Genomic DNA, 72,089 nt, shown 5'->3' on the forward strand with positions numbered 1-72,089 from the left:
TTGTTCTTAAGTAAAATTTAAATTAAATTAATATAACGAGTTTATTTTTAATTAGATTACAACATTTAAAAGGAGTAACAATTTTTACAGGTAGTATCAGTATGGTTGAAAAGGCATATCTCGGGGCATATGTAAAGAGCGAGGACGTTTTATGCTCCGACAGTAGACTTTTTCGCTGCGAAATGAGTTTTACTTTCAAGAATGGTACGAATGCAACTGTCTCTAAGGATAGGGCGACATGTGTCCAAGGTAAAAGTACTGTACATGTATACATGTACCTTTAAATTGAAAAATAAAGAAAAAAATGTTTCTAGGGTTTTTTTTTGTTTTTAATAATTTTATTATGATTAACCAGGGCCATGCAATGAGTGTAATTTTGGAATTCAAAATTTGGAAATAAGCAATGCCATGTCAAATGAAGATAAAATAATGAAAAGTAAGTTTCACTAAACGTTTTTGGTGTTCTTGAAATAATTTTGCTACAAAACTGAATTTTATTTTGAAGAATGATATGCAATAAAATAAAGCTTAATTGATGCTCTTGAATGTAAATGACCCACAATTTTTTGCGGTAAGTGTAAGATTTTAATAATTAAGTATTATGCAGTCGTTCACTCGGAAAGATTTGCATTTGCATTTTCAAATATGAAGTACCTAGCTAGTAAGAAAACGCATTGCTGTAAGTTCACACATTTTTAATATTTTGTTTTCAGATTACCTGTTACCTACTGGCGGAGTTCTTGCTTTGTTTGGTACTGTATCATTGGTAATAGGCATTGTTCTGACAATAAAATCTATATCACGACAAAGTAAGTATACCAAAGAAACAAATTAAAGAGATCTAAATGAGAAACTATCTTAAATCAGAATATTTGGAGATATTATTATTAACTTAAAATCATGTATGTTTTAATGCTTTTTAGGGAAGGAGAAGAGGTATGAATTCAAAACGTTCGAGATTTATACATTATAAACCTCCATAAGAAATCCCATATAAAAATACTAATTTGAAATATTTATTTTTTCTAAAAATGTTAACATAAACACTAGTGGTACGTGCAAATACCCGGTACATCTGTAAATATCGCTATTCTTTAACATTACAGAACCGACCCTAAAATACCACCAAACATCACAGATATCACGGGACATTATGCTGAGCCAGGTATGAAGTAAAACACTATATTAATTAACTTTTGTCTAGTTAATAAATTACGAGAGTAAAGTGATCACTGGGAGATAAATTTTTGGTAAAGGGTGTCACAATATTTGATCACGTGACAATTAAACTAAGTTAATTTCTACATGGTCTAATGAACTCTGTACCCTTGTTACCCTTTTCAAAAAATGAGATCCCTGTTACACAGTCTTCTGTAACAAGTTAATTAGTACTTTGCCTTACTATCAAAATAAACTCAATATATTACTAGTACTTAAAAGTTAAGCACACTTGTAAAATTCATGTCTTTGAGGCTGGCACATATATGTATTTGAATAAAACGTACAAAAGCAAGAAATTCACCTGATATATTATATATTATATATATTATAAAAACGTATTACTTAGTTCTTTTTTCTCGTCCATCTTCAACCATTTGAATTACAGGTACTGATGTTGAACAAATGTTAAATGGATTTAAGTTGTATTCAAAGTCCAAATTGAACTCAAATGGATTTTTAACAGCAAAATGTATTGCAAACAACATATCGATCACTACTATATTTGTAGTTGAATGGAATGTACATTTGCATTATAAAACCTAAAAAAATATTTAAGTAATCGATTAATGTGAAATAGAAAATGTGTAAATGGGAGAAAGAGTAAAATTTACATATAAAGTATATAAAAATGTCACTTTTATCATTTGACACAAGTTTTCACTATTGTAGACTGTGCCCATTAATATTGCTTAACTTTCTCTTATTTGTGTTTGTGTTTGAATGAATCAAGGAAAATTCGAACTGCGATAAGTTTGTTTTTATTCTTTTTTGAAAATTACATCATGCAGATATCACATGTTTAGACTGTAATGAAGTTTCCATTACATAAGTACATGCAACAAGAAACAACTGAAACCTAAAACAATGTGAACACTAGGAATTTCTCAAAGTAAACAACACGTGCTATCTTCTAGAATTGCTTTAATGTGAGTTTTACTATATCCAAAATCATTTTTTTTTTACATTCACATGCACCCCCTACTCTTTTATTTATTCCTATTTTCATATTTTGCAAGGATAAATTGTATTTAATCATAAAGAAAATAGTATTCAGGTTGATCAATGTTCTTTCTCTTTGCATAATACTATTTGTTGAAGAATCACATCACGTGGTTCAAATTAGACTTAACACGAACTTTAAGTCTGGGGACTTTTAATAATCTGTATCAAAAAGGGCTCAACAAAATACGTTATTTTGAGAAAAAAAAAGATTTTTTTTTCATTTTTCAGACGCTTTTTACAGGTAAGAATATATATATTGCAAACAAATGACAAATTCTTTCCTGCTTCATTGCTCAAAGTTAGACCATCTCCTCTAATGTTGAATTATTAATCCGTTTTTTTTTCATGTAAACCTGTAAATGAATAGTTCATATGTTAAAGTAAATCGCATTATCATACATCATTCGGGATCAAAATCATTGTTTCCTGAAAAGTAAGATGATATTATAAAGATTTAAGAGCCATTCTCTGTAAGGACGAACTTTTATATAGAAGCCGTCGCACGTATAGAATCAGAATTTTTCCAAATTAAACTATGATAAAAATTTTTGATACCATTAAATTATTTCAGGCAAAAACTAGTTGCTATGTGGTATGGTAACCATAACAACATGCCCTAAAGATTGAGAAATTACATTTTGATCATGTTCTGAAAGTTATACATAGCATTAAACCAGACTCTTGGATTACTGCTCACTTCCTTGAACTCGAAATAATCATAATATATTCTTTTATCCCGACACGTTTATTGTTATGTGGGTCTTGATCCCCTAGAGGTCATCCCACTCCCTGAAACTACAAATGGTGAAATATCTTCAAAACATCCCTTAATGCATCATCAGTGCAAGTTTCATCCATATAAAGCTTACAAAAACTTGGAATCAACCTGCTGTAAATACATTGACTACTTCACTTATCCAGAAAATGTAGGTCAGACTAATATAAGATCCAGCATCTGAAGCAAGTCCTGTGGTGTGCATCCCTCGATGCATCATCCATGCAAGTATGGTCCCAGTAAGGCTTATTGTTCCTGCTTCAAAAATTTGATCTATTCTGTCATCTAGAAAATGAAGGTTGTCTGGTAGTGTAGATCCCTAGACGAAGCATCCTTGCAAGTGTGGTCCAGGTTGAGCTTATAGTAACTTGGGAATGGACCTGTTCCAAAAACTTTAACCTCGTCAGTCATCTGGAAAATACAGGCCAGATCCTGCAATATCTAGTAATATGCATCTATAGATGCATCATCGATGCAAGTATGGTCATCAATGGAATGATAGGTACATGGGAATAGACCTGCTTTAAATACTGGTCACTCTTTTAAAAATGAAGGGATCAAATCCAGCATCTGAAGCATATCTGGTAGTGTTCATCCATAGGTTTATCATGAGTTCCTCATTGACAATATATATGTAGTCTTTGGAGATCAGGTCTTTCAACAATCTTTTGGAATTCAAATGGGCACTAAGTGTACTTCTTTATTAGCCAACCTGTTTTATATTCCTATGAAGCAGAATTTATTCAAATACTTCAACACAAGAAGAAAACTCTTGCTGTTACCTTCAACTTAACGTTTAAACATTTCGAAGAGGTTTTTATCAATAAACAATAGTTACATTCATTCATATGTCGACTCGATATATCCTAGTGAACTCGAAATAAAAGACACCATAGAATCTGACAATCTGTTTCATATTTGGACGTTTAATTGACAATATACGATAATGGCAAACTAACGACTAAACTGCATGACAGATAAAATGACTTCAGCTTTTCCATCCAGCTGATTCGATACGCAAGAGCATGCTCTGAGTACGATCAATTTCTAAACCAAGGCAAGCTACTGGGAAATAAGTTGAAGCTATAAGAATTATAACAATCCTGTTTTAGTCACCTGTTTCATATTTGGACGTTTTACTGACTATAGACGATAATGGCAAACTAATAACTAAACTGCATGACAATTAAAATGACTTCAACTTGTCCATCTTCAGCTTCCCATATTCATGTAATATTCCAACATCACCTGCATATGATGTCTCCCAGCTGATTCGGTAGGCAAGAGTATGCTCTGAGTACGATCAATTTTTAAATCAATAAAGAATTATAACAATCCTGTCTAAGTCATCTTTTCGCTAAGTGTACGGATGTTAAAGCCGTTTGTATACACAACCTATCGTTGGGTCTTATTTTGTCTTAAATATTTCAAACCATTTGTTCGTGCATCTTTTTCAATACTAAATTTGACTACGTAATAATCCGTTTACCTGATGAAAACAGGGCTCACGGCGGTTATAACCGGTCGGCAGGGGATGGTTTCTCCTCCTTAGCACCTAATCCCACCTCTGGTGTTTCAAGGGGATTGTGATTTTGCTCTGTTCACGATTTTTATCTTTGTATTTATGAGATTGATCACTGTTTGTTATCTTCACCTAATACAAGATCATCCATGCAAGATGGTCAAGGTAGGAAATACAGTTACTTGGGACTTGCTCCTAAAACTTGAAACAGGACGCCGACGCTAAAACCAACACCGACGCCAACGCAGGGATTATAACATTAGCTCATCTCGACTTTGTCGAAAAAAGGCTGATTGAAAATTTAGGATTTGATTGCACATACTTAGTTTATCTATCTCCCATTCAACATGCCAGAAAAAAATCTTAAAAGTTACAACTTACTTAATATAACTTCAATTGGGAAAATTTAACATTCAAATTAGGTTTTAAATTACTTTTAAAATTACTTTTAATTTTCAGAGTACTTAAAAAAATGATTATATATTTTGTCATACACAATTAATTGCATTTTATTCTATTTTACATCAAAGGGCAGATCTCTCTATAAAGTACCATTGATTATAAAACATAAAATTCTTAAAAAGGTGGTTCTTCAATAAATGTAAAGTACGAATCAATTATATATTAATAGTTCATGACCTTTTCTGTAATTCTTACCTTCCCTAAAATTAGGAAAAAGATGGTTGAGATTTTAACTTGGTGATTTGATACTCTCCACCCTTTTTATCTTATTACACTGTACTAGAGCCACCTCTTCAGGTGAATAGTGCCTGCTAATTCAACACATTACTGTATATGTCATAAATACTTAGTCCCTAGGATTAAAATTTAACAACAGGCACTTGTCATAAGTCACGGAAAAAATCTAAAATGGCGACAAATAAAAAAGGCCAATTAGCCACATCGCTCACCTGAGCACATTAGCTAGGAAGCAGAAATTAGTTTAGTGTTGAAGAACAGGGAGGGGGGGGGGGATTTAATTTACAGGATGCTTCCATACCTATATTACTAATCATGTCTTTGCTGTTCTTAAACAGAAGAATTTTAAAGAATTTTTTCCCTTTCCCTTATGTACACGTTTTCCTATGTAAAACTCTGATCTCTCCTTTTGGTCTCACCCTACCCACAATAAATTTGAACAAATTTGAATCTACATTATTACTGAGGATGCTTCTATAATAATATGCCTAATCATGGCTCTGCTGCTCTTGAGCAGAACAATTTTTTTTAAAGATGATTCTTGTACATATTCTTACGCAAAACTATGACCCTCTGTTGAGCCCCCAATACCCTGGGGGTCATAATTTGAACAAACTTGATTCTACAATACCTAAGGTTGCTTCTGTATAAATATGACTTATAATGGCTTTGTTGTTTTTGATAAGATTTTAGAGATATTTCCTATGTAACGTGTATGATCAGGTTCTTACAAGGGATTTATAGGTTTTCCTTTTACTCTGTCTGAGTTAATGATTGGTATGATTATTAAGACACCTCTGTCAAAGGGTATATCATACAGTACTTTAATTTTCTCGTATCTAGAGACGGGGACTGGGTAAGGTGCTACTTGCACTGTGTTTCTTTCCTTCACATTGACAGATAAGAACCAGTTGTCTTAATCTTCTTCAGATTTACTACTCCCAGAACTATACATCAATTCCATGGGATATTTGCCACTTGTGTCAATGAATACTGTAGTGGAACGATGCACTAAAACATTAGAATTAGAATGGCAGTTGAAAACGATTTGTTTTTACCAGATAAGTTTTTTATTAATTAAAAACAGAGGGAGATAACTCTTACCAAAATTCAAGGTCATAAATTAGGTCACATATCCCACTTTTACATGCTAATTGTAATAAATGAGAATATTGTCTAAATATACTTAGTATTCAACCCCTACGCATCTGTTATGTATTCAATTTCATTGAATCTGTTGCTATTAGGGATGGGATACCTTAACTTCTTTATTGCTGATTCAACATCCAACTTCTTTAGCTAGCATCTGAATGCCTGATTTTCGAAAACTTTACCTTATAAATCCTTTGGTTTGACTGGTCCATTCCAAGGGTCGTCAGGTCATTCCACTATTTGCAGTCTTCTATGCGTTTTACTCAAATGCCCTTTAATCTTTACACCTATATATTCCTATGTAAAACTTTGACCGACTGTTTTGACCCCGGCCTACCCCGGGGTCATGAATTGAACAAACTTGAATCTACACTACCTGGGGATACTTCTGTATTAATATGACTAATAATGCTTAGCTGTACTTGAGAAGAAGATTTTTAAAGATATTTCCTATATACTTCTATGGTAAATTTTGACCCCATGTTGTGGACTTGTCCTATCCCAAGGGGTCATGATTGGAACAAACTTAGATCTACACTGCCTGTGGATACTTCTTTTATAATATGACCATTCATGGCTTTGCTGTTCTCGAGAAGAAGATTTTTAAAGACATTTTCTATATATTCCTATGTAAAACTTCGATATCCTCTTGTGGACCCGCCCTACCCCCAGGGGTTATGATATGAAAAAAATGAATCTAGAGTATGTAATTAAGCTTTGAAATAAGTTTTATCTTTTCTTGCCCAATGGTTCTTGAGAAGAAGATTTTTAAAAAATGCCACCGTATTTTCACGAATTCCTAATTATCTCCCCTTGAAAGAGGACGCGGCACTTCCTGTGAACAAACTTAAATCCCCTTTACCCAAGGATGCTTTGTGGCTAGTTGGTTGAAAATGGCCCGGTGGTTCTTGAGAAAAGTCGAAAATGTGAAAAGTTTTCAGACGAGAGACAGACGCCGGACACTCTTTGATAAAAAAAAAAATCTCCTCTATTGAGCTAAAAGAAATGAAGAAATAAAAACATTGTTTACATTCAAACTTCGTTGTTGTCTGTTTTAGTTTTAATGTCAACTCAGGTGACCTATTGCTATCTGTTTTTGTCCGTCTTCGCCGGTGTCGTTCGTCTGTCGTATACTTTTAAAACCTTTTCAGCTTCTTCTCTTGAACCACTAAACCAGTTTCAACCAGTTTTGGCATATACATGTAGCATAGCAGATAAACTTAGTGGATGGTTATGATGAGCAATGGTGTTTCTTTCAAAATAAATTATTATCAAATTCTAAAACCTTACTGCATATCTTTAGGACACCACTAATCATATTTCAAAAGACGAAAAAAACCCCGTTGTTTTTCGACCAACAATCGGCCCCCGGATGAAAATCAATATTCCAAAACCTTACTGCACATTCGCACCACTGCCAATCATATTCCACAAAAGTAAACGGACTACTAAGAAAAGTATTTTTAAGGAATTTTTAGGGGAAACGTTTTCGGGCCCCGATTGATCCTAAAGATGAGAAAAAAAATTCAGATTTTTTTTTTGGCGTCTACATCAAACCCGGAATAGTTTTAATGTTAATAAAAAAAAATGTAAGATCTAGAGGAGCTACTTTAGGAAACCAGAATTTTAGAGAAAAACGTCTTTTTAACCCCCTATCGGCCCCAAGTGATAAAATGAAAATTTCAAACTTTATTGCACATGTACAGACCACCACCAATCAACCCCCCCCCCCCCCAAAAAAAAAAGAGAGAAAGAAATGAAAATGTGAGAGGAGTTTGAAGAGGTAGATATATATAATGTGACACGGATGGACCAGGATAACAAATATATACCCACTTTCTTAAGAAAGTAAGGGTATATTAACTGGAGAACAATTCTTAATTGCAATGATATTGTCCTTATTTCCACATTTCAATAAAAAATATCAAATTTAATTCTTAAAATAGAGCATCTTATGGAAATTACAGAAAACAATATGCATCAAAAGACTGAAAATATTTTTGTGTTCCTAAATGAATAACTGTTCCTTCGTCAAGCGCTCGGCACTTTGAAGTGAAAGTTGCGGGTTCTTCGGATGACACCTTAAAAACCGAGGACACGTGTCACGGCAGGCGTTGGCACAATAAAGATCCCTCAATGTTTAATGGCCCTGAGTGCCGAATAAATGTCTAAATTTGAAGCCCTTCACGGGTATATGGTGACGTCTCTATTTGAGTGAAAAATTCTCGATTCGGACGTAAAATAATATACAATCAATCAAAACTTAGCAACAAATTTTGTGTGGCTTGGTGTGTTACTATGGCAGCTATGAAAGTTATGTTTCGAATAATATTGTTTCATGTATAACCTTTAAATGCATGGTCAATTTTTTTTATTATAATTTTTCTTGTGTTGAGTTTGATACTAGTAATAAAATACCTTTCATTAATGAATATTAAACATATTTCTGCGTTTCTCAGCATTTGCGATATGTAAAATTTCTTTAAAGCATGAGTGGCAACAAAGTACATGTATAATTTTTTCTTTCTTTTTTTTTTTTTAGTGGTTAACTTGATTTTCTTATTCTTTATTAAGGTCCAGTAAAAACTCAATGTAGCTGTAAAATTTTCAAAATTTTACGGCTGTTACCATGGCAACCAAGACACGCATACCAATTGTTAGGCGTTTCTTTTTAAAATAAATTTGACTACAGTATTCTGTCTACTTTATCTTTACTTAGACCTCACTATAGATGTAACCGGTCGACAGGGGATGCTTACTCCTTTTAGGCACCTGATCTCACCTCTGGAATTCCCAAATGTTTGATGCCATGCTCATAGATTTGTATTGTTTGAAGATTTTTTTGAGATCGATCACTCTTATCTTTACCTTTTTCATTCAAAGTAACTAATTTCTCTTTGATATATGTTTCTGATGTTGAGCTATAACAATGACGAAATTTTTTCATCAAAATCGGAGACCTATGCGTGCCAAAAAGTTTAAATGGCTACAGAGAATAGCTCTTAATACTTTCTGTGAAATAAGCATCCTTCTTAATACGAAATTTTCAATTTGTGTCAGTCATTTACCTAATTGAATCTTTCGTTGTAGAATGAGTGTAGGATATATGGCGACATTGCAAAATCAAAAAGATGAAAATGTGTATTCCATTCTGAAGTGATTCATTCAAGACTTGTTTTTAATAACTGAAAGATGTAGAGGAAAATCTGTACAAAAGAATACCTGCATTACGCACATACAAAGAATTAATATTTGCTCAGATAGTTTGTTAAATTTATAGCATTTAAAACCGGTTTATCAAGAAAATTAAATATGTTAGTAAACTGATAAAGCAAATTAAAAACAATTTTTATCTTAAAATTGTATGCACCATTTTGTTGAACAGTAGTGAAAAGATTTTCTCAATTTACGGTTCGGGCACATTTGAAATAGAAAAATACCCAAACCGTGTGAGACAGTAGACTAAGCTTAACCTACAGAAATGTACGTTTTGTGAGTTCAGAAGAGCCTGTTGTTATGCAGAAATTTGACTAATGTAATAATACAAGAGGTCATATAAATAATCATGAGGGCATTATTTTAGACTTTGTATGCCTCTGATAAGGAAATATTGTAAGTCTTGGATATTATTTATGATCTTCATTTGACAAGAACCAATGATATGCTCATAAAATTAGCAGTTAAGAATGCCATAGTCACTCAGTTATCGTTTTTATTGTCTTGCGGACACGGTTTAGTGGCGGTCATGCATGATCGATCTTATTGATGGACATCGTCTGTATGACAATTTTTACCAAGGCGAAAGTTGTCGATCTGAAACATGTATTTTAACAAAAAAGCACCTTGAATATCAGGACAATCATGTTGGTGTACAGATAATTATTACTGTGTCTGCTTCTGATGTAAGAAAGTATGACGAAGCGGAACCAAACTTTGTTTTTGGTTTTCCTTTGTGCAGCTGACGTCGGTAAGTCTGTATGTTTCCGTATTATCCTCAAATTTCCATAGAGAGAGAGAGAGAGAGAGAGAGAGAGAGAGAGAGTTCTCAAAGATAATGCACTTTTTGTTTTGTAAAAAATATGGGAATATTCATTCAGCGTGAAAAGCAATGTACTACCGTGCTGATCATTGAAAATTCATCATAACTGATAGACATTTTTGAATGTTTACTTTTACTTTTAAAATGATAAATTATTGGACATAGTTATATACCAATGTGTATATATATTTTGAAATTTTATTGTATGTCAGCTATCCGCTAATCAGTTATTTAAATAACTCCACGATTCAGTTGACTTTTCTCAATGAAAAAAATCATGACTAAATTCATACAACTAAAGAACTGAAAAAAATTATCAAAGCTTTTTAGAGATTAATTGTTCCTCTACGTTGATACGCTTCATTTCTGAATAATTATAATTTCTATTTTTTTTTTCTATTCAGCTCTGAAGGGAGTGGACATAATTGCACCAAGTGTCATAGTTCTTCAGAGAGGCGGACTGGAAATAATGTGCAGACCATCTAAGGATAAAGATGAGATAGAAAAAGTAACAAACATCATCCTCTTGAGTAACAAAGTAGCCCCATTCACTAGCAGTGTATCACAGATTGCCCGAGCCGTTACCAAAAACAAAAACGATACAATGCTTAATTTATACTGGACCGATAGGCGATACCAATTAACAGGTATGGTTATTGTTTTTTGTTTTTTCTGCTATTCATTTTTATTAAAAGTGTCTATTCATATGAATAGAAAACCGTTGATATATATATATATATATATATATATATATATATATATATATATATATATATATATATATATATATATATATATATATATAAGTTAAAAATTTAAAGAGACCTGCTACAAATTAAAAGAAATGGAATTCAGGATTAGAAAATGTGAAATCACTAATTTTCATGGAGCTACATGTATACCTCTTATTTGCGTTGTTTCCGTGGTGTGAAGAGACCCACGAATTCATGTTCTCCGCGAAATGTAAAATTTTGTATAACTATATCAATATATAAATATCAATGCAGCTCTTCTCAACAACGTAATCAAATCCCCTTGTACATAATTTCTCCTCGAACCACGAAAATTGATGTCCAATTTTTTCCTTCCAGTCTTTAACAATTTTTGCTGTGTGAAGGGTCACTGAACCTTCATTAATTTTGTTGAAATTTGATAAGTAAAGAGAGTATCAAAATAGACCCATCAAAAATATGATTTTGCAGTATATTTTGATTTTAAATGATGTAAATATCACTTTCCCCAAAAATGTATGAAATACACTGTAAATATTCTATGATTTGTAACATTCTCACTCTTACCCATTTTCCTTATTTATCTATGCAATTTTAATCACTTTCTTGGATACGACTAAGTAATTTTGAAGATAATTAATGTGGTTCAACTTAAACATTTACATTGAGGATCAGTTCTTAAGATAACATAATGGAAACAAAATATATCTGATTCATTCGCACTTAGAGGTATACCTTTTCTTTTTCAAAATAATGGGAGGAGATACCTTCTTCAAAATGTATTCATTACGGAAGTTTCACACTAAAACATTTTCTTCTTCAAAATTCAGAATAACACTGCAAGGATAATTGATGAAGATACGGAAGTAATACAAACCTTGTGCTTCAGAGTAATTTTTATGCTTTATGAAAAGTAAAATTGATATCATTTAGTGATATAATATATAAGATACATGGAATGCTTTCTTCTCCTACGCAGCTAGCCTAATTAAGCTCACCTCTGATGTTTCCAGAGGACCTAGTTTTTCCTTGTTCACGATTCGTATTCTCTCTGGATTGATGAGGTTCATCACTGTTCGTTATCTTCACCTTTTACATTTGATAAATAACATAAATGGTCATTCTTCCATGTTTTTTTTTTTTTACCTCAAAGCGGTTGCATAAATACCCTGAATTAGCGTGTTTTTGGAACAACTCTTTACTGGGTTTTGATGTCAATCTAAAGTCAAGGTTATTAAATGATCAGGAATATGATGCTCTCTGATTGGTCTAGATGCCCTTTTCCGAGGTGTACCTCAGAGTGAGTTCACCTCAAAATGAAGTTCTGGAAGGTGTATTCGGGTTTTCTCTCTTTGCCATCCACAGATTTGTTTTTATATTTTCGACCAGTCAATTTGTGCATTTGAAAGTACTTGTGGTTGTGAATAAAACATGGCGGACTCTAGTACCAAAAGACTAAGCTCCTTTATTAGTAAATGGCTGAGTATTTATTGTTTTATAATATTTCTTTCCACTTTAAAACAGTTGTTTTATCGTTGAGATATAATTATGTTTTGTTACACGCATTGTATTATGAGTTTTTCTATTTGTTGGAAATAAGAACTGAAGTGTCAAAAATGTTGTAAATTTCCTGACTATTTAATAAATCCAAGTCAATAGTTGTTTAGTATTTTTCATTTTTATTAGCTGTAGATTTGAAAAGCTTGAAATTGAATATTGATTAACAAAAGCAAACTGAACAGTCCAATAATCGAAATTGGGGAAATTCTTGCAGATATAACTGACAATCGGACCCCTTTTTCCTTTGGAAACCCTCCCTTTCTTACTCTTTAAAATAAAGAATCTTAAATTTCGAATTTTAAGATATAAAAATATAAAAATACAATACCATAAATAATTTTTCAGTAAGATTAAAAAGATTTTATTTCGCTACCGATATCTTTGAAAATTTTTTGAATATAAGTGCATTAAGTGAGTTGAACTGGTGTTAATTTTTCCTAAAAAAAAAAAAACAAAATTAGGGCGTAGGATAATGCGTGATTTCTAGCAGTCTCTGTTTGTGTTTTTCGTGAATAAATGCAGATTAAACTGTCATTTTACACTTTCTGAAGCATTATTTTATTGAAATGTCATCTCTCTACTTTATGCAGAGGAGCGGTTTTACGTCTAATTTTAATAAGATTGAGCAAGTCCATGGCACAAAAAATGTAACAAGATGCACGTTCTTGTAAATTATTCAGCAATACAATGATTTATGTAGTTGTCCAAGTTATCATGCATAGAGGATATCTAATGTTTTGTGATTGAATATGAAATTAATTCTACGAGTGGGACAGAATGTTCTGATATGTTCACAAGTGCGATATCAAAAATCCTGTCTCGTGTTTGAAAGAAACAACATATCAAACTATACGTAAAGTAATGATTTTTTTTCTCTATCATAATTTCTTTGATTTTCCATTCGTCTGTGTAATTTTGGAACTCAGTGTTGTACACAGGATGTGAGATAATAGTTAATCGTTAATCTATGTGGTTTTTGGAGACCAGGTCTTCCAACAATCTATTGGAATTTCTATGGGTACCAATTGCGCCCCGTTATTAGCAGACCTTTTTTTGTATTCATATGAAGCAGAATTTGTCCAAAATCTTGTACGTGAAAAGAAGAAAATTTAAACACTTGCTGTGGCGTTCAACTCGACATTTAGATATATCGACGACGTATTGTCAATTAACAATGGCTATTTTCATTCTTATGTCGATACGATATATCCTGGTGAACTTGAGATAAAAGATACCACAGAGTCTGACACATCTGTTTCATATTTGGATATTTTACTTGAAAAAGACGTTAATGGTAATCTAACAACCAAGCTTTATGATAAACGTGATGACTTTAACTTTTCAATCGTCAACTTCCCTTACTTATGCAGCAATATACCTTCATCACCTGCATACGGGGTATATATCTCTCAGTTGATTCGATACGCAAGAGCATGCTCTACGTATGTACAATTTCTAAAACGAGGTAAATTATTGACAAATAAGTTGATGAAACAAGAATATCAGCTATCTCGTTTAAAGTCATCATTTCGTAAGTTCTATGGTCGATACAATGACCTTGTCAGCAAATACAATTTATCATTGAGTCAAATGCTGACTGACGTTTTTCATACTAATTGTTAGACCATTATTAACACACTGAATTGTTGACGGATTTTTCCGTTATTTCCCGATCATGACAAGGAGCACACGGCGGGTGTGACCGGTCGGCAGGGGATGCTCACTCCTCCCTGGCACCTGATCCCACCTCTGATGTTTGGAGGTCCGTGTTTGCTCTGCTCCTATTTTGTATTGTATAATGGACTTTTGAGCTTGAATACTGTTCGTTATCTCCATATATTTCATTGTTAGAGGTCATAGATACATGTAAGCGCTTGTGAGTTTAACTATTGTAAACATGGATTTTACCAAGAACTTAAAGAAACTTTGGCAGTTTGTGTTAGTATGGTGTATTTACTATTGCTTTCTTGTAACAGATATTCTTTTTATATTTAGTCTTCGTGAAGGGTCACTTTTGATATTTTTCATTGGGAAAAATATAACTTTCAAAAATTTCTCTTTTATTCAATGGATAAATTACATTAGTTCACGGTTGAAAATGTAATAAAGTGTTATATTCAATATGTTGCATCTTTATTTTTAATTGATACACATGAAATATAAAGATAATAGGTATGATTGGTTACTCACACCAAACCCTTAAGGCTAACAAGCATCAATTAATTTTTTTGATGTCGAAGACTTAGAGTCTGGTAACATTTAAGGTTCACATCATTCTGCTCACTTTTATCATCAAATAAAAATGAAGTCCTGTTAATTTGCCGACAAACCATTAAGAAAATTTAATTCCTTGAACACAAGTTAGTATTTACATGTTCCTTTAGAATGACATGGTCCTTAACTTTTTACGGAAGCCGGTAGGTGCCAGGTAGAAAAATATTTTATCTGGCGGCCGCCAAATAATTTTCTGGCGGCCGCCACAAAATTTATCTGGCGACCGCCAGATAACTATTTGACGGCCGCCAGATAATTTCTGGCAGCCGCCAGATCTATTTATCTGGCGGCCGCCAGAAAGTTATTTGGCGGCCCCCAGATAAGTTTCTGGCGGCCGCCAGATAAAATATTTTTTCTACCTGGCATCAACCGGCTTCCATAACTTTTAATATAGTTCTATGGAGAAAATATTTAGCAGAAAAGCGTTTTTTTTTTCACCTTCTTTGTCATTTTTTTTTTATTTTAAAAATTGTAAAATTGAATCCTTAGATATCATCCTAAGATGGGAAAATCAAATTGAATCAACATACCTCAGGAAATGTATCCAAGGAAAATTAAATTAATGAATTTATAAAAACTTGGTAAACCTGTAACCTGTTCCCTAGAAATAATTTGAGCCAATTCGATGCGAGAGCATAAAACATTAGCTTTGGTAAATCTTATTCAAGTATGAAAACAAAGCATGCTCACCCAGTACATTTTTCATCTATTCGTCAAAACGTTGTAGCTATGAATATTCGAAGTCTTTTCTCGTAAATCTAAATCTTGTTTAACTCCATGCTTGTGTGATGCAATTATCTGGACATATATATTTTGAACACGTCGAAATCAGAAATTATAACTGTTTTAGCAAAGTAAGTTTCTAGCGAATCTGAGTTATGTCATTTTTTAATTAAGTGAATAAGACAAAATCCCAGCAAATCTTTGTCATAATCACATGTTTTGAAAAATCATTGTTAATCTCTTTAAGAGAATTTCAAAAGAATGTGACAAAACGCATTTTCCAATTTCTAATAATACAATGCATATATGAAGAAAATGAATACGTATAAGCATACTTATATATAAATTTATTATGCATTATGCTTGATATGATAAATAGGTAAAACAGGGAATCCCACCACGGCCTACTTACGACTGGCTGTTAGTAGAGCAGATGTTTCCTGTGAGGATTCAGCCAGGTATAGATGTCAAATGGAGGCTATGATGGCGGACGGAAGTGTAAAAACTTACATTAAAGATACACAAATATCCATATCAGGTTAGACTAAATCACAGTGTGGTCAAAACTCAGGGCAAAAGATAAACGATATTAAAGAATTTAAGACTGAAGAAATGTAATTTCTATTGCAATAGTAAAAAATCACATACTAGCTTTAAGAAGGAATACAATTATATAAATAGTGCATGTTTTTGAGGGTAACAGTTGAAATTGACACCCCAAGGAAAACCATTGTCAACCGACGCGTGACGTCGGTTGACAATGGTTTCCTTGGGGTGTCAATTTCAACTGTTATCCTCAAAAACACGCACTATTTATTTTATTATATTGAATGTGTTATTGATTAAGGATGTCAGCAAAAAAAAGTATAAATAATATCAATTGTTCTGCATGTACCATGTCTAATTAAATTTAATTATTTTGATGCAATTGCTCTACCACACTAAATTAGTTATTTTGATGCATGAAGCAAACATGCAGTCTCCCCGATCTGATTCTGATTGAAGAAAAACACAACTACCTTTGAACAAAACATTTCAGCTACCGAAACTTTAATATATGACAGCATGAAAGTATATCCCCGAAGCCATAGCACGACTCCATATGGACAGTACCCGCTAAACACAGAACTTACCCTGTCTTGTGCAGCGTTAGTTGAAAGGGAAAGTAAAGATTTGACTTGGTGCATCTACAGGGGATACTCAACAAAAGCACAAGAGTATGACGCTGTAAAAAGGACTCGAGTGAAAATGAACAAACCTTGTGCGTACCATTTATTAAGTGAGATACAATATGTGCTGAATCGGAGTAATGTCTTCACGTGGATTATCTGCAAATTTGGACCTTGCAACACCTTAACTGACAAATCAAATGTCTTTTCTGTATTTACGTGTAAGTGAATGTTCAAGAAATATTAATAACTTTTTATATTCATATTTTGCTAGATTTGAAGAGAGAGAGAGAGAGAGAGAGAGAGAGAGAGAGAGAGAGAGAGAGATTCATATTTTTAAAATACTTTTTGTTGCAAAATCAGAGTGTAGGAGCTAGACAACATTTTTTTTACAGTGGTAATGCATTCAATTTTGTGAAACACTCAAGGAATGTTTACATATGCAATTTAAACCTTGAAATAGAATGAAATAATTTAATTTTGGTTGTAACGCGTCATTTGATTGGGTAAAAAAATTAGAATATATCATATAACCTGGGTTGCCTACGTCACAATGACTTACGTCAAAAACGTATCAATCCGCTTGACGTTACATTTAAAATACGTACAATTTGAAGGCATTTTTGAAGGAGAAATTGTCTTTTTTTTTACACTTAATGATGGAAAATTAAATTATAAGGAATGAATTTAATAGCTACCCAATTTATTCTTGTATAACCTGGGTTGGAACAGTTTACGCTTTTTTATAAACCGCTTCGCGGTTTATAAAGCGTAAACTGCCCCAACCCAGGTTATACCAGTATAACTTGGGTAGGTATTAAATTTCATTCCTGAAATAACTGTAATTCATATATTTTGTAGATTCACAAGGATATCGAAATATTTCAGATAGTGATATACTTCTTTCTACTGTTCTACCATCTAGTATGTATACCACTTTTACACAAACAGTTTTTAATGATTTCATAACTATTCATTGGTAATTCATATTACAATTGATAACCTTTGTATTTAATTCCGACTTTTTTCGAATTGTCAACAAGTGGAAACCTCTTTTATTTCATGTGATTTTATATTTTCGAGAACTCTTCTCATATTCAATATAACTATTTTCACGAATGAAATTAAATAATTAAATGAAAATAATTAAGTCGTTCAAAAATATATACCGATGATATACCCCCACAGACAACAGGGATAGCCTGAACGTCAAATGCATATGAGTGTTCTAAAAACTGCATAGGAATGATTTTACACTTTAAATGTAGAATTTGGATCACTTGTTGCAGAGTCTGGGAAAGGGGTTTTGTTTGGCGGATAAGCCTATGCGTTTTATCCAATGCATTTTCAATAAGGGTTGAATCTGGCAATTAAGTTGACCAATGCAGAAAAGGATGCTGTCGTTTTGCAAGAATGCGATTGTCAAAGAAGCCGAATGTGGCTGTGTATTGTCAGATTGAAATACAGCTCCAGGGTGCTGCATTATTGGAAAGACATGTGCAGATAGGACGTCTTCAGAATACCTTTAAAGTCCTTTGAATATGAACCAAATTAGTCCTACTTTTATTAATTACAAATCTAATATAGGTCGCCCTCGTGGCGCAGTGGTTAGAGCGTCGATCTGCTCTAGAGTCGCGGAGTAAGGAGTTGATCCTTACGTCGCGGGTTCGAATCCCACTGTGGGACGTGGAGACCGGTCCTTCGGATGAGACCGTATAAACCGAGGTCCCATGTCGCAGTAGGTGCTGGCACGCAAAAAGATCCCTCACTGCTCAATGGCCGTAAGTGCCGAGTATAGGACAAAATTTGCAGCTCTCCACCGGCAAGTGGTGGCGTCTCCATATGAGTGAAAAATTCTCGAGAGGGACGTTAAACAACATACAAACAAACAAACAAATCTAATATCCCTTTCTGAATGATGGACAAACAAGACAGCTAAAATATGGTATAAACAAATGTATCCCAAACACTGAGAAACCGAAAGCGGGGGACTACAATCTTTGAATTTGCTTGTTTGCTTGGTGTTAGATTCAAAATTATTTTTTTGTTTTGCAGATATAGAGTCATCATCCAACGCAGCTAAAGTGATATCTGTGATTTCCATTGTACTGGTCCTATTATTGATATTTCTTGTTATGGCGGCTCTCTGGATTTATAAATTCAGGATTTCAAAGGGACAAAAGATAACCCTTAAAAACTGGAGAAGTATGTACTTCCTTTCTTTTCTGATTAAACTTACGCGTTTCGACTAACTACTCATTAAGTTGCCTGCAAACTTTTACAAAACGTAACACAATTTCAGCAATTTGAATTTCTTTGATAAAGAAGCTTCATTATTATACACATGTATTTAAAACAAAAATCACATAAGGCAAATTGGAATTTAAATTTTTATTTCTGACTGATAGGATCTGTAACGATCCTTCATTTCCTTGGTAAATTTTATATGCACCAAAATTGTATTCTTGTTCTGAAACCTCAGATCATGACTAAAACAAAAATCATCAGAACTAGGCTAGTTGTGATTTCATTGCAATTAACGAGAGGTCTTCCATCCGATTCTCCGTATTTGTATATACAGTGTATAATTGTATGCAAGTAAAAGTACATTTGTATATGCAGCATGTAGTAATAGAGACACACAGAAAAAAAAAAAAACACCACATTGAAAGAAATGTAGGAAAATATCACAACGAAACGGTCGGTGACAATTCAACGCAGATGTCTGAAAAAAAAAAAAAAAAAAAAAAACATTGGATCAAAATTATTGTTCAAAAATTGTTTTTAGTCCACATAAGTAATATTTATACACAAAATGTAGATGATAAATAATTTCAGAATTTTCTATCAAATGCTTTTAAATTCAGGCGAATCAATTATAGATATATATAAATGTTTTTTGGGGATGACCATTCAATCCTGACAAGGGGTGGGGGGTCTTCCTAATATTGAGTCAGATTTTTTTTTCTTTTTAGGCCTTAACAGGCAGATTATTTTTTTCCTGAGATGACCAAGGATATATTTTATTGTTTAATAAGCAAAGTTAACGAAAGAAGGGAGAGGGGACTGCCAAAACTCATTTACTCAATCTTTCATCTTTGCTAGCAAAGATTTGAAATTCCTTACATGTACTAACAAATCAGGTGGAGGAAGGCCCATAATTCAATATCAGATTACTTATTTCAATGCCTTTAGAGGACAGAGTATTTATATTTTCAAAGATAGATTATTCATTTCCAAAATCTGCCAGCTCCCCTTGTCCTATAGAATCAAATTGCCTCCCGAAAGACATTCTTTGCTTTTAAAAATTAGATAGAAAAGTCTTATTTGTATAAATTCAAATTATATAGAAACTAACATAATATTATTTGTCTTTCTACTTTGCGTAAGAGAATAGCCAAGGTGGATTGAAATTCAACAAACAATCATTTCAATCCAATGTTTACTCTGACGTCTGCGATAATTTCAATGCGGACGTCTGAGAAAACATTGGATTGAAATTCTAGATCTCACAAGAATTTCCATCCAATTTTTTCTCAGACGTCCGCGACAAATTACGCTAACCATTACGCTAGCTGGACCAGAGCTTGTGAAAAATGATAACTAACCAGGGTTTAAATTTATCAATTTTAAAACATTATATATTTAGTATTCTGAAGATAGTCTTTATTAACACTATTAATTTCAAATAAAAGGATTGAAAAATGAAAAAAAAAAATGAAAAATTTGCCTTTTTTCCTGTAGTGACCGGAAGAACTGACGACTCATAAAAAGATCGTTCCACGCATCTGCGACTCGTGCTCTTTTATCCTTGACCATATCCCCAGTTACCATCTTGAGCCATTCTTGAAAAAACTCGCGGACAAAATTTCATTTTAAAATCAGGAAATTGTGCATAACTTGGCTCTGGAAGCAAATTTTCAAAAAACAAAACAAAACAAAAACAAAAATACAAAAAAAAAACAAAACACAAAAAAACAAAACAAAACAAAACAAAACAAAACAAAACAAAAAACAAAAAACAAAAAACAAAAAAAAAAAAGAAAAAAAAAAAAAAAAAAAAAAAACCGGAATTTTTTAAATAAATTTTATAGAGACCTTTCATCTCTGAAAATTTAATAAAAATCCACTTAACAGCTTTCGAGAAATCGTCTGCACAAAATTTTGACTAAAAACATAATTAGAACAGTTAAATCACAATATGGTATTCCGTGAAGATGGAAGACCTAATTAAAATTTCTTCGGCGATATCGAAAATTCAAATAAACAACACGGGAGCTGGAGTAGAACCCGTTTACATGCATAAATGCTTATATGAATTGAATTCAAAACAGGTTTCAAAGTATCAAAGACACAAAAGCTTATAAATGTATGGTCATTCAGCAAGTTTGATGAATTCAATTTTAATTCATTTAAGTCTTTCTATAACAATTCATAATGATCTTATTTTACCAAAATCCTCTAAATAAATAATACATGATACCGATAGTATGGAAAAATACTGATCATATCAATTTTTAAAAATATATTATCGATATGATGTTTGTTTCGTTTATGCTAAGAAATGAATAAAAACATTACCTTTTCTTTACAGCATATTTCCGAAGTAAAAGCATAGAATCAGTAAGGTAAATAGAGATCATCTTTTAATAACACAGAGATTATCAAGTATATAAAGTTTCATTAACAATTCCGATAATATCAATACATGTTTTACAATATTTAATAAAATACAGAGAGATTTTTGTGGGAGCCATTTACATGAATGGCTCAAGTGGTTTTTCTGATCTGATTATATATCTCGTCCAACTGTTTGAAGTTTGTAAAATTTTCCAATTTTGAACTTCACCTGAACCAACAAACCAATTGCAAAATTACTTACCACAAGGGAACTTTGGATTAAATGGGACTATTTTGCTTAAAAAAATATCTTCATTTCAAACATACATGGACCATTTTCTATTACGTAAATCGGCATTAAAAGCGGTATTAAAAATTGTCTACAAGAGTATAATTAATTTAATACGATCGGCACTGCTAGAATACTTCTAATTGGATCAATATTGTAAGAATATCAACTTATTTCTGATTAAAGTTGGAATGTACATGTATTCTTAACAGTCATCACAGGAAACGTGTTTTAAATACAAAATATTATAAAACCAATGATGTACGTTTAGAAAAAAAGTTTAATGTTAAGCAAATTTACATCAAAATATATTAGGAAGTATTTACTTATTTTTGCTGTAGATATATGATTCACGCATTTAGAGTTTAGTTTCAAAAATGTCTTGCATTGTAAAAAGGAATGCATATACAAGGCTAGAATTTAAACATATCATACAAGTACATGTGTGCTATAATATACGTGTTAAACTAGTTGATTAAGGTTAATTTAAGAAGGACTTACTTGCCACGTGATTAAAATATATTTAATATCTTGTCTGATAAAGAATATTTTGTATAATTCCGTGTGTCCATTTTTATTCAGTGAAAGCTGTCAAACGGAAGTTACTACAACAACAACGCCAGTATATGACATTGGTAAGTTTCTGTTTAGATTTTGCAAGCCCATTACATATCTGAACATGGTTCGGATAATTAGATTTTATACAATTTATAGAATGATCAAAATTCCTCTGTTAAGCCCATGGGTTAGTTTAAATTATCGTTATATTCAGAGAAATGCACGAAAAAGACATATACACTCTCAATGTTTTTGATTTCAGATGATTGCAGTCAGTAAGTTATAAATTTTAATTATATTTATTTTTTCTGTCTCGGCAAAGACGTTATTTCTTAATATTATGGTTTGACAATGTAGGATTGGGAATAGATGAATGAGTGGGAAGTAAGAAAAAAAAGGGGGGAAACTGAAAATGAGGAAAAGAATTAAGATTGAAAAATACAATGTATTGTCGATATACAAGTATTTTCCTATTTTAATCATTTATTGTTAAGCATGAACATATTATTACAGTAATTGTTAATTGTGATTAACATATTTGCGATAAATACCTTAAAATATGATGCATGCACGTGTTTGTGTATGTATAATATAAGTATGTGTCGTATATCATTAATGTGTTCACAAATACTCCTCTTTGTATATTTGTTGAAAAGAATACTTGCATGATGATCATAGATAACGTATTTGTTTTGTTTGTTTCTTTTTGTTACAGGTCTGTAAATATTAATTTTAACATTAATATACAAATATTTAATTTTTCAAATGTCCACTGTTACATATGCAACTGTATCCTTTACAATTTACAATCTTCTAACTTTAAACAATGATTGAAATCAAGGAATAATCTAGCTTTCAGTTTCCTTTCGCAGTGCATTCTCAGCATAAAAAAAAATTGTTTTGGCCATTGGGAAATGGTTTCATTACCAACTTTCTTTTTTGTGTCTTTCCAAAGGCTGACTAAGTTGCGTTGGGGAAAGGATGTACAGTGTCGCTCTGTTCTCACTGCTACAAAGTAGATGGCTTATAACTTATTGCAGCCCGGAGGACCGGGCTGCTCTATACATATAAGTTTAAGTATTGGTATATGGGAATTGAGGTGGGAGAAGTTATTCAGAATTAAAGGTTTTCTAAACATTAAAAAGATTGTTAATCAGAATGTTCTTTCCCTTTATAAATTACGAGATACACAATATATTTACTTCCATAAAGTGAATCTGTAAAAATATATATGTTTTTCATATTTAATATATAAAGTTGCTTATCATTTACAATCGAAAAAACGACAGGTCCCTTTTTTTTAGAACATCGAATTTTACTTATCGCATAAAAACGTAAAAACGTACTTTACACAGTTCGTGTTTTATATTCTTAAAGTGAAAGAAAGACATTTTTGAAAATAGGTGATGCATGTGTCTGGTTTCAATTTATATTTTATGCAGCCAACATTTACTTGAGGAATTGATAAAGTTTAAAAGATTATCGTTTTTGTTCGATTTTCATCCGACTATAGGTTTTCAAAATATTCTCGACTATCGTCTCCATCATTTAGACGCATGCCTTTTTCACACATATCGAAGCGGTTTGATGATCAAGACTCATTTCCATTGTTTACTTTATTTATTTCCCGGGCGACAATTGATGGTTACATCAATGTTTTCTTGTTTATTATTTAAGTAATTATGTCTTGTTTCCAAGAAGAAATAAGTAGTCCGTGATTTTTCCCCTTTTTCTGAAGACTTAATTCTTTGCAAGAGCTAATTTTTTTGGCTTTTTAATTTTATATAATCCCATTATAGGAAAAACTCGGGATACAACAAGATAAATATGATCATGCAATAAAATTCAGCCAGGAGGAGAAAATATGTCAAAATAGTAGGAGTTGTAGGGTGTGAGAAAAGCTAGGATTGAGGGAGAGAAAAATTTACCCTTTTTGCCTTTTGTCTACGTAGATATCTTTACCTATATCTGCATTCAAAAATTATCAGCAAGATTATTTTTAATGACAATTGCTTTTAAAAAGTTTGATTAAAAAAATGAATCAGAATTTACAGAACGTACATTTTGAAAAGCAAACGGAAAACACAAGCTTAAAAGGACGTAACGTTTTTTTCTTCTTCAATATTAATGAGGATATTTTCAGTAATTACACGTACTAATTATCTTTATTGTGTATTGCTCACAGCTATATCTTGTTTGTTATAAGAAAAAAATTAAACAACGTAGAAAAGTGCATACATGCTCAGCAGCAGTAGAATATTTTCAAATACAGAAATGATGTTTAATATTACAGATAAGTGTTATTATATAATATTAATAGTACAGATTTATCTGACATATGAAAAGAATACATTCATTTTCATAAGCATTTAAAAAGTCAACGTCTTTTGAGATAACAATATTACAAATTAAAAGTCACTTAAGTAACGGTTCCTTTTTGGATTCTGACTACATGAAATATTCAAAGCATATTTGCTTTAATATCTTCTAATTGTAGATGGAATTTGAATTGCAATATAATTTTTCTTATCTTGGAATTGTACATCTTTAAAAAGAAATGGTTAAATGAGTTTAAAATCTAACAGGAACAATTTTTTTTAGCGGACAGCGCTGTATTAAAATTTCTTTTTTCTGCTTTTCAAAATTTGGGTGTACTCGAAATTTCAGATGAATTGACCTATAGGCGAGAACAATTTTCCTGAAAAAGTCACATTTCAATATCAAATAAAATATTCATTAGTTATTCTCTATCGTATGTATGTCTTTTTTCAATTTTGTGTTTTGAACTTTAATATTACCCTTTACAATTTTAAGATTAATCCTCAAAGTTGGTTTAAACAGCATTTTCCCCGTTAAGGATAAATACCACAAACTTTTTATCAGAAATATTAAATTTGTGTTGATCTAAGAACTTGTCTAATCCGGACACCAACAAAATTCTGGATTAGGGAACGTTTTTAACAATTGAATTTGCTGAAAAGGATTTAAAGTTAATATCATATTTGACAAGACTTCGGAACACACAACACCCGGATTAGACAAGTTTCAATATAACCTGAATAACGTTTGCCAAAGAAAGTTTTTTCTAACGATTTCATAACTACGTCATGAAATATGTTGCAAAATTTTTTTTGATTTATACTAAAGAAAATGACGAAAAATTGCAAATATGAACACCAGTGAATTCTTACTAAGTCTTTATAGTTTAGGAATTTTATATCTTTGTCATTTCAATTCAAAATGAAAAAAATATATCAATCCATACATCATTTTTTGGTTTGAATTATGTATTCCTAAAGCAACGAGTACTGCAGGAAATGTTGCAAAGAAGTCTTTCAGGGCAGCCCTGTCTCTAAATAAAATTATGAGATTTTGACAGCTTGTGATCTAAGTAGTAATTTATTTTAAGTAGGATTTTTAGGGGCACCACCGCACTAGGGTCGAAATTATAAAAAATGATCTACAAAATATAAGGAGACTTGTTTTTGACAACCGAGTTCATATTTATATGACTTACATTTATAGTTAGAATAGCTCAGACTATTTGGACAAAAAATATTCACTCTGTGATACAAGATACAATCCTTAGAATTTTATTAATCAAATACATTTACTTGCGCAACAACATTCCTATGCACATTATGTGCAACCTGGATCACAACAAATGTTTATGTCTGAATTACTGAGCTGGAGAGTACATGTATTGCCTGTGTTATTTGGGCTTAGAATTAGGTATAAATCTACATTTATAGTCAGTGTTCTAAATACACAAGAGAAGTTTTTAAACAGCAGGGCTACATGGTAGTAACTACACTCCATAGGATTCATTCATATAATTTGTACACATCAATGGTATGTTTTTATTTTTTCCAAGGAAATGTTACAAAATAAACAGAAACAATTAAATATAGGAAGCATAGAAAAATAACATTCTCTAAAATTAAAAAAAAGGAAATTCGTGTTAGCCTATATCTATTTTAGTTAAATAACATATTTCAATGTATAATCTGAAAGATTCATAGTGATATAATCATTTTATGCAAAATGAAAAGTTAAACTTTAGAAATAGAAATACTTTTATGTATTATATAACTGGCAACAGTAATTTTGTATCCTTATTATCAAGAAACTAGATGATGATCTTGACCTGACCTTGTTTTTAAAAGAGGACGCTAATTAATTAATTACAATCACTTAGTATACAGTCTTCTTGAATCTGAGAAAATTTCATCGGTTTTTTAAACATGAGAAAAGTCCATCTAAAGCAAAACTTGATAAAACTGAACTAATAAATCTTAACGTTCGAGATACTTCGTTTTCCGCTCACTATGATACTACCCATTCATATTCTGGAAAACAATTTCATAGGTAAAACACAAAGTTGAAATCGCATGGGCAAATTGGTAAATTGCTGAAATATAATCAGAGGAAGTTCTTATTTAACAAACATTTCTTTCAGAGAAAATATTAGTGATACATTGCAGTGGTAAAAAATATCATATAAACCACTTTGGAGTTCAGAGTAGTCCCTTGTCAAGGATTATGTTTAATAATTTGCCGTTTCTTCTGGATATCGCGCTGACACGTTGACAACTATATAGTATTAGGCAAATTATTGGAGTGAAAATCAATTTAACTGCTTCAGACAAGATTGTTCAGGTCTCTTGGTGATGGAAATAATTATGTTAAAATAACATTAAGTTTACTACATGAAATTGGCGAATCATCCAATGATTGCTATAAATTAGTCACTTAAGATTTTTTTAAGAATGTAAATTTCAGAAGGTATTTCCAACTAGAAGAGACGCGACGTTGGTAATTGCTACTAACAAGAGAATGTTTTTTAAATCTTTTTTCAGCAAGAATTTTTCGAAACAGTTTTTTTCTGAAAAGCATATTATATAATGCAGGAAAGTAAAGAGTGCTTTCTGACCAATATCATAATATGAAATATGAATACTGTTTCTAAGGTATTCATACAATAATAAACCGTATTATTCAGTGATCTTAAAAAATCCAACCTTTAGAGTGTCTAAACAAACATTTACCGTCTCCCACAAAGACCCCTTGTCCTTGTTATGACAAATATTTATTATAATAAACATTATTTTACGAAAGCTAAAGGTGTAAATAGATCGTATAGGCAAGCCGCACGACCCAGTCTGACGTAAACCCTTTTCCGTTATTTCCCGATCATAACAAGGAGCAATCGGCGGGTGTGACCGATCGGCAGGGGATGCTTACTCCTCCATGGCACCTGATCCAACTTCTGATGTCTTAGAGGTCCGTGTTTGCTCTGCTCCTATTTTGTAATGTTTAATGGACATTTGAGCTCGAATACTGTTCGTTATCTCCACATATTTCATTTCATGATAACGGCAAAAATGGATTTCGAATTTTTGTTCGTGGACACGTGCTATTTTTTTTCTTTATTATGCAACACTGCTAAATGTGTGCAATAATATTTATAGATAGACCTTAACTGAGTAAAATTTTAAAATTCAAAACAATGAATGATAATTTACGAGCGTCATCAGTATGAACACTTCGTACAGGCTGCGCTAGATTTAAAAGAACGTCAAAATAGGGGTATCCTATTTTCATTTAATAATAGTAGTTTTCCACTTCTTGAAGTGTCTCTCAGATTGTACACGTCGTTGAAAAATCGCATATAACCGATTTCAAATCAATGAACGTAATATATTTCAATAATTTCCAGTTCTTTGAATAAAACGTTTGTTTCTGACATCATTTCAACCATATGAAAGCATAATTTTATGACGCTGTTTTATTTGGATTGCTGGCGTCGCTTTTTCCGTCAAATTCTTAAACATATTCGTAGCGATTTTTTCAAATATTTTCTTTTATCTATCCAATAACAGATACTTAAGTTATCAGAAAATGCCGACCACCGCTTTACTCGAGACGTGTTTAATTTTTATTAAATATTGTCTTAATTTATAAAGAAAAATATCATTTTTATTCCGAAATTGTTATATACTGAAACGCAAAAGAAACGCAACAAGTAGCAATCTACAAATACTCTGAATTTTTTATCTAATGACTTTCAAAATGAATACACTAAGGTAAAACTCGATTAAAAAACATCAGAAATTTGATAAAAATGTTAAATGATTATCTTTTAACTTTAGAAAGTAACACATGACCATTAACCAAACCCCCCACCCCACCCCACCCCACCCCGGCCATTCAATTACAGCGTGCAAGACTGCCATGCACAACAGATGCAGCATGATTTCTACGATACATTAGGTTCATCAATCTCGAGATCTGAGCGAAAGAAATATTTTTTGGCATTTTCAAATCCCTGTTTTTCAGATGATGAGGTCGAATTTTCTCTAGCCAAGCGCAGTGTAGTAACCCTTGGACTTCCGGTCCAAGGACTATCATTCATGCTAATGATACGTAAGAGCCTGTTGAGGCGTAATGTGGATCATATTTGCATCTACAACTCTCCATTACCTTTATTTTGAGATTTTACAGCTAGAGCAATGGAAATGCATGCTTAAGTCATTTTCAGGAAGCCTTGGCATCGCTTACGGAAAAGAAAGGGGAATTTATTTTTCGGAATATTGCTGCATTACTTATGATGAACAGATACAAATCCTTAAAACCCCATATTATTGTCAAATATTTTGTTAAACATGCAATTTTTGATTTCTGTTAAGCGGACTCGAACTTAACCTCCGGTAATGGTATGAAAATCATCCAACCGTTAAATTACCGATAATTACAAAGTTGAAGATGTCCTTACTTTTTAGATACAAAATTATATCCTATATGTAATATTTCTCCCTAAAATATGATGTTACGTTTCTTTTGCGTTTCAGTATATAAGAGCTAACAACATTTCAAGCCTGGACCGTGCGCACTATCTGCGACCTTTAAAGACCGCAAATTCTGAAGAAATATTATGTTCAAACAACCACAACCAAACTATTCTGACTTGGATTTTCATATCAAATATTTTGGTAAACATAAAGAAAATCAAGGACCATTCCATTTGACAAAAACATTGTTTTCCAGGAACTTTTTGGAAACCCTCGTAGACTTTGATATACTAAAATATATGTGAGAAATCTAGAAAACGTGTGCATGCACATGAGTTGAAATCTCATAAGGCGTTAAGGACCCTCTATACACTGATGAAAAATGTTTTTTAGACTTTGCCAAAATTATATAGTTTAAAGGAGGATATTTTGAAATTAACTAATTCATTTTTAATATAGGAAGGCTGCCTTTTTTATCCAGGAAAAATCTTCAAAGACAATGAAGTAATAATCTTGAAAAATTGATTTTGCTTTTTCAAATGGAAAAAGTCCAAGCAAATAAAGTTTTCAACTACTCTATCTTGGTCTAATATAATGTGTAGAATACTTGGATTTATTTTAAATTATGTCATAGAATGCAGATTATAATTTATTTCTTTTGTGATTCAAATTATGGGTCTGTCTAATTACACAAAAGTACCCTAAAATTAGGGTGCAGTGTAGAGAGGGTCCTTAACAACGAGGTTTTGCGATGTATAACTAAAGAGTGGACCTTTGATACATTATTCGCCTTAGGAAAAGCAGATCCAAAAGAGAGTGGGAGAACATCAGTAACGTTCCCGTTACAATTTAAACTAGTTATGTTTTAATTTTTTTTTATCACACGGTAATCCTTTAATTTTATTGAATATATTGATATTTACTTTTTCTTTTCTTTTGCAGAACTGAATACAAAACCATTGCATTCGAAAGCAAGGACGAGAATACTTATGCCTCATTACACTACGAATTCCCTTAAGTGTTTATACGTATTCAAATAACAGTCAAACAGGCACAATTATGCTTTAATGAATAAATTGGAATTCTTCCAATCAAACAGAGAATTTTTTTTAAAACTAAAGATTATTAATATACTTATTTGAAATATTCAGATTTGCTTATTAACCACACCTATATAACAAAATATGTACATATATAAACGAACAGTGATCGATCTCAAAATCTACAAACAATACAAATCGGTAACGGCAAAAACGGGACCCACGAAAATTCCAGGATGGAATCAGGTGTCTAGGAGAAGTAAACATCCCCTGTTGACCGGTCACACCTGTCATAAGACCTATGTATGGATCACATGTAAGGAACGTTCCGTAGTCACATTTAGTATAAAAACAAAGGCCTAACAATTTATATTTAACACGTCAAACAAAATACAACCGAATGATAAGTTATATTTGTTAACAAGATCATTTTAACGATCATAGAATTTACGAAACGCCGACTTTAAACGAGGTCGTTGAAATCCTTGTAACATCAAATTATCAGTAGCCTGCCCGGCTTAAAATTGATCGTACTCAGAACATGCTCTTGAATAGCGAATAAGTTGGGAGACGTTGAGAAAATATGCAGGTGATAGCGGAATATACTAGTAAGTACAAATCCAAATATGAAACGGATGTGACAGATTCAGGACTCAGTGGTATTTTTGTTATATCATGTTTGTGATATATCGTGAAACATTGGTATATATATATATATATATATATATATATATATATATATATATATATATATATATATATATATATATATATATATATGTATATATATATTTATCAAAAACTTCATACTCACAAAAAAGTCGTTAATTCCGTTTCAGTCAAAACATCACTACTTCAATTTTAGTAAATAACAAGATGTGTTTGTGAAACACTGATGCCCCCGTATGGCAGCGTATGGCGAAGGTTAAAGTTTCTCAAATGCAAGTCAGAATCCAGGCCAAAAGATAAAAAATGTTAAATTTGAAAGCCCTAGCTGCAACTGTTCAAAAGTTATGGCGAAGGTTAAAGTTTTTTAAAAGTAAGTAAAACATCAAGGTCAAGGTCAAAGTTGTTGGTATCCAAAGAAAGGTCTTGTCACAAGGATTACATATGTAAAGTATGAAAGCCCTAGCACCAACCATTCAAAAGTTATGGCCAAGGTTAAAGTTTTTCGAAAGTATGTCAAACTGCTATGTCAAGGTCAAAGGGTCAAAGTGGTTGGTATCCAAAGGAAGGTCTTGTCACAAGGATTACATATGTGAAATATGAAAGCCCTAGCACCAACCATTCAAAAATTATGGCCAAGGTTAAAGTTTTTCAAAAGTAGGTCAAACTCCTATGTCAAGGTCAAAGGGTCAAAGTGGTTGGTATTGAAAGGAAGGTGATGACACAAGGATTACATATGTGAAGTATGAAAGCCCTAGCATCAACCATTCAGAAGTTATGGCCAAGGTTAATTTTTTTCAAAAGTTGGTCAAACTCCTAGGTCAAGGTCAAAAGGTCAAAGTAGTTGGTATCCAAAGGAAGGTCTTGTCACAAGGATTACATATGTAAAGTATGAAAGCCCTAGCTCTAACCGTTCAAAAGTGATGGCCAAGGTTAGTTTTTCAAAAGTAGGTCAAACTCCTAGGTCAAAGTCAGAAGGTCAAAGTGGTTGGTATCCAGAAAAAAGGTCTTGTCACAAGGAATACACATGTGAAGTTTGAAACCCCAAGCATCAACTGTTCAAAAGTTATGGCCAAGGTTGAAGTTTTTCAAAAGTAGGTCAAACTCCAAGGTCAAGGTCAAAAGTTCAAAGTTGTTGGTATCCTAAGGAATGCCTTGTCACAAAGAATACACATGTGACGTTTGAAACCCCAAGCACCAACTGTTCAGAAGTTATGGCCAAGGTTAAAGTCTCATAAAATTTTGCAAAAGTGGGTCAAACTCCAAGGTCAAGGTCAAAAGGTCAAATATGATGGTACCCAAAGAAAGGTCTTGTCACAAGAAATACACAGGTGAAATATGAAAGTCATAGCTCCAACCAATCAAAAGTTATGGGCAAGGTTAAAGTTGACAACAGACAGACAGACAAACAGATAAACAGACAAACAGATAAACAGACAAACAGACAGACAGGACAAAAACAATATACCTCCGGGATCTTTCGATCCGGGGGCATAAAAACACGGTAATATCGATATTCTAAGCATTCGAGTATACTGCAATTTTTGTCCCCCGCTTATACTGAAAGTGGGGGATATTAATTTGGCTCTGTCTGTCCACCTGTATTTCTGTCTGTAACACTTTCGTTTCCGCGCGATATCTCAAGAACCCTTTGAGCCTTCGCAATGAAATTTTGCAACTCCCTATGGCCTAAAGAAGAGCTCTATTGATTTTGAGGTCAGAAGGTCAAAGGTCAAGGTCATAAATTCTGTCTGTTTTAACACTTTCGTTACCGCGCGATATCTTGAGTATCCTTTGAGGTTTTGCAATGAAATTTTACATAACCACTCCCTGTGGCCTCAGGAAGTCCCCTATTGATTTTGAGGTCAAAAGGTCAAAGATAAAGGTCGTAAATTCATACATTCTGTGTATGTGTAACACTTTCGTTTCCGGGCGATATCTCAAGAAGCTTTTGAGCTTTTGCAATGAAATTTTATACCATAACTCCCTATGGCTTCTCTCGCCCCTCTCAAAGTGTCCCACCCTGTTTTTTTTTTTATTTATTGTATTAAAAGTCGCTTGGCACTATTTTTAGCACAGGGGCATGTGGAGAGTTATTACGTATAAAACAGATTGTCGGCGAACTTGTTAATTCTAATTACATCGATTAGAACTGTTTAGTAATATCAAATTAGACACCATGTATTGTGTAAAATTTGACAATACCGATCGAACGTGAATTTAAACATTATATGTGACCTAATGTTTGCATTTAATTTGGTGTACAATCAAGTGTCTCCGTGGTCTAGGAGTATGATCTTTGCTTAGCAAGTGAGAGATCCCGGGTTCAAATCCCGGAAGATCTTTTTTTTAATTTTTTTTTTTGGTTTACTAAATGAATCTTATGAATTGAAGTTATGACGTCTGGTGTGTACAAACTTCTCATAAAATCATTATTACAGTGTGATAAATATTTTACATAAAAAGAATCTTCTATACACAAAATAAAAAATAAGCAATCAGATCTATATACCCATACTGACATTTTTTTATTTGCTTCAGTTTACATGTATACATTTAATAATTCTGCAAATCCCAAAGGGGGGGGGTCCGACCCCCCTCCTTTAGATCTGGGCATGCTCTTCTTTTTTCCTTAAGCGGGGGACACAAATTCTCTGAATTAGCTTGTTAAAAATGTTATATCAATCAATTTTTATTCCGCAAAGTGTAGTCATTATTCGTATTTAAACATTGAAAGGTCAATTGTGTCATAACTCGGATGATTTGGCTCATAACAACAGTCCTTTTTTTGTTTTACATTATGATCATCAGAAAATGAATATTTACATTGATCAATTTCAAAGTCGAGTGATAAAATATACCTTCTTTGAATAATGTCTGTTTAAATAATACACACTGTACTTGAAATGCTAAATCGATGGGGCATGAGCATGAATTTTAATTTTCGGTTATTTATACCAGTTCATCCTCTTTCTCAGATATCAGTAACCGTGGTATTCATCAAATTGATTAACAAAAAGAAAATTGACATGTGACGACAAGCACTTTCAGACAATTTTCTTTGCTAAATATAGCAGAATACTGTATTGTTATTTTGAAAGAGTTTGCGATACAATAAGTTAAAGATGGAGATAAGTTATCTCGATATTTACAAAACCACAATGCAGATCAGAATGAAATTTGGAACACATATAGTCATAAACGTGTTCTATAAATAGAAGATGTTATGTCGTGTTTTACTTGATGTTTCTGACGTCACAATATGAAAATGATGTCAATATATAGATGACTTATGATAAAAGATGGTTAACTCAATCGTACTCGAGCAAGGAACGACTGTAAAGTTTAACGTTATCTTAAAAATTCCTTTGCAGTAGCATAAAATAATTTGTACAATGTTAATGAAGACAAAAGACTTGCCAGAAGTTCAATCATTAATCAGTCATTGATTATTTTAGTGAAGGAAGGGGGGTGGTTAAAAATTATGTTCTTTCTGGTGCCCAGTGAAAGTAATTAAGCTGGGATCTTAACAGCAAAATAATTAAATCCCTAAAATATCATTTACTTTAGACTTTGAACATATCAGATATAATAGAAAGAAAGCGTTGATCCACGTTCGATAAACGACGCACTCAAGGCAGTGGATATTCAGGTTGTGATGGTCACTATGCTCATTCTGGGAAAGGATTCCCTTATTCACCCATCCTATTGCCGAGATTTGGCCATTTGTGACAAATGGACTATTCTTGTTATGAAGAATAACCTGCATAGTCAGAAATATATCTTTTACTTTCCGTAAACAGTAGGCTACGGAGCATGTCATGTGACCGCCTGGACCACGTGATTCACACATGGGCAGAACGGTGGCAGATGTGCATTAAATGCGGAGGGGACTACTTTTAAAAAATATAAACTCTGAAAGCTAATTTTATTTCTTCATGGAAGTAATTCAATTGGTTCGCAAACTTTTTGATACCCCTAATATAATACCATCATTCAGAAATTTTCATACCCCCTGAGAATGATATTGTATTTCAAGGTAAATGTATTTGGTCTCTTTTGGCCATTCACAGGTTTTCGGATAAAACCAGTTTTGCTTTTGTTAAAAGAAGTCGGCAGTTAACCAAAAGAATTTGTTGTGTAATTTGCTCATTTGCTCGTTTAAATTACGCATGCATGGTTGCTAGATAAAGAAAGTTTTAAACAATACAATTTATCGAAAAATATTATAAATGAAACTCAAAATATGACTTCTGACTGGAATGAAGAAGTTAAATAGGCATACATTAGAGAGAGAAAGATAGAGATTAGGTAACATTTAATTCACTGATATTATGTAGTGGTGAAAACAGTAATATAATACAACTTGTTTGATTATTATGTTTCTATGTGTCAGTCAATACATCACTACTTCAATTTTTTCTTCAGTGAATAAGTCGCCAGCGTGGCGCAGTTTTTAGAGCGTTCGCTCTAGAGTTGCGGAGTAAGGAGTTGATCCTTACGTCGCGGATGTGAATTCCACTGTGGGACGTGGAGACCGACCCTTCGGATAAGACCGTACATGTATAAACCGAGGTCCCGTGTCGCAGTAGGCGCTGGAACGAAAAAAGATCCCTCACTTCTCAATGGCCCAGAGTGCTCAGTATAGGTCTCCATATGAGTGAAAAATTCTCGAGAGGGACGTTAAACAATAAACAAACAAACTTCAGTGAATAATTTTCCTGATCCATTGACTATATATCTCACATTAGCTTTGTTCTAGTCTTGCAAGATTTACTCTTCGGGCATTAAAATTTGAATTTGCTTAAGACTGCAAAATAAAAGGTTCTGAACACACTGGGATATTTCAATAATGCATAGTATGTATATACCACAAAATTTCAATCAGAAGATCATACAACAATAGTCGATGAATTACGACTTGAAATAACTCTATTCTACATTCTTATATATATATATCTATATCTATATCTATATCTATATATATATATATATATATATATATATATATATATGAGATATATGGAGATAACGAACAGTATTCAAGCTCAAAAGTCCATTAAACATTACAAAATAGGTGCGGAGCAAACACGGACCTCCAAAACATCAGAGGTGGGATCAGGTGCCATGGAGGAGTGAGCATCCCCTGCCGACCGGTCACACCCGCCGTGTGCTCCTTGTCATGATCGGGAAATAAAAAAAAATCCGTCGACAATTCAGTGTGTAAATAATGGCCTAACAATTAGTATGAAAAACGTCAGTCAGCATTTGACTCAATGATAAATTGTATTTGCAGACAAGGTCATTGTATCGACCATAGAACTTACGAAATGATGACTTTAAACGAGATTGCTGATATTCTTGTTTCATCAACTTGTTTGTCAGTAATTTACCTCGTTTTAGAAATTGTACATACGTATAGCATGCTCTTGCGTATCGAATCAACTGAGAGATATAAACCCCGTATGCAGGTGATGAAGGTATATTGCTGCATAAGTAAGGGAAGTTGACGATTGAAAATTTAAAGTCATCACGTTTATCATAAAGCTTGGTTGTTAAATTACCATTAACGTCTTTTTCAAGTAAAATATCCAAATATGAAACAGATGTGTCAGACTCTGTAGTATCTTTTATCTCAAGCACACCGGGATATATCCTATCGACATAAGAATGGAAATAACAATAATTGTTAATTGACAATACGTCGTCGATATATCTAAATGCCGAGTTGAAGGCCACAGCAAGTGTTTTCTTCTTATCACGTATGAGATTTTGGACAAATTCTGCTTCATATGAATACGAAAAAAAGGTCTGCTAACACGGGGCGCAATTGGTATGCATGGGAATTCCAATAGATTGTTGGAAGACCTGGTCTCCAAAAATAGATATTGTCAATCAGAAACCCAAGCATCTTTTTAATGTCAACTATCAGAGTATTTGTGTGTACAATCAGAATGTTTTTAACAAAATAATTTTGCAAATGACCAATGACAAGGTAAGTAAATCTACGAGTTCGATTTTTATCGAAAAAGCAACTGTCAATGATATCAAAAAGCCTGGATTTTAATTTATTGAGGGGAATGGTTGTGTATAAAGTTGAAAAGTTGTAAGTATTTAAGCTGTTGATTTCGATAAAATCTTGTGATTTCAAATTTTCCAAAAGTTCCATGGAATTTTTAAGTATCCACTTCTGATTTACACCACTTCTCGAATATATTGTTGCACAGTACTCTTGAAGTTTCCCCTTCACTATTGTTAATATCTTAGTGAGGAGTAAAGAAAGAGGCTTAGTTGAACATTTACTGGAACCTACTATGTATCTTTGTTTGTAAGGATTTTTATGAAGTTTCGGAATCCAGTATAGATATGATAATTCAAATTCATTTTGGTTGTTTGGAATATTAAAAATATTCAAAACTGACATATGATTTTGAAAAATTTCTTCCTTAGAAAGAGAACTATGAGTATAAGTTGGATTACCACTTGTAGAATTAAATCCAAGTTCTTCTAAAATACATTTAATATAATGAGCCTTAAAAAACAAAGACAATGTTGTTACCTGCTTTGTCAGCAGGGACCAGTACGTACTGATCATGTAATCTATCTAATTCTTTTTTCACTTCTTGATAATTGAATACAAAAAGATAGATGGTTCTCATTTTGCCCCTCAATCTTTTAATGCGCGATTTTAACATACATCTGATACATTTAATCCATTCTGACAAAGTGTCAAGGTCATGTCTTGCCCATCGCCTGGCGTAATCCTCTACAGAATCCATAATATTTATGAAATTCCGACGCCAGTTGAAGGATCGGGGTTGCCTATAATTATTTAGGACCTTTTTAAATTAGTGATCTAAGGTCCTCATTATTTACTATATTTACGTCACCAGTAATAAGTGTCCAGCAGGACTATAGTTATAGGGTGGAGGATTATGTTTCAGATATTCGAGATATATATATATATATATATATATATATATATATATATATATATATATATATATATATATATATATATATATATATATATATATATATATATATATATATATATATATATTATTTCAAGTTACTTACATTGACGTATTCAATTCAAATCTTAGCGCAATCAAGGGGTATTGAGTGGTTGGCGTAATCATGAATTAGCGCTACAAATGTCCGCGCCGTGTATCAGTGATTTATTAACGGTATTCATGAATTAGCGTATGTTTATCCGCGCCAACACATACGCATAGAGAAAGAAAGATTCTATCTGGATCTGAATAAGAAACCCTAATTGGTATACACAAACCACAAAAAGGCACTCCAAAAATACGAGATATGGGAAAAAACGTGTTTTTTGTTTAGTAGACAGAAAAAGAATATCCTTTGGACGACAGTAACGTAATTAACCGGACATTAGCCGAGGTAAACCTTGATTAATTTTCTTTAGAAACGGATTATAATTGCATTAATCGATATTTTGCAAATTTATTGAAAACTGCATTTTACATAATCCACAAAAACTTCTTGGTTATAAGCATGTTTATCTTTTATTTCAAATTTAGATTTTTTTTGTAACACACCAGGCTACGCTTAACAAATTTAATTTATACAAACATTATGTTACATATATGTAGATGGAGAGAAAGTTACACAAGGATACGGTGCAGGTTTTCATGCAAGTGTAAAAATGTCGCTTAGATACGTTAACTGTTTTCATAAGGTAGATTTTTGTTGAAACCGTGGTCCCGTGTCGCAGTAGATGTTGGCTCGATAAAGATCCTTCACTGCTCAAAGGCCGTAAGTGCCGAATACGGATCGAAATTTGCAGCCCTCCAATATGAGTGAAAAATTCTCGAAAGGGACGTTAAACAAATATACATTCACCATAGTCATAGAACCTGGTACTCTTGTCTCTTTTTAAAGATCTTTTATGCTCGCCTGAGCCAAAGGCTTAACCGAGCTATTTATAATCAAAATTTGTAATCAACCAAATTTGGTACAGCCTATCCTTTAGTAAAGGGATCCAACTTTGTTAAAAAGAAGGGTCATGTCCCCTTTTAAATGTTTTATTTCATAAGGCTGGTCATTTAATTTTTTTTTACTCAAGAACCACTGGTCCTAAAAAGATGATACCTGCCTGAAAGTTTTCTGACTTGTAGATTCAAGAATGCTAAAATCATGGTCTCCAGTGGTAATGTTTGCCTACATAGGGAATAAAATTTTTTACAAAAAAACGTGTTTAAAAAACATTAAAAAAAAATATCAGGAATTGCAGGGGAATGACTAGCGATATAAATATGCTAGATGTAACATCCTCAGGTAATACAGATTTAAGTTTGTCAAAATATGATAAATAATACAGAGTAACAATTTAAATCATAATATTATTGTGACAGTTTTAGCCTCTTAATCAGAAAATCAAACCAAATTGGTAACAAATCTTCTGCTTGAATTCTCTCTTTTATTTCTGTTAAGATGCCCAAAATTAACAAATTACATAATTTACACCAAGTAAGTTTCCCATTACTCGTATGCAAAAATGATGGCAAATTTGTAGTGCATATTGTTCGTACTTCTTGGGGATTCTTCCTTGAACAAGCTTGCACTGAGTTCAAATTTAACTCAAAATAAAAATTTAAAAGGCAAGAAAAATGGATTTATGTGCAATCTTATATTAATTTATATTAGGTTTAGAGTGATGAGGTGTTGGTTGATAACTATAGTAAATGAAAGGAAAACACGAATTGTGCTATAGAACCAATTAAGATTACAAGGCATACGCAGTCTGTTTAAAATGATTAACTTTGAGCATTTTCATAATTTTGCAAAAATTCAGATATGATTACGTATTTTAAACAAAGTTAATAACTACCCTTTAAAAACAATATATACAATCATGTAAATTAAATTGTAAAAGCCTCCTTTCCCCCTTTTGTTCATTTTTCACAAAAGACAATAGTGATACTTATCCATAATTTTCGTGACATTTGTTGTTCAAATTACTGTCATCAGTTCCATTTTACTCGAATTAAGAAATATACTATTGTGAAATTCATGACCTGAGAAGTAAGAAATATACATGACACCTGAATACTATCATCATCACTCTATTTCATTGATAGCTTTAAATTGTATTATTGTCTTCAGAAGTATTCAGGTTACAGTTAAATAGCACTATTAGGGATTTTTCAATGTCAATATTTAACTGGAAACTGTTCCAGCTTCCATAACGTATTTCTGGTTCCTTTCTATATGATCTATGTATGATCAACAACTTAATATTGCAGTCATTTCGTTTGGAACGCACGTGGAACTATTTAGAACTTTATTTTTTTCTGACAGTTAGTTACGTAGAAGTCGTTCTGAGTACAGTTAATTGAGTTATGCATTCACAAATATAGATCATTCCTTGCCAACATTTGTGTTCGAAAGAACATTAAAGTTACGGAGTTATTCAAAGCCGTTTCATGAGAGATATGCAAATATGATTTTAATTTTATCATAATTAAATGTGTAACAAAAATTAAAAATTCAAACCAAATTAGTAACAAATGCACTTCGATGACTTGCTCTTTTTGTCCGTCGTCGTCATTTGTGCGTCGGTCGTAAACTTGGGAACATTTTCAGTTTCTTTACTTGAACCGCTGAACCAATTTCAACCTATTTTTGAATATAGGATAAATAGTCGAAGGGGTTAAAAACTGTGATTTTCATTGGTCCCTGACACCCCCTGCCCCGCTTAAGAGTTTTGGCTGAATCCTTCAAATTTAGGGTTATCTTTTAAAATGTTCTTCTTACTCCTTGACAACAAGCAGTCAAACTATTGGCAAGATTGTAATAGGCATTGAGTTCTCCATCAAAATTGTGAAATTCATGACATGAAGATCAGGGGTTTTAGATTGATTGATTGATTGATTGATTGTTTGTTTGTTGTTTTACGTCCCGTTCAAGAATTTTTCACTCATATAGAGATGTCATCATATACCGGTGAAGGGCTTCAAATTTAGACCTTTACTCGGCACTCAGAACCATTGAGGGTTCTTTATCGTGCCAACGCCTGCTGTGAAACGGGACCTCGGTTTCTAAGGTTTCATCAGAAGGACCCTCAACTTTCACTTCAAAGTGCCGAGCGCTTGGCGAAGGAACAGTTGTTACCTATTTTTATCGACTTATGTCAGTCGCGGCCTGGGCTCGAACCGATGACCTTCCGATCACGGAGCGAGCGCTCTACCGAATTAGCTACCGTGACGGTTGTCGGGGGTTTTGATGTTAGGGCAGGAGTCTAATGATTATATAGCTGAAATGAATAAATTCTTTAAAAATCTTCTCTGTATACTTATCAGATAAACTATAGGTGCATGATTTGATGAGCAAGGATGTCTATTCCAAAATTGTTAGTTTAAAGGCCCCAGGGCCAGGAATTCTGGTGGAGGTGGTTAGGTGGCTCTATTGATTATATAGTGAAAGTGGCATTACTTCTTTGAAATTTTCTCTGCTTCTTAGTATTATACAAACAAGCTAAGTGCATAGTTACAATGAGAAAGGGTGCATCTTCCAGAATTATGAATTTCGTGTCAATTAGGTCTAGGGTGGTGGTGTTAGGACGGGTTCTATTGTTTACAAAGTGAAAACGCATTAATTCTTAGAAAATCTTCTCTGCTGCTGGATATTAAGCAAATAAATAATTCATTATCATGCCATCAAAACTTTACGCATTATGAGCAAAAAACGTCAAAACTAATTGTGCTTTAAAGTCCGTAATTGTGGGGTAAAGGTATATATGTTAAAATGAGTGACTGCGGGGGCAGTCTTAATATGCTTACTGTAGGCAAGGGGGGCACAAGCTCTGACAGTACTTATTGTGTTATTATATTATTTAAAAAAATCTCTTGAGCAGGTAAGAGAGGCAAAGTCTACATACCTCGCCAACATGAGAATGATTGCCTACAGGGACGAAAAGAATAATTTCTTCTTTTTTTGATTAACGGATACTTTTGCAAAAATAATAAATCCATTTAATACTTAAAGGGGACTATGCACAGTTGAATTATTAAAATTTTAAAATTATATTTTAATTCAAAAAATGAATTGAACTTACATGAATATTCTTAGAATTCAATGGCAACAACATTCTTCTTTACATCACGTCAAACATCTTTTCTTGTAAACAGGGCACGAGCTCTGTTATTGTTAATGTTTACGTTTACGTTTTACCGGGTATTATTAATTTGTTTAATTCTGCACACATCACTGAGCAGGGACTTGCTGGCAATAGCGATGAACTTGTGTTGCTTTTTCAGATTTCTACTATGAATTTCCTGAATAAAAGTGTTAATATTTTTCATTGATACACAAAAAATCATTACTTTTCTTAAGTACATGTATCAAGGATAAAGTTCACTTCCAGAAAATGCAAGGATTTGTGTCAATCAAACGCGTCCCGAAATTCGTAGTTTCAATAATTTCCAGATAAAAAAAGTTTCTGAACACAGTCATGTTTATTATATTTCCTTGTGAAATGCTCTAGCAACACATAAGTCATGATATGATATTGAAAATTCGAGAAAATATTGTCTTCAGATCTGTTTCTAACCCCCTTTAATAATACAAAAAGTGGAGAGTGAAAAATGTTTTGGAGTTCAAAATTTTAATTTTCAGTTATTCAATCTGTATAGTGAGGTAAGCAAAATACATTTGTAAATTAAGGTCCATCGTTTTCTAGAAAGCACAGACAACTTGTCAGGTTTCGGATTCTCCAAAAAAGTTTTTCTTTCCAAAAATTTCTGACTCTGTTATCTGTTTTTAAGTAGTTATGGATTTCCCTACACATTTTCTGTTCTGTGCGAAGATTTTATAGTTTTAATAATATTATATACCTATCCACTTATCAACCGCATGAAGTTTTATGATACATATGTACATAGATTCATGTATGGATTCATTGCAGACATTATAAATATGATAAAGATTATGAAGAAATCTAAGCAAAATAGTACATTCTGTCAAAAATATCTAGATGGGCTTGACATTGTGGTTGCGATTCGAAGTCTGAAGGGATTCTGTCACCAGCTATATTTTTTGCACAAGCTAAGTGGCACATTGAAAATATTTAACAGATACACTGTGGTTGGACAGTAAAGCCGTGAATGCACATTCCATATCTCTGCGTCACCCCTAGAGATGCGTACCAATGAATCTATGAACAGATGTTTCCGTTCCTCGTCCGGAGAGGGAGGGGGTGTAAACATCTTCCATCAACGGCTTTCTAGATAACAGGGTTGCCCTTAAATTACCGAGACCTTTCTGTTCTGTTTATCACCTTTCTATCCTTTCTAATATATTTTTTTGGTGAAAGTTGATGTATAACTTTTTGAAACTAACTAAATAAAAGTAAAAAAAAAAAAATCTTCTTAAAGTCGATGGTAGGGAAACCAAACAAAGTCAAGAAATCAGAAATTGAAAATTTGTATGTACCATACGCTTGCTCCGTGAAGATCTAAAGAAAGTGACAAAAATTATTAATTTTAAATTCGGTTTTTCATATTTTTCAATTTTATTTGACTTTATTTTATGTAAGTTTGTGTAAGTTTGACTGAATTTCGAATCTTCATAGACATAAACATATTTCTTTAAAAATATCTTGTCTTAGAAATCTGCTTTTGATGGCATAATGTATTCCGTTGGCAGGCCTAGCAAACAAAGTGGAAATACATTCTACATTTTTTGATAGATACAGTTACATGTACATGTACATTAATATACTTTTCTCATTCTTTGGAAACGCATCCAACTGATCGGAATACTTCAAACCATCAAACAGCACCAAAGCAAAACCACTTCTACAACCACTTTGTCCAATAAATTGTTAGACTCTCTCGAAATGAAATATATATGAAGATAACGATCAGTAATCAAGCTCAGAAGTTCACTGGAACAATACAAAGGAGCAGGGGAAAAAGGGACCTCTACATGTAAAAGCATTATTGTTATAACTAATATATGTCCTTTTCAAAGAAAAGAATAAATACTGTATTTGGATGTGCTTCATGCGAGGTGCGCTTTTGAGAAAAAATGTGTGTGGGTTTTTTTATTTAATTTTAACCCCATCACTCCCACACTGGTCAATTTGATCGGTGGCGCGTTAAAACACGACTTCGCGAAAACAAGATCTCCGTATGAATAAAGAGTAATGTAATGATTTTTAGGTAACTGGGTCACACGGGTGACCTATTGCTATTTGTTTTCGTCCGTCGTATGTTAACATTTGGACATTTTCAGGTTCTTCTAAAACCACTCAACCAATTTCAGCCAACTTAAGTGTATAGCATCTATGGGTGAAGGGTAACAACAGTTATGAATTTCATGATCCACTGGGGTCTGAAGGGTGGATCTAACACCATCAAAATTAATGCAAGCTTAAAGGGATCTTCTTTGGAAATCAAACTGTTAAAATGTTGGCATGATTGTAATAAGCATGGAGTCCTTTAATTACCAAAATTATGAACTTCATGACCCGAGGGTCAGGGGACTCTGTTGATCACATGGTAAAAATGTTTATTTTTTAAAAAAATCTTCTTCACATTAAAAACCACGTCTTGTCTGCACGTAATCGCAAGTGCGCTGTGGGTAAAGGGATAGCGACATCACACGATGATTGATGTAATGTTACTATTTCGTCACAGATGTAAGGGACAAAGAGTTAATTAGTTGTATATAATAGATAAGTAAAGAGACAAAAATACCTTATCTTTGTACATTAAGGTATTCTGATTATCAGGTTTTGAAAATTTGGGGTTGAATAATTGAAAATGCTCACAAAATGTCCCATAGTTCTCAAAGTAATGTGTATTCACCCATGGTAATTCGTTCAAGTTCGTCATTAATAATAATCATATTATATAGGCAAAATTAGTAAATTTCAAATAAATTTTCAGAAAATGCGAATAAAACACCTTCTATGCATTTTCTAATTGAAAATTGATTAAAAATATATTTTAGGATTAAAAACTATAGGTACCCAGTCATTTGAAGAAAATTGCATGTTTATTATTCTTACACAGTACTTGAGTTTCTTTTATTAAGGTCTTCCGCTCCAGCGGGAGACCTTCTACTGATTCTGATGGTTAAGATTATTAAGGTCTTCCGTCTTCAGCGGAAGACCTTCTTGTTATTCTTAGGTTTCTTTTCCACTATTTTTATTAAGGTCTGCCGTCTCAACAGAAGACCTTCTTATTATTCTGTTGTTTCTTTTCAATTTTTTTTATTATTATTATTCTTACCGATTTTGTGCACGCGATTTCTCGTAAATGCATGGATGGATTTTCATGAAACTTTCAGCAATGATGGCAAATTACATGAACTTAAGGCATTTTTTTTTTATTTTGATGATGTCACTTCCGGTCGCGGGTTATTCCCGATTTTCTCTATTTATCTTGAAATTTTGTCCGGGTCTTTCCTCTAAAATGGTTAAAAATAGAGTCATGAAACTTTCTGGGATAATATAGACCATGATCTGTAGATTTGTCTCCGGTTTTTCGTTTTTCCCGGCGTCACTTCCGTTGTCCACCGGAAGTAGTTTAAAAATATGCAATTTTTGATTTTTTTCATTTTTAAATGTTTATAACATTGACATAAACAGTGTTTCAAGTCATTTTATTTCCTCCGGAAGTTGTACTTCTTAACCGGAAGTTGTCCAAAAAATGAGTATTTTTCATCCAAACTTTCAAGAAAGATTTGTACACACTCATTATGGAGTTTTAAGTCGATTTGAGCACTTCTTGTCATACCGAAAGTAAATTTAAAAGAACCGCAAATGGGTTGAAATTAAAAGATGTCACTCTTTCATGTGTTTCTAAACATATTTTGAATAATTCAATCCCCTATTTTATTCATATATACTTGTTCTCTCTTAATTCTTTTTTTTTTTTTTTTGAGTAAATCTATCACAGTCAACATCGTAAATCGGACGGAAGACCTATTCGCTGCTTTGCAACGACCTTTGCTCTAGTTTTATTATTATTATTCTCAACGATTTTGTTCACGCGATTTCTCGTAAATGCATGGATGGATTTTCATGAAACTTTCAGCAATGATAGCAAATTACATGAACCTAAGACATTTTGTTTTATTTTGATGATGTCACTTCCGGTCGCGAGTTATACCCGATTTTCTCTTTTTAAATTGAAATTTTGTCTGTGCCTCTTCTCAAAAACGGTTGAAGATGGAGTCATGAAACTTTCTGGGATAATAGATCATGATCTGTACATTTGTCTACGGTGTTTTGTTTTTTCCGGCGTCACTTCCGTTGTCCACCGGAAGTAGCTTAAAAATATGCAATTTTTGATTTTTTTTTATTTTTGAATGTTTATAACATTGGCATATATAGTGTTTCAAGTCATTTCATTTCCACCGGAAGTTGTACTTTTAAACCGGAAGTTGTCCAAAAAATGAATATTTTTCAACCAAACTTTCAGGAAAGATTTGTACACACTCACTGTGGAGTTTTAAGTCGTTTTGAGCACTTCTTGTCATACCGGAAGTGAATTTAAAAGAACCGGAAATGGATTGAAATTAAAAGATATCACTCTTTCATGTGTTTCTAAACATATTTTGAATAATTCAATCCCCTGTTTTATTCAATTATACTTGTTCTTCCTTCTTTTCTTTTTTTTGAGTAAATCTATCACAGTCAACATCGTAAATCGGACGGAAGACCTACTCGTTGCTTTACAAAGAGCTTTGCTCTAGTTATTATTATTTTTTTCTTACCGATTTTGTGCACGCGAGTTCTCGGAAACGGCTCCATGGATTTTCATGAAACTTTCAGAAAATCTAGATATATATATTTTTTATTTTGATGACGTCACTTCCGGTTTGGAGATTTCTGCGATTTTGCGATTTTTAGAGGGACACTTTGTCCGGCAATGTTCTCAAAAACCACTGAACATAGACGTATGAGATTTTCAGTGGTGATAGAGCAAACTATGAAGAATTGAATTGTGTATATCATAACCACGGGAAGTACGTATTGCTCGAAAATAGTATTATTGAACACTTCAAAATTTCTTACACCTTTTCTACAATATCTTTTTACCTGTAAATATTTTGTTAAAACATATGGAACAAAAGTTGTGTAGAATGTTACGATCTTTCAAAGGATATCAACAATAAGGGGCTAGTCCCCAAAATTTAGGAGTTAGAGGGGCCAAAAGTGTTTTCCAGATATCTCAAAAAGTATTGAGAATTTGTAAAGCATCATAGAAGCAAAGTTGTTCAAAATGACAAGAAGCAGCTAAGGAGATCATTAAAAGTCGTCAAAATGACGTCACTTCCGGTCAAACCGGAAGTAATGGTAAATGGCTCATTCTTGCTCATATGACCGTAGATGTCTCTCGATTTCGATCCCATCTCCTTGAAATTTAGACGGAAGACTTACTTGTTGCTTTGCAACAAGCTCGTCTAGTTCTTCTTATTCTTTTTTTTTCCTAGACGCCAAATTTGAGACCTCATATCTTGCTCATTTCTCAACGGATTTTGCTCAAATTTGCAGGGTTTATAGATGTTACAAAACTCTATCAGAATGCTGTCAAACATTTCAAAAAGCCACTTTCGCTTTTGGGTTATCTCCCTTTAAATGAAAATTTAGGAGGCTTCATTTCCAGACAAAGGCTTCAAGACTACAAAAGCTGGAGTAGAAATTCTACCGAATTCAAGTAACAGAAGCACTGAAGTTGTGCACATGGGTTTTTGTTTTTCAATTTCTGTATTCAAAATGGCGCTAGAGAGGGGTCAAAAATTAGAATGCCTAAAAGAGCGAAAATTTACACATATTTTCCTTTATATCTTCTAAACTAAAAATATTTTGATAAAACATGTGGAATAAAAGTTGTGCACAATTTTAAGGCCTTTCATTTGACACCACTAAAATGGGGCTGGCCCCTAAAATTAAGGATCTGGGGCCCTTTAAAGTTTCTGCTTTATAACTCAAAAACGGTAAATATTTCGGAAAAGATGCCGTTATTAAAGTTGTTATTTAACATCTTATTGATCTTAAGAAAACGTTATTTTGTTTGAGTCTTGTGTTCTAAATGAGCTAGAAGCATAATACATATACAGGTAAGTGTTTTCATTCAGCAAGTAAACAAGAGCTCTTCATGCGTGTAACTAAAATAAACTTTCTATAAATAATAAACCTAGCTACATTAGATGCTAATATTCTTTAGAATCGGGTTCTTGAAGTATTCTGTGCTTTATTTCGAAATTATTTACTGACAACTTTCCCTTTTATTTCGTTTGTTTTCAAATTTGGATAAACCAGTCTACTTAACAGGGAAAAAAAGATATTAACCTTTTCTTATCATATAAAAACAAACAATAAAGTTAGAAAATAAAATAAAACTTTAAACATAGACTATTCACAGCCATTAGGTACACGCCTTTTACATTCGCCTTGTGTGTTTACAATTATGTAACCCCTCCCTCGATAGCGCTTGGCAAAGGAGGTCACCGGGGATCAGTTGGCGTGTGAACCAGCGACTTAAGGTCATACACAAAACAAACCATAGAATGGTCATTCCAAATACATTTTGCAAACTAAGTGATGAGTGGAAAAAAATGTTGAATCTTTCAGATTATTTTATAATATCTTTGATTAAGTCGCTAGTACATTTCAATTTATATTTTATTCGCTTAATTACAAGAAAGTTGCATATCTATTTTTATAAACATTGTATTTCTCGATATCGAGATAATTGCGCTTTGTGGAAAATTACTTTAAAATCATTTCGAATCTTTCTATGATTTCGTCTTACTGTTTATCACTCGCTCGTTTTAATCAGCTAGTCTTAACTTACTTCAAATTCAATGCATTTTGAATGCCGAAAAGACCACTTTGTTTGCGTATTAAAGAAACAGTTTATTTATCTCTCTAATGTTATTATTTAACGAGTTGCTATTTCTTTCATGAACATTAAACAGCATGTAGATAATTATCACGATAATTGTACGTAGAGGTCAAATTTTTAATTGTCAGGAAAATCGAAAATAAAATTAACTACTTTTGATTTTGTATTATTTTCTTCCTAACTTACAATATTATTGCATACAAAATACTAGATCGGACGCAAGTAACCTAAATATTTCACTTGTATTTGAAAATTCTATCGAGCGTCGAATGAATTTTACCCGTTAAAAAGTGTACAAAAAACCCTTCCTATGCAGTTTTCTTTGGGCATCAATTGGCTTAGATAGTCTACTCCGACATGTGTTGACAAAAATCACGCAATGAGAAGCCATACATTTAAAACTTGTGACCTCTTGGTCAGTGCATGTGAAGATTACGCATGGCAATTAGTTTACTTCAATTATTTTATAATGCATAGTGTATAAAGCTTTTCCTATCATTGCAAACACTACAAATCATTTTATTGGTATATATCTCCGGATTTTTTCCTTTTTTCCCGATCATGACAAGGAGCACATGGCGGGTGTGACCGGTCGGCAGGGGATGCTCACTCCTCCATTGCACCTGATCCCACCTCTAACGTTTTAAGAGGTCCGTGTTTGCTCTCCTCCCGATTAGTATTGTCTTAATGGACTTTGAGCTTGAATACTGTTCGTTATCTTCATATTTATACCCCCGCTCTGAAGGAGAGAGGTGTATACTGTTTTACCCTTGTGTGTCGGTCTGTCTGTCCGTCTGTGTGTCTGTCTGTCCGTAACAAATTTTGGTCGCAGTTTCCTCAGCAACTACTCATTGCAGATGCTTGAAATTTTAGCACACTCTTCGTTTAGGCATGCCATATGGTGGGATTCATTTTTATACAGTTCCGATGTCAACTTCCTGTTTATCCGTTCGTCTGTCCGTACCATACATAACAAATTCTGGTCGCAGTTTTCTCAGCAACTACTCATCGCAGATGCTTGAAATTTTAGCATATCCTTTGTTTAGGCATGCCATATGGTGGGATTCATTTTTGTACAAATCCGATGTCAATTTCCTGATTATCACTCCCTGTGTCTGTCCATAACTAAACTTGTGTATTCACATCAGAGCGGGGGTATTATTAGTGAGCACTGGCTCACAGACTTCTTGTTCATTCTAATTTCATATCATGCAAATAAACATCAGTATTTAGAGCTAGATCAAAGGGAATAGGGTTTCTTTAAAAATGTTATTTTAAAAATACTTTTTATGTCGTACAAATATCAACTTTTTATGAGACCCTTTCTTAGACTTGAAAATAAAAAAAAAATACTTGAATCACAATGAGATGCGTGAAATGAAAATTGTTGCATAAAAAGATTTCAATTTTAAGCTTCATTTTCAGACTTTTTGAATTCAACAATAAATTAAAGAATTATCCTTTCTAGCTGAGGAGCGGATATCCTTAAGGGTTCTTTAAAGAACAAGAGAGGCTATTGTGAGAGAAAAAGAGATTAGTTTTCCAATAGTGCTCAAGCACTTTTAAATTTTAGTCAGAATAGTGTTAGTGCCAAATGTGGACAGAGCTAAGTAAATAGATCTATAATTTCATAAATATTATGAATATTCTGTGGAGGATTACGCCAGGCGATGGGCCAAACCTGAAAAAGAAGACCTCGACACATCAGATTGAAAGTTAAATAACGAATTGATTTTGAAATCTCGCACTACGAGATTGAAGGGCAATATGAAAACCATCCATCCCTCTGTCTTCAATAATTCAGAGGTGAAAAAAGAATTAAATTGATTGCACGATCAGTATGTACTGGTCCCAGCAGACAAAGCAGGTAAAAACATCGTAGAAATAGCGACGACGAACTATCAATGAACATAATTACTTCCATAACGCTCGGTCTATCCAGTGTACGTGAGATGAAATATACCACAGCGTTTGACACTCTATATTTGTAAATTTTAATTAAAAAAAAAACAAACATGTATAATAGTAACCTTACAACAAACTCTATGATAAAAGTGATGACTTCACCTTTTCTATCGTCAACTTTCCTTACTTATGTAGCAATATACTTTTTCACCTGCATTTTGGTTTATATATGTATGTCCCAGTTGATTTTTGGGTCTCTTGTTTAAGATGCCCAGAAAGAACGAATTACATTGTTTACACTAGGTACGACTCCAAATACTCGTATGCAAAAATGATGGCAAATCTGTAGTGCATATTATTCTTACTGCTTGGGGATTCTTCGTCTAACACGTTTGCTTTGAATCAAATTTGACTCAACATGAAAGTTCAAAAAGGCAAGAAAAAATTGGATGTTTGTACAAACCTTATATTGATTTATATATTAGGTCAAGAGTGATGAGTGTCACATCTGCTTCAAGTTTATCTGTTTGATGACAGTATAGTGAGGAAGTTATCCAATATCCTCATATACCACTACTAAACACAACAAGAAATGTGATATGTTGGTCGATACCTAAAGAATGAATAAATTAAAGAAAAACACGAGTTTTGCTATAAAACCAATTTAGATTACAAGGTATACATGTACACCTAATGTGAAACATTTTCTAATGTGAATATTTTCACAATTTTGCGAAAATTCACATATGAATATATATTTTAAGTATACTTAATAACTATCCTTTAAAAAAAATATACGAGTTCATTCAATTCATGAATATTTTTTCCCCTTTTTGTTCCTTTTTCTACAAATGATAATTGTGATAGTTATCCATAATTTTCGTGATTTTTGCTGTTAAGATAATTGTCATCAGTTCCATTTCACTCGAATTAAGAAACGCTCATGACACCTGCATTCTAACATCATGACTCTATGTCATTGATAGATTTTTAATTGAACCATTGTCTTCAAAGTATTCAGATACAATTAATCTATAGAAACTGAAAATAACATCATTAGGGATTTTCATGTCCTTATTGAACTGATACTTGTTTCAGCATCTATAACTCCTCTCTATATGTACATGAAACTATCAATGTGTATGATCAAACCAAAGAATTAATATAATAGTCATTTCGTTTGGAAATTTTTGCGTTTTATTTAGAAATGTATTGTATTTAGTAGATTTGTAGAAGTTGTCCTGACTGCTATGGTGGCATATTTCCGTCCTTACATGCAAGATAAATTATGTCAACATGCAAGATAATTATGTATATATACAAGATAATTATGTCTGCTTGTAAGATAATTATGTTGACATTCAAATTACTAATCGTTTTAGAGAATCTGATCTTAAAATAGGTACTAAGTCGGGTATCCTGACATCATGCATGCAACATTTATGTCGACATGCAAATTAATTATATTGATATGCCTAAATTCATGTCGATATTCGAGTTAATTTAGTCAACATGCAACATACTTATGTTGACTTGCGACATACTTTTGTTTACGTATGCATGCGAGTTATATGTTAACATGCAAAATATTTATATCAGCATGCAAGATAATTATTTTGACACGCAATTTATTAATGTCAACAGGCAAGACATAAATATCTAGCATATTGTCATAATGAACTCGTATCTAAAGATAAGTATCTCGCAAATTGACATACATAAGTCGCTTTTCAACACTATTTATGTTGCATTTTGCATGTATGGTGTCCAATGCTGGCGTTAGTAAGAAAATTTTCCATATAAAAATCAGATTCTCTGAAAAAGATTGGTAACTTGCATGTCAACATAATAAATTTGGATGTAGAGAATTATCTTGCATGTTGACATACCTTTCTCGCATGTGGACATAATTTATCTTGCATGAAGGGGGCAGAAATACATGCCACCATAGAGGACACTTAATTGTGTTATGTATTCACAAATAAGTCATTCCTTGCAAATGAATTTACCGAAAGAACGTTAAGTTAGGTTGTAAATCTTAGCAGTTTCTGTAAGATATGCAAGATTAGTACGATATTGAATTTTATTACAAGTAAACATGTAATAAAAGAAAAATACACAAAAGAAAAAAGAAACAGAAAAAAACCCAAAAATCAATTAAGGCGTAGTTTTATTAAAGTTCATTGCACATACATGCAAATTGATTTATATAATTAACATGGTATACATTCATTGTTGTAAAAGGTTAGAGCGCTTTGTATCCAAACAAAAAATGCAGACAAGTAAACAAAATCTGATTTTCTTTTATTTCTGAGAAAAATTTACATTATATTCTAAGACGATGGCGAGCAAGGCGTGGAAAATGCCTATACGAAAAATCAAATTCAATTTGTGAACTATTTATTTAAAGCAACGTTCTTATATTGCAATGAATGAAATTATGACAAACAAAGCTATTCTCGTGGATAAAATTATTATTTGGTTTAAAAAGTTTAAGGATTTCAACGGATTTGAACCCAAACAATGAAAAAATTCTGTACAGCAGTTTTGTTTTCCCTAGATACTGACTCACTTACCACTACAAACACAGGTAGAGACAATTAAATCTTGTGATGTGGCCTTTGAAAAATTTCTCGGAAAGATAAAAATTTTGTGTTAGAAATGCGTATCTGGAAGTAAATCCTTTCTCCATTTTTTTTAAACAAAAACAATTATTAACTACATACTTTCAAAAAAAAAAAAAAAAAAAAATTGAAGAAAAATTATCTTGTATTTTTAAAAAATAGTATTATAGCATAAATAAATCATCATTTTTGCCCTCTTTTTCACATTAAAAAAATACATTAATGTTAATCAAAATATCAAAGAAAATTGTTTTAATATAGTGATTTAATTTTTCACTTTCTTATTTCACGATATATGAGCAATTTTCTCAGCTTGTTCGCTCATCGTCTTTGTACAAAACCAAGCAAAACTGGTCATTTCATAAACTTTTATAAGAATACTAATTTACTTTTAGAAGGCGAATCAAATTTCTATGGTAAAGATACGTGTAATTTTCATAAATTAATATTCTGACATGATTCTTTAATCATCACTGGGACTCTTCGATGTCGTTATCTGAAAGGCAAGATAAAACGGAAATTAAACCTTTTAAAATATATAAGCATACATGCACATGATTTAGCAATTAAGTTTAAAAAATCAGTACCCTAGTATGATTATGAGTTATGTAATTTAACATGATATCTCATTTAAATTTTTACTCAACCAGTAATAAATCACATTTTTTTCCAGTTTATTCCCATTGTAGTGTTACACATGTAGCTTCCCCGCCCCTATTGCCAGCTTTTAAGTGTCGGGTTTGGTTATATATACTGGTTCAGTACAAAAGTAAGTATACCTGTCAGTTAAAATATGAAGGAGAAATAGTTCAACTTATTTGTGTTACGCTTTAATGGCGCCTTTAAGAATATTCAGAGACGTAAGTGATAATTATCATGTAATTCTTTATTTAATCTTTTAGAGAAGATATATTATAAGATGCCTATGGGTTTTTTTTTCTTTTTTCGAAAAAAAAAAATTTCAAGTTACATTTCCATATAATTGTTAGGTTTATATACATACGTTTTATTTGTATATTCTCTCTCTGTTGTAGTTGTTTTAAAACCCACAATAATAATTGAAAATGTTGCTGATTGCTGCTTCCCGCTCCATCTTGATTAAAAACCTTGGGGATGAAATTGTTATCTGTTTCTTTCCTATTCCGTCCCTTGAAAATAATGAAAATAAATGCCTTTAAGCATGTTGAAATAAAGGATTATCAAAATAACTTTAACGATTTTTTCAGTTTTGTAACGAAAGGGTCACACAATTAGTATTTGAAAATATTCAGATTATTTAATTAATTAAAATAATAAATATATTGCTCTAAAAATTTATTTTTATATATTTGACACATGAAGAAAATTCTGATGTAACTTTGTTTTCTATGAATATTCAAATAAATGAAATAAATAAGTCTTCATATTGAATCATCGAAATTGTAAACGAATTCATTTCAAAGCGTCTTTTTTAAGTTAATTTTTTTGTGTCTGAAAATCCTCTTGAATAGTTGATCTTAATCTTACGACATAAACATTATACAGCTAAACTTCCATATAACTTCAGTAACTATTTTACGCGTCATGCAAATACATTTCAATCCATTATGCTACCATTTCATTAATATTACACTGGCAAAACGAAATATGTAATATGTAGGGAATCTTCTATTCCCAAAACATTCAAGATATACAATTTTTTGTTTTGTTTTGTTTTTTTTTTTCGTTTTTACTATTACCTATTATAATAAATATAAAAAAGGCAAGTTTCATTAGAACTAAAGTACACATATTATAAAACTGAAATTATTCCTAAGAACCCTTATTTGGTATAAAACATTGATATTAATCTTAAAAAGAAATGATAAAACTTAAGTAGACATTATAGAACTCAAATTAATATTACTCATCTTGATAATATTTTTCAAAACAGGAATAAGAATATTATCCTTTTCCTTACAAATTTTACTTACCGAAAAAGTCCGTTTTGAAACTCCTGGGCTGTCAACGTATTTTGGCGGGATATCAAAGAGCCATGCTTCACACGTGTGTAAGAAAAGGCAGGACAGAAGTACAATAAGTAACACAGTCTTTTCCTTACTCATATTAATCCAAGCTGTAATGTCAACATTTTTTTTTATATAAAACAACGTTTTACACTTAAAATGGATTTTAAATAAACGATGGTAAAACGCGTTTTCAATTTTGGAAATTCAGCTTCTTTATCGTACAATAAAGAAACATGCAAGCAAATCTTAATACATGTACAGTTTAAGTCAAATTGTAACAGTATAAAATGAACTCTGATTTTTTTTTTGGGAGGCATCTTTACTTAAGTCTCCCATTTAGATACACTACAAATAAAATCAATTTTGATTTCTGAAAAATAGACTCAAAATCTCTCCTAAAAGAAACATACAAAAGTGAAATGTTTTTTTTTCTGTGGAAAAAAACCGTTTGTTATAAGAATGAATCAAATAAAATCTAAGAACTTACCACGAGCCTCTGCGATGTAGTACTCCGATGAAAGGGATAGAACTATTTATATCACTTGCAATGTAATTATGTATTGTCTGGTGTCAGAATTAAAACGTCAAATTTGACAGATAACTTTTATTGACAAATGGAGGCAAGTCCTTAGTGTTAAAGATTTCTAAGGGATTGAACGCTGCTTGTAAAATTTTTAATCGTAAAAAAGACGATCACATTACTCTCATCTGCAGGTAATACAACAGCATGCATTTTTTTTATGTAACTACTTAAGGTGTAAGCATATGTCTATAATCTCAAAAGCACAATCAAGAGGCCATTCCATACAATGACAAATAGTTCATGCAATTTTGCGTTAAGGTGCAGCACTTTTCGTGATCTAATAATATGATTAAGTCATCTATTTCTTTCATTGATTTCGGATTTCTTCACATTTTTACACGTTTGTATAAGAAACTTGTCTGTCTATTTTTTTTTTTTTTTTTTTTTAAATCCCTAATTTATCACAATGGCTATATTAATTAAGGTGTGAAATCTAGTTAAAATTAAGACCTATTTTAAAAACATTTTGCTCATTAGATGCCTCTTCAATAATAAAAAGCAAAATACATAACATATTTATAATGTTCAAATTTATCAAATATTATTCTCCTTTGCATTTAAACAGAATGATTTTCATCACTTTAAAGGTAAAATGTCACTGAATACTTCATATTAAAAGTAATCTTTGCTTTTAAGATTGTAATATTCCCTTAGGAAAACATGAAAATTACAAGTATTTTTTCAACTGTATTTTTCGGTTGAATGGAAATAATTTTCATGAAATGTCAATTTGAAACTTATTACTTTGAAACATTTTATCTCTCGGGATTTGATGAGGAAGCATTAAGTTTTACACTGTTAAACGAACGTGCATAAAAATATTTATTTTTTCCTACTAGGATATTGAATTTCATAAGAAATTTGCATTTAGGTATTTTCCTTGTGATTTTTTTTATATTACTGAAAACGATATGAAGACCAGTTCCCTGTCCATTAAGAAAGCGATAGGTAGTGTTAATTTAAGAACAAAATTTTAGTGATGTACCGATTGTCGCCGACGATCGATTGTCGGTCGTTAGAAGCTCTTCGATGCTACTAATCGATTACAAAATAAATGTCGCCGACATCGCTGCCAAAAAATAATATTTTTATTCTTTAATTTTATAACCAAATCCACGTGCTAAGAGTTTCAAAGTAGTGATGAATGTTTACAATATCGAGGTATCCATGCCATGTTGATATTTTCACCGCCATGATTGAATATAGGGTCAGTCTAGTAACAGAAAACGGACGATATTACGAGGTTTTACTAGACACAGGAAAACATTAACAGTACAGACGATCTGTAAACGTAATTATAATTAGGAAATAGAAGTTCAAATTCTTAATAACTACTTTTGAAACTCGTAATTCCAAGAAATAAATACATGTAATGCAAGGTGGGACTATTATAAGTAATATTCCCATTCAATAGAATTCTTTTTAAATAAATGCCAGGTCATAATATTTTAATGAGATTTTTTAATTAAAAGTAAAGAAATCAATTCTTATTTTCCAGTTTATAAAAAGAAAAATAATATTTATGAATATTTTTTGTAAAAGTCTGAACTTAAATCTGAATAAGTTCAACTTTTTTTAAATATTTATTTCATTAAAGGTAAAAATTCGATTATAATCGATTATTAATCGATTATGCACAACCGATTATTACCGATAATCGATTATGATTTTTTTCCGATTTCCCATCACTAGAACAAATACATATCTATGCATGGAATGAGAAATGTACATTTTAAATTGATATTAGGGAAGATTAATAATAAATTATTGAAGAAAATATAGTAAGCTATTAGTAATATATATATATATATATATATATATATATATATATATATATATATATATATATATATATATATATATATATATATATATATATATATATATCAAAAAAAATCACAACACCGAAATAAACTCTACCGGTTTCATTTTCAATCTTCAGGAGTTTTTTGTTGATATACGACTACGTGTGTGGATTTATATTATATATTTCTGTATATATATATATATATATATATATATATATATATATATATATATATATATATATATATATATATATATATATATATATAAATCTCTTTTACATAAATATGTCAATCTCTCTTTCTCTCTCTCTCTCTCTCTATATATATATAGATATATGTATATATCACTAAAAGTGAAAATGACCATGGAGACGAACAATAGAAACTGTCAATTTTTTGGGACACCCTGTCCCTTCCTCTAGGTTAATTAGAAAGTCATAAGAACAAAAGAAATAGAGAAAAAAAAAGAAACAACTAGCACTTCATCTTAAGGTAGGTCGCGGGTTTACTGCTTAAAAATTCTTACGAGAAAACATATCCTGAAAATTTGATAAAATGTTCCTTAGAATTTATAGTATTTTATCTGTAATTTTTATTAAATTTGTCTACGTAGTTTTAATGCTGTATCACTGTAAACGCAGTATAGTTTTTAGTACTATTTTTACGCTCTACTATTGAAATATATAGAAAAATGACGTTTTTAAGCCAATTTTGCGAAAAGAGTTTCTTTAAAAAAAGGTTGGATAACTTTTTAAAGACGTAGACGAATTAGTCAGCAATTTCAAAATATCCTGATGAGGTAAAATTAAAACTTTTGAGATAAAAAAATCAATATGTCTTCTCGCTAGTTTTTTTGCTAAATAATTTCAAAGTTTGCTTTTATATTGCCAAAATGTTGCGTTTATGGCGTTATTTATGACTACAAGGTCATGTGTTGAAGGTAATCAAGTTTACATACGAGTATAAATATCTTTACATTTGGAATATGCAAGATCTAAAAGGTTACATAGTTGCAAAATGTAATTTTATTCATCATTTCACTAATTGCGGAAACATGTAAGGATGACCAGGAACTTATTTACACTGTACATTAGTATTGTGAAATTCATATTCTGCCCACAAAGTCAGAATGAACGGTATATTATTATAGACATTTCTAGTGTATTAGAATTAACATGCTGCGACAACACGGCGAGTGATAAAATATTAATTCATGTATTTTTAGGATGTTCATGTTCAGTAAGATTTCAGGCATAACACATGAATTTGATCACTTCATTCGAAAACGGCGAGGAAAAACATCTCAATACTGAGAAAAAATGGGGAGGAGGGAGGTTATCGGCAATGTTCTTTCTAGATTAGTCGCAAGCTGGTATATAGCCGTAACTCTCAAACATTTCTTAATTTCGAATTCTCTCAATCAAATTTCCATACGCAAAATGTAAAACACTTGCATTTAGCTTATACACAGAGAGCTTTTCTTATATAGAAAAAATGTACTTGATACTTGTAAATTGTTTACAGTGTCATATAGGTCTGATAGTCCCGGTGTTTGTCAAAATTTATTTTTTAAATGCATTTCAAGATTTGTTAGCCTGCATATACATAGTGACTACACGAGATTCAAATACAAAATAAACAAATAATAATTATGATGATTGAAATAATAATAATAAATAACAGGAAAATACATGTACTGTAAAATTTCTTCCGTTTTTAGTGTTGAGGATTGATTCCATCCTGAAAAGTTTCGCCCCGGCAAACATGGTGTAATATACACTTCCCTTTGAGGTGCAAATTACGTGCGCACATACAACCCTTCAAGTTTTTGGCTAAAAAATTTACGATAATTTTCTTTTTACATACCATAACTTTTACGCTGACTCATTTTGATTGACTTTTAGCAGTTTAGTAACACTTACATTATAAATTATTCCTTTCATTTGTTATCCTATTTAGTTTGTTCTAAGACATTACACATACTCACATCAGAATTCAGGCTGTCATTTAATGATACCCGATCTTGTTTCATACGTGTACGAGGTTTACGTACAGTAACATGCACTTTGAATTAATCTACTTGATTCGTACCGGTAGACTAATGATGAAGTTATTTTCAGAGAATTATACGGGAAACAACACAACGTCGCCTTTGTGACGTAACTGACGTCATAATCAAATGTGCACCAAACAACCTCGAATCGTCGAAATTGTGTACCAAAATTGATGACAAAAGCAAACCCACGACCTACCTTAACGAGGTTGGATCCTGATATTTAAAGTCTTAAACTTTTTTTGTCATGTATATTTTTAGTTTCTACACACATAGCTTTATTAAAAATCAAAACAAAAAATGGGGGTCAATATGCTTTTTTTGGCGCTACAGTACATTTAATATGACCTTTCTGCACTGAAATTTGTGTCTCAATCAATAATCACATCATCGAAGTTTTCCCTCCAATGTTTTTATCCAAATAAATCATGGGACAAAATAAAGTATTATCCTGTTTAAAAAAAGACACTTTAAAATTGTGACTAAGAAAAAGTTTCAAATTGCTTCGAATAATCAATTATTGACCTTTCTGCACTCAAAAATGTGAATTTTCTGGCATTAAAAATTTAACAAGCAAGAAAATTATTTTAAAGTTATAACTTTTGCTGAATTTAGGAAGATTGGTCAAAGTTATCTTATATATTCAGAAAAGAAAAACAAAAGTGGGGGTCTATGATGTAAATTTTTAGATATTACTAAAAAGGTTTTAATTATATGTTAAAATTGGCTAGTTTTTTTCCCTGGACTTTCAGAATATATTTACTATATTTGTCACAATATAATTAAAGAATTCACAAGATATACTTTAATAGATATTTCAGAACCAGCATAAAACATGTTCACTGCAAAAAACAGCTCTGTGTGCAACCAGCATGAAAAAATAGGAATCTAGACTTGACAGTACTGTATATATTTCAAAAGGGAAAAATTGACCATTTTCTCCTAAAAAAAACCTTCCGCCACAAATTATAGTTCCTGGCTTAATCCTATTTGAATAGAATTTAATCACGGTTTTTTTTTCATTGGGTATAGTTTAATTTGCATTGTAGAATCCAGTTTTAATGTTTGAACTTAAAAATGATGCAGAATTTTATAATTAAAGGTCCAGTCCAAAATCTGCTCAAAAGCTCAGGATCGAACCTCCTTAAGTACTAAATCCTACACATTAACAATTTTACATGTTTATTTAAAAGTTGAAAACCAATTGTTTTGAAATAATTCCTGACCACTATGAAATACATTTAGTCTGACTGGTGTACTCTGGTGAAGTGGGATTTACATAGGGTGGCAGAGGATAGTTTGGGATAAAGTATCGCCAAAAATTAGATAAAAAAGGTAAACCGAAGGATTGAACGCATATTTCAGGAGTTTTATTGCTAGGCTAGAATAACTTATGTGTGCATTTGGTGGGGAATGGTGGCTTATACATTTTATTGACATACTTGTTTGACATTTGAGTGTCACTACTACAGTACTTAGGATATGGAATGGAAATACAACACTAAAGCCAGTAAATACTCATCCGGGAAAAGTCGGGGTAGGTTCATAGGAATGAAATGAATTGTAGCATAAAAGGAGGGTGTTTGAGTCACTATCTCTTGCTGTTCTCGGGATTGTACAGGCGTTGGTCTGCATTTTGTGTGGGTGCGCAGTGCATTATCACGGGTCTGAAAGCTGTTACCGACCTAGCAAAATAGTGTGAAAATCTCAATTTTCATGAAATCTGAGACTATCCATATCTCATCATTTTGGATCAATATGTAAGTTGTACATTTTTATTCCTAAAAGTTCCAAATTCCCCTAGAGACTATAACATGCTATTGCTACAAGTAGAGAGAATTTCATGTATTTTTTTTTTCCCCTACACATTTACAATCAATTAAATCTAAGGAAAACGTCAGCAAAATATTTTGATTGCGAAAAAATGCCCTCTGCCACCATAATTGAACGAATTCATTACAACAAAGAAGTAAATCGTACAATGTTGTATTCTCTCAAAATAGCCTAACAATGTCCAATAACCTAAATGATGAAAACAATTTAAAGATAATATAGAAGGGAAAATTTTCAAAATGAAGTTGGATATCTTATAAATTTTGAAAATGTTTTTGAACTGTTTTTCTTTGAACAGGAATAAAAAATAATAATGTAAGCAATAAATACAACTGTTCGGGTCTTTTCAAAACGTGTTAATGTAGATTAACTGTTAAGATTATACTATTTGGAGAGAATAGTTTTCAAGTTGTTAATCATAATCGGGATTAAGAACTATTTTACGTTCATTCTAGTGAAGTCATTAAGTCTGTTAGTACCACTAGGGTGATAGGACTTCAGCATCCAGAACAGAGCTTGAAAAACATTAATGCTAAGATCATGGGTGACGGAAAGGGTGCAAAAGACGTTTACACAAAACGAAGAATTAATCTGCAAAAACATACTGAGATACAAAACAAACAACTTAAAATGAAACCAAAAGATTCAATTGCAGAATCAACAGACGCCGCTGCAAAACGAACGATAACCGATGCAAAACAATCATTAACTGAATGTACTCTAGATGGAGTGCAAGTCAACAATAATTCTGAAAGGTAAAGGTCAACTCGCTGAATATATGGCATGTCAACCGTTGCAATATTCGATCTTTTCCATTTGTATTGTGTAACTTTCCATTTGTATTGTAAAAATGTTATTTGTATTGTATAATTTTTCATATATATTGTATAATTCTTCATTTGTATTGTCTAACTTTCCATTTGTATTGTATAATTTTTATTTGGATTCTATAATTTTCCATTTGGATTCTATAATTTTCTATTGTATTGTATAATTTTTATTGGATTCTATAATTTTCCATTTGGATTCTATAATTTTCCATTTGGATTCTATAATTTTTCATTGTGATTGTATAACATTAATTCGATTCTATATTTTCCATTTGTATTGTAAAAAAATCATTTGTATTGTATAATTTTCATTTGTGTTCTATATTTTCCATTATATAATTTCTTATTTGTATTGTGAGCGATTTGGCCCATGGACCTCTTGTTATTATGTAAAACAATTCAACTTTTTCTTACTTTCACTTTACTTTAACCCTAAAGACTACTAATGCCGGATTTCTGTTCATAAGTTCAAGTCAGTGCATGACCGAATTAATTTTCGTACTGCTAATTTTTAAGATCAATGTCGGTGCGTTGAGTTGTTACAATAGCTCACAGGGATTGACCACAGGTACTTGTGGACAGGACCCCCCCCCCCCCCCAATATACCCCACAGGTCAAAAAATATTTTTATGTATTTTTTTCATAAATTATTCTTCTAGTACACATTTACAATGTATTCCATAAGAAAAATCCAAAAAGTAACGCAGAATTAACGTTTTACTAAAAAATCATACCCGCGGTATTATAAAATAGAGAAGTTAAGTCACTTCCATTTGTTTACACTTGACCCCTCTTGGATATCAGGCCCGAAATATCATTTACCTAATACATGTCACCAAAATGTGTCATGATATCTTGTTTCGGTAGATATTTTTGTCTTTAATCGTGCTATTTAATTGCCCAGGCATTCCATAATAATTCGAGTATTCATCGTCAAACGTGAAAAATGCTACAAGATTTGGAAATGTCAAAGTAGAAATTACGGAAGTGATGCAAAAACGACACCTAGCGTGTAACTCTCGAGTTCCGAGTGTTATAGAACTAAGGGAAAAGTCAGAAGTCTACGAAAAAGTTCGGGAAAATTTTGATAAAGAAGTCGAAATTGATTTCTGCTTAAGATTTTCGAGATGAGCGAGGGTAGTCGTCAATATTCCCTTTAAAGGATGTTATCACCGATACCAAATAGCGGTTTAAAAATCGCTTAAACATTTATTTACAACTTACAAGACATGTAGCCCCCCCCCCCTTCTCCTCCTACATGGACATGCTTGCAATTATAATTCCGATAATACTAAGCTTAATAATTATGTGTATTTTTTTAATATTCTTATGCGATGATTGTCATTTGCCAAAGAATTTAAGTGTGAGTCTTTTCAATATTAATTCTTAAGAATGAAAATCAGAACCCCATTTTTTTTAAAAAAAAAAAAATAATTTTCATGCTCTTCTTTACTTTCGCGTCGCACTGCTGAGTTTATTTATATCAAGCTGCTATTATTTTAATTGAACAAACGGAACATTAACTTCTATAAAATAAAGACTTTTAAAAATGTTCTTTAGGTACGTCTTATCTAACAGTCATAGTTAGATAATTGCAACTTGTATTACCTTTTACGTTTAAATATTGCATGGGTTGTACAACCATTCATCAACCGGTCAATTGTTTTTCTCCAACACTGTAACTTGTAATGACGTGCACAGCCCCCGTCCCCAAATTAATCAATATTGATTATACATGTAGCGAATTCATAACAAATGGGGAAAAAAAAGATTGTTTGTACAGTTTTAAATAATCACATTTCTGTCTTTACTTATTTTTAAAACTAGTTTATCATTCTAAATATTATATTTACTACCACATTAATTTAACAGATATCCACCTTTCCGCAGACACAATTTAATGAAAATTCCATGTCCACGCAGAAGGGGTAGGCGGCCGAGGTGGAGTGAGGGGGGGGGGGGGAGTTACATGTCAAGATTATAATGTTTAAGCGATTTTTAAACCGCTATTTGGAATCAGTGATAACATCCTTTAAAGGGAATATTGACGACTACCCTCGCTCATCTCGAAAATCTTAAGCAGAAATCAATTTCGACTTCTTTATCAAAATTTTCCCGAACTTTTTCGTAGACCTCTGACTTTTCCCTTAGTTCTATAACACTCGGAACTCGAGAGTTACACGCTAGGTGTCGTTTTTGCATCACTTCCGTAATTTCTTCTTTGACATTTCCAAATCTTGTAGCATTTTTCACGTTTGACGATGAATACTCGAATTATTATGGAATGCCTGAGCAATTAAATAGCACGATTAAAGACAAAAATATCTACCGAAACAAGATATCATGACACATTTTGGTGACATGTATTAGGTAAATGATATTTCGGGCCTGATATCCAAGAGGGGTCAAGTGTAAACAAATGGAAGTGACTTACCTTCTCTATTTTATAATACCGCGGGTACGATTTTTTTAGTAAAACGTTAATTCTGCGTTACTTTTTGGATTTTTCTTATGGAATACATTGTAAATGTGTACTAGAAGAATAATTTATGAAAAAAATACATAAAAATATTTTTTGACCTGTGGGGTATATTGGGGGGGGGGGGGGGGGTCCTGTCCACACGTACCTGTGGTTATACCTTTAAACGCTGGTTCCTTTCTAAATCTATACTAAAAAAACTCTAACAAATTCCAATGTCTTACCTGTCATAAAAAATCGATGTTTGACCACAGAATGAGATATTAGACCTGTCGATGACATATTTGACCGCTTACGTCATACTGTGGATGAGATCAGCTAAATCTTATTTTGCATTGTTGGTGTTCGACAATAACGGAATTAACCGAGATTAACCGCAGTGCGGGTAAAGGAAATTTATATCATTGAATCCAGCACAAGATACATGCATATCAAAAAGAGAAAAAATAAATAATAAATAAACAAATAAAGAAATAAAAGGTAAAACAAAACATTTTTTGTTCTCTGGCAAAGCGTTTTGTCGACCCTTCGAAACAAACTGTTTGCCTTCTGGCCTAACGGCCTCAGGCAAACAGTTTGGTTCTTGGGTCTGACAAAACACATGTTACCCTCGAACCCAATCAATATATGTATAGTACTTGCACTCTTTCAAAAGTGTCCTTTTTAAGATTTAAATCAAAGTTCTTTATCTCTTTTTCCCCTAGTATAATTTTGAATAAACATAATTTTTAAAATTGCAAAAATATATTTTTTAATTAAAGAATTACAATAAAAATCTACTTTATTTCAAAAAGCAAACAAAAGAAATAAGTAATATAATTTCTGTTCTTGTTTAAATTCTGAGATGGCAAGGTGTATACATGTGCCTCTGTAAAAAAGCATGCGTTTTGCGTATTGTGCTCGAATAGAGATATCAAAATTGCATAACATTCCGTATAATTTGATGGCAGAATTAGGAAAAATGACTTACTATGTAGCTAATAAAAATAGATAATAATAAGGAACGTTAGACTGAGATTTTCTTCATTGATTTCAGTTATTCTGATTTCAAATATTTGCATTTCGTCTAAATATAAATAGAAGGAGGAAAGACTGACAGTTAATGCAATGATAGTTATTCATGCATTAATGTGTATCAACAGGCAAGACTTAGTTTATTTTAAGGATTTAATTCGACCTGAAGACATCTTTTTCTTATTTTCCATAGCTCTCCATTCGACGTGTGACCGTTGATCGATCGATTACTGAAAACAAAGCAAGGGCCTTTCGCTTCATGTTGCATTGCTTTGAAAATAGCTTGTGAAGATTTTCATAGCTGACGTTATTGATAAACGGAGTATATTATTATGGAAATTTCTTTAATTTTTATAACTTTTAGAGATTCTTATTGAACAGTGTTATCAAGTACATTTGATAAAATCAAATAGTTGATGAAGATCATGAAGCATTTATCTCGGACAAGCACAATGAAATCAAGGATATTTTATGGGTATTTCATTTATTTGGAGCTTTTGAATTACAACAGAATTACAACATAGTATTTCGGGCCTCCAGAACAACGGCTAGGGAGGCCCAAAAAACACAAGCGTTTCAATATTAAATCAGCATAAACGTATCAGGTGAATTTGACCCTGGGAGATGCAGAAGTCAAGGTTAAATAATAAACTTGCAATCTATTGGAGTGGCAGAAAACAAGGACGAAACTAAACATTGTAAATGTTTTGTTTACACTGTCACAATATTTAGATGATATTCAACTGTGACCCTGTGTGGTATAGCGGTCAAAATGTGAACAATGGTACATTAGAGTTAAATTGCTAATAAAACTCCAAATTACCCACCTTTAAATATAGGTGGCGCAACCACCGTTTAGATTCAACACTCTTCTCGCCTCCATTACAAAAGAACGCTTTCTTCTTTTAAAGTGAAGAGCCGCTGCAGCAGCATTTTCTCATTTCGATTAAAAACGTGTGCAGGAGGGGATGTCCACCCATCTATTTACAATTTAAAAACTGATAAAAACATGTACTGCTTCCTTTTTAGGCGCTTTATATCCCTTAATCCTGGTCTTAAAGGACTCCAGTGACATGGCCATGATAATGTCTTCGGGTAGCTGGTTCCATATCCTGATGGTAGTAGCTAGGAAAGAATGATTCCTTGTAGACGTTGGTACGGCAGAATGGAGTCCTGAACCAGTACTGGTGTCCCCTTGTGGCTGCTCCTGTTTCCCTGATTTGGGGAGGCAGGTCTATGGCAATAAGGGAATGGACAACACGGTACACCATGATAGCCTTTGCTTTGATTCTGCGTTGGTGTAAACTCTCCCATTCTAGCCTGTCAATCATCCTTGTGACACTACTGGTGGTGTTTTAGCTAGTAGTCACGAACATAGCTGCTCTTCTATGCACCACTTCTAATTTGTCGATGTTTTTCTTTGTGTGAGGGTCCCAGACTGTGGATGCATTAATTGCATATTCTACCTGGGTTCTGACCAAGGTCTTATAACATTTGTCCTTGATGTTGCTTGGACAGGACGAGAGGTTCCTCTGTAAGAAGGCAGTGATGTTGTTTGCCTTCTTACAAAACTATCAATATGATGGTTCCACGATAGGTTGTTGGAGATGTTGACCCCTAGGTACTTGGCCTTGGTGGTAGAATTTAAGGGTCCTTTCAATATTTTGTAAGTTTTAGCAAGTCCTATCACTTTTGTTCGGTAATTTTCTGTCTCTAAATGCAGTTTTATTTGAAATACGATTTTTTTTTCTTGAAAAAAGTGGGAATGTTCATATTCACATCCTTTGGGGGCAAACAAATGCTGGACGTTAAATCCTTTGTCAGACATGATAGAATCCCCGGGGTCACAAATGTTAAGGGATCTCTCCTGGGATCTCTGTTCAATCAGTTATGACTCTTGTTGAAGGAATTTTTTTTTAAAAAAAAAGTCACTAGGTGAAGAAAAAATGACGGTGTCTCTGTCAGGCCAGAAATTAATTTCTCTGAATTGTCTAACCATAAAATTTGTCCACGTTATCACCGGTCACGATAGCCTAGTGGTAGGGCGCTCGCTTCGTGATCGGGAAGCCCTGGTTCGATTCTTGTTCGCCGCGCCGCGTAAAACCTAAGACGTAAACATGGGTAGTGACTTTTCCTTCGCGAAGCGCCCTGTACTAGAAGTGAAAGTCACGGGTCTATCGAATGAGACTTTTAAAACCGAGGTCCCGTGTCACGGTAGGCGTTGGCACGATAAAGAACCCTCACTGCTCAATGGCTCTGAGTGTCGAGCATAGGACTAAATTTGAAGCGCTTCACCTGCAAACGGTGACGTCTCTATATGAGTGAAAAATTCTCGATTGGCACGTTTAACAACATATAATCAATCAATCATCCAAATATTGTCTCAGTCGGTAGAACGCTCGCTCCGTGATCGGAAGGTCGTGTGTTCGAATCACGGCCGCGACTGACCTAAGTCGATAAAAAAAGCAACTGTTTCTTCGCGAAGAGCTTAGCACTTTGAAGTGAAAGTTGCGGGTCCTTCGGATGAGACCTTAAAAACCGAGGCCCTGTGTCATTGTAGGCGTTGGCACGATAAAGAACCTCATTGCTTAATGACCCTGAGTGCCGAGTAAAGGTCTTAATTTGAAGCCCTTCACCTGTATATGGTGACTTCTCTATATGAGTGAAAAAATTCTCGAATGGGACGTAAAACAACATACAATCAGTCAATCAATCAATCTTTTTAGTTCGTGGATGAGAGGTGTACCCACAATTTTTACGAAAACTGAGCCACCACTAAATCTAATGATTCCACAGTAACAACTGAAATATCTGACAAGTGGGATGACTTCCAAATCGGTTCTTCCAATGCCAACTTCTTGCATAATATCCCAATATCGTCTTTATGTCTCCCAACATATTCGGTACGCTAAAACATGCTCTGTATACTATCAATATTTGAAATGGGAAATGATACTGACAAATAGGTTGATGTAACAGTACTTTCAAAAGTCTAAATCATAGTCAGCATTTCGAAAATTCCTGGGTCATTATATAATGACCTTGTTAGCAAATTCTTGAGTAATTTCGTAGTCTTGTTATCTTTAACATATTTACAAAAATCCATGAGGGCCATTGCTTTAAATTTACAAAATACGGAATTGAAGGCAATAGTATGGAGCTGTTGAAGCCAAAAAAAAATATATAATTGTTCGGACGAATAAGATATTTGTGCTGACAAAAATATTTCTGACAAGTCTGTTCTTCGTTCAGACGAACAAGATATTTGTGTGGACAAACATGTTCTTCCTTAAGACGAATTAAATATACTCGTATGTTAGAAAAAAATGAAGTTCGATAAATTGTTTTTGTTCGGAATTGTTTGGAGGAACTGGATATTAGCATGGACAACTTACTGAATGACATATTCGTTCGAATATAATTGATGTTTCTTCTTTGGATAAGACTTAAGTTATCATTCCTCTGATAAAGCATTCAGAAATCAAAGATGGTGGATGGAGAATAACATATATTTTTTTTCCATATTTTATTTTGTATCAGCCCGAAACACCAGTATCAACCAGAGAGCCGAGGGCTGATAATGGTCGAGGGCTGATAAAGGGTGTGATAATGGAAAGGGTACATGTTTTGTTATGTTTAATAAATAGAGCAAACACCAACTTGAGCAAATGAAAAATAAATAATCACTTACTAGCTTAAATTATTATATCAAACAACAACAATTTAAATTGAAGAATGTTAACAAAAAAAAGTGTAGTATCAAGATAAGTACTGTTTTTTTTTTAAGATTTAATCTTCGGAATGTGATCTAAATCCGTTTCAGCCCAAGTCAACCCTGAAGGATCCGTATCAGCCCTGGAAGCTGATATGGCTCTTGTTATGTCAGGCATATCGCATATGAAAAAAACCCCTGAATTTATTGCTAAGTCTGTAAATGTATAAAGCACATGAATCCAGTGCATGTTGGGGACAAGATTGGGGTATCTGATAACTTTTTTTTAAAATTATTAATTCCATTCTTTTGTGGTTTTGGGGGTTTCATGGAAGTTTTACTTGCAGTTTATTTTAAAATTGCTTGCATCTCAACTTTTATAATCATATGCACTGCATATTTAGTTATTGATCGTTGTTTCCATTTAGGTGAAAATGAAACAAACTTCTCAAAAGCATCATTAATTCTTCTTATTTAAATTATTTGACACATTTGCTATATGTCCAAAAGTTCTATGTATCTATAATGTTAAAATCATTGAATTAAAAAAAAAACAACACGCACACAAACGCAACTTGATTAACAGGTAAATAGACATATATCTCCCCCTCCCTCCCCTCTCTCTCTTTCTCTCTGTGGAAGATATAAGGGTTGAATAAAAAAATCTTCTCTGTAACAATGAAAATTTTTCAAATCAATATGGATGCATTTCCACATAGTGTGGATTGAAGTCGATTGGCGTTGTCAATTTATCATAAAAGACAGTCGAAAATATCATCTCCGTTTTCTCGATTTACCTCAAGTGAGCATTTTGGCCCTTGCTTTTTGAATTATAATTCTTAAACATTTTAACACCAACCCCATCCCAGATAAATAAATAAATTATATATATATATATATATATATATATATATATATATATATATATATATATATATATATATATATATATATATATATATATATATATATTACGGATGGCAATCGATTACAGAATTGCTTATCGGTTAACCGCAAGACGTTCCGATCGATTAACCAGTTAATCGTATCAAAATGCACGTTTTCTTGACAATTGTTTTTCAAGTAGCTCCGTCCATATACACAAATAGACCCAAATAAGGTGATAGAAGTTAAAAAATTCCTTTAGTCTTGATTCTTAATCAGAAAACTACGGGTACATGCATATTTTTTATTTAAATTTCAGTAGACAAGAAAAAAATTAAGAAACCAAGAAAAAAAAGCCTAAGAAATCTTTGATAATTTTCCAGAGCAGATGTTACAAAAGTTCTTTCTGCATTTTCACTATGATAATCAATACTACATGTACATGTGAACTCTGTAGCCCTTAATTTACAATGTTTGTTTAATACTTTAACTGGATTGAAAAAAAGAAAACGACAAACACGCCAATTCACAGTGCTCAATGACTCAATAATTATCATTAAAGAATTACAGGACAGTCGGGGTAACGACATGGTGTTTTCACACTACATAAACTGACCAATTACGCTACGGTCTCAATCTGGAGATTCATAATTACATGTATGTTTAAATTAGATCTGTTAAATCCTAAATGATCATCCTTTGTGCAGAGATTTCTTTTTTTTTAAATAAATCTTTTATAAATGTGTTCAATTTAACAAATATTTTATTTTTTCCGATTAACCGATTACAGATTTTCTAATCGATTGCCATTGTTCCGACCGAGTAATCGGTTAACCGGTTACAAATTGCCATCCCTAATGTATATATATATATATATATATATATATATATATATATATATATATATATATATATATATATATATATATATATATATATATATATATATATATATTTCAATAAAATCCACATGGGGTTATTATTCTATCGGGATATTTTTTTTCACGTAGGGTATGCAGATTATAAGGGTAATGCAACCTTTTTTCTACATGCAAAAGGGTTATCTTTCGGCATTTATGATTCACCCGCGGTCATTATTCTACGATGGTCATTATTCGTCTTTACACCGCCAGGGATGGAACACCATTAAATGAACTCATTATCTAACGAGGCAAAATCATTTTAGAAGGGATATTAGGTGGATGCTGATGTGATTCAGTTTCTTAAAAGCACTACTAGCTGTAGACGAAAAAATACTGATGAAGCTTACATTAAGAAACACACAAGAGCTTGTCATCACCTATGCTACGACATCTGTGAATTAACGTGCAAATGTGAAATTGACAGTTGTCCATCAGTGCATTCTGCAAAGGATTTGAGAGTTGAAGAGGACTAGAGATGAGGAGAGAGGTAGGACGAGAAGAGAAAGCTTTCCAACAAAGACTTCAGTCATTGAAAGATAGCATACTGTACGTGTACATAAATTGGCGTATTCAAAATTTAGCGCAATCACTGGGTATAGAGGCATTGGCGTATTCATGAATTAGCGCTACACACTTCCGGGCCGTATATTGTATTTGTATATGAGATCTTAACGGTATTCATCAATTAGCGCATCGTTGTCCACGCCAAAGCCGCTAAAATATGAAGCCC

The 72,089-nt window shown here is 32.4% G+C and overlaps 2 protein-coding genes and 1 long non-coding RNA gene across 3 annotated transcripts in view; 2 read left to right on the top strand and 1 right to left on the bottom strand.

Moving 5' to 3' along the window:
- Positions 1-835, top strand: part of LOC133192417 (uncharacterized) — a 3,665-nt gene extending 2,830 nt beyond the window's left edge. Inside the window, exons 5-7 of the mRNA XM_061328428.1 lie at positions 91-249; positions 356-436; positions 714-835. Of these exons, the coding sequence (XP_061184412.1) occupies positions 91-249; positions 356-436; positions 714-835 (362 nt within the window). The remainder of the gene's footprint in view (positions 1-90; positions 250-355; positions 437-713) is intronic.
- Positions 836-10,283: 9,448 nt separating this feature from the next.
- LOC133192418 (uncharacterized) lies at positions 10,284-23,057 on the top strand. The gene is made up of 9 exons (XM_061328429.1): positions 10,284-10,338; positions 10,815-11,057; positions 16,078-16,236; positions 16,738-17,088; positions 17,729-17,791; positions 18,923-19,072; positions 21,462-21,495; positions 22,359-22,411; positions 23,050-23,057. Exons 1-9 carry the CDS (start codon positions 10,284-10,286, stop codon positions 23,055-23,057), a joined length of 1,116 nt encoding a protein of 371 aa, XP_061184413.1.
- Positions 23,058-53,401: 30,344 nt separating this feature from the next.
- On the bottom strand, positions 53,402-55,329 carry LOC133192490 (uncharacterized). The gene is made up of 3 exons (XR_009721813.1): positions 55,204-55,329; positions 54,255-54,399; positions 53,402-53,747 (listed from the first exon to the last, which is right to left on the bottom strand). It is a non-coding gene; the product is annotated as an uncharacterized LOC133192490 (long non-coding RNA).
- Positions 55,330-72,089: the final 16,760 nt, after the last annotated feature.

The sequence above is a fragment of the Saccostrea echinata genome, unplaced genomic scaffold (genome assembly GCF_033153115.1).
Source record: "Saccostrea echinata isolate AGI-Se365-2 ecotype Australia unplaced genomic scaffold, CSIRO_AGI_Sech_v1 ptg000025l, whole genome shotgun sequence".
Classification (NCBI taxonomy): domain Eukaryota; kingdom Metazoa; phylum Mollusca; class Bivalvia; order Ostreida; family Ostreidae; genus Saccostrea; species Saccostrea echinata.

Bases quoted from the DNA above. Each gene is read 5' to 3' on its own strand.
- LOC133192418 (XM_061328429.1), top strand. From the start codon at position 10,284: ATGACGAAGCGGAACCAAACTTTGTTTTTGGTTTTCCTTTGTGCAGCT. The intron at 19,073-21,461 runs GTATGTACTTCC...TTTTCTTTACAG, and splicing joins AACCCTTAAAAACTGGAGAA to CATATTTCCGAAGTAAAAGC. The intron at 21,496-22,358 runs GTAAATAGAGAT...ATTTTTATTCAG, and splicing joins AAAAGCATAGAATCAGTAAG to TGAAAGCTGTCAAACGGAAG.